The sequence below is a fragment of the Thalia democratica genome, chromosome 4, assembly GCF_965202585.1.
Source record: "Thalia democratica chromosome 4, ktThaDemo2.hap1.1, whole genome shotgun sequence".
Taxonomy (NCBI): domain Eukaryota; kingdom Metazoa; phylum Chordata; class Thaliacea; order Salpida; family Salpidae; genus Thalia; species Thalia democratica.
Genome location: NC_139168.1, coordinates 39,037,388 through 39,109,476, shown reverse-complemented (window position 1 = coordinate 39,109,476; position 72,089 = coordinate 39,037,388). Strand labels below are relative to the sequence as shown.

Here is a 72,089-nt window from a genome sequence, read left to right as displayed (position 1 = left end):
AACAAAATTAATTTTAATTTTTCAATTTATAAATTGATAATGTACAAGCATTTTATATTTTGTTTGGTGTCATTAAGTTGTTTTTTTTAATTTATTTGTGCAAATTCGTGGAACTAAATTACCAGTTTAACACAGAGAAACAGACATTTCAATAAAGCAAGTACTTTGTACATTGTTACTATACATATATATGTCTTAACTTTTCTAGCGGTGGACTGACTAATAAGCTCTACATTTGCAAATTACCTGAAAGAATTGCAGCTAAAAATAAAACCAAATCTCCCAATATTGTTCTATTCAGAGAGTATGGGCTTATTATAACGGTAATATTTTAAATGTTGTATATTGCTTTAAATAATATAATAATTCTAAATTTTTTTACTTATAGGCATTTTTATTTAGACACAAATTTTTTAAAACTTTTTTATTTAATTTGGTGTTACACTTTATGCAATGGCACTAGATTGCTATCTTAAGATATATATCAACTTACACATTTACAATTTCCAAGTTAAATTGAGTTTTGTGTTGTAAAAAAACTGTTTTCATTTATTAAAAAACATCAGTTATCTTTTATAAATTTTTTTGTTGTCTATTGGTTTATTTAATTTATTTATTATTTATGCAGCCTAGTTCTTTTTTCAGTTTATTCTATCTAAAAACCAGAAACTTATAACAATAAAGATTTTTTTCCAATCGCATATTTACAATTATATTTTACTGAGCTTAATAGTATTAATTAAGTTAATAGTATTAAAAGAAAGTCAACTGTTTTAATTTCAAAAACAATGCAATAAGATATAGGAAGGTATATAAAATTTTAAAAGAAAATATTTTAAGTTTTAATAATGAATAACAATTTATAGGATTTCAAAGCACAAATTCAAGAGAGTGTGGTGTTTTCAATATTAGCTGAGAGAGGTGTCGGGCCCAAATTACATGCGGTTTTTCCTGGTGGAAGACTTGAAGAATACTTACCTGTTAGTTACTTGAAATTATTTGTGTATGATTAAAAGCGTCGATTTCAATAAGTATGAAATTTCTTAGTAATAACTTGATTTTATAAGACTACCTTACCAAGTTGCCTTCTGTTAAATTTAAACTTGTTTTATACTGCGTAAAAAACAGTTTCTGTTTTTTTTTTAAAGTTATATTTTGTTATTTAAACAGTCACAATACACAGGCTCGAACTTTAGTAACAAGTGACCTACAGCAGAGTGATTTATCCGAATCAATTGCTAAAAGCGTTGCTGAATTTCACATGCTTGATATGCCTGTAAAGAAGGAACCGACATTCATATCATCAAAGATGTTTGCGTTAGTTAAATGAAATACTACTTTAACACAAGGTTGCCAAAAATCCTGGAATCCTTGAAAAAATCTGGAATTTTACATTCTAGTTTAAAAAGAACCGAATTCAAAAAATTAAAAAAAAAAACTTGAATTTAAACAAAAATCAATAAAAGACCTGGAATTTTAAGCTATTTTTTTATTGAAAAGTAATGAAATTTCAAATAGACACGAAAGATCTATCATATGTTTAAAAAGTTTTTTGTTATCATTAACAATTTTATTTATTAAAGATCAAATTTTTAAGTAGCTTTACAGTATCTTTTTAATGATGTTATACTATTTATGACTGTTTTTTACCTTAAATGTAATTTTAAACTAAATATGTACCAAAATACTTTATATTTTAAGAACCTGGAAGAAATTCAGAAAACCTGAAAAAAAGTTTCAAAAACCTTTTGGCAACCCTGTTACCATCATTATCTGTTTAAGCTATTTGACTGACATATACTATTTGATAAACTTAAAATAATTAATAATCTTTTATTATCCTAGTTTTTGTTATGATGCAATACTATTAAAATCCAAGTTAAGAAGCATGACAATGACAATCAAAAAAAAAAAAAACTTTTTATCTTAAACTAATAGAGGTTTAGTGAGTTTTAAGTCGTTTTTTTCCAAAAATCTTCTAGTTTTTTTTTCTGCCCATAATGACCAAAAACAGCTTTGTCTAAGAACTAACAAGTTGTTTATTTATTATTCATGTAAAAAATGGTATGTTTAATTTGTGTTACGTAATTTTTAAAACTAAAAAGTAGCACAAACATGTTTGTTTTTTAATGTTAACTTAAATTGTTATTACTTAAATAATCTCTTTACTCAATAAATTGTGCAATATTTTTTAGTCGACCCAAGTAGTTATAAAGTTCGCATTACGTATTAGTTTTGGCCTATAGAAATATTTTACGCATGATTAAAGGTGGACTTTGAAATTTGTTTAGATACTTTGCACTTCTCTTTTCAATAATAAATAACACAAACTTACTAATCTGCAATTTTACAAATATGCAAATTTTTAAAATAAGGTGGTTATAACGTACGATAACTTAACTGTAAAATACTTAGTCCTAACTGTGCTATATTTTTTGTTAATACTTATTAACTTTAGTAGGTTTGTACGTAAAAAACAACTGATTCCAAAGTTAGAAAATATTATCAGATACCTTTCCATGATTTTTAATTAATAATGTTAGTTGATTGAAACTTTTAAGTTTACCTTTTTTTGTTGCTTGTGCTGATTTATAATTGCTTTTCAAAGTATAAAACTTACATTTTTAGCTATTTGGAAACTGCCAAAAAATCAAACTTTGATGATCTGAAGCAACATCAACTTTACAAACAAATACTAGAATACGACCTTGATGAACTGAGCCAGTTTGTAACGTTAGTTAGCCTAAACACTTTTAATTTTTAATTTTTCCAACGATTTTATTATTTGTTGCGAACAGAAATTTGATTACAAAAAGCGAGAGTGTAGTTGTGTTTTGTCACAATGATGTGCAAGAAGGTAACTTGCTACTGGCTAAAAGAAGCGATAGAGCCAACTCTATACAAATGATAGATTTTGAGTACAGTGCCTATAATTACAGGTTGGTTTTAATATAAGATGTCGTTGGTTTTTTTTTTAAATATTATGTTTGCTCAAAATAAACTGGGCGCATTCAAAAAATAAAGTGTTTAAAGCTTATTTTTCCAAGCAGTTTATACATTTGGAAGATATAGTCGTGAAATAACTTAAATGATGTCAATTAGTTTGTTTTCTAGTGTGCTAAACGAAAATAAATCAATAGTAATGATTATAAATTATCCTTGTGTAAAAAAAAAAGAATTCTTAGCTTGTATATTTTTAGATTTGTCTACTTTTTTTTTTGCTTTACAAAACTATATAATTTAAAATAATAAAAACTAGATAGATTTTAAATTAAATTAACACCTATGAAAAAAAATCAACAAGTTAAATATTAAAATTAATAATTTGTCGCAGAGGTTTTGATTTCGGAAATCATTTTTGTGAATGGATGCTTGACTACAGCCATCAGGAGTGGCCGTTTTACAAATACACCCATAAAAATTTCCCTACTCTTCACCAACAGGTCTAATGATTTAGTTTTTACCGTTTTTTTAAACTAAATGATAAATGTATATTTTTCAAGTGTTTTTTTAGACTTAAAATAAGTATTTTTTTGTTATTTAAAAATTGTGATTTAATATGGCAGATAGACTTTAAGGACATAGGAGAGTCTTATTTGATCTATTATTGATAATTTTAAGGAGATTATTGAATTAAGTAAGAATCTATCTACTTTTCAATTATTAAGCTAGAAACCTCAAGTTTTAAATATTTTGTTGCATTATCTATGAACTCCGTCATAATAAAATGTTGAAAGTTGAAAAATAAAAACTTTAGACTTTTTGAAAATAAAAAAATAAATTTTCAAAAGTTCCCTCCTACAGAGTTTTATAAAGATTAGGCTGAGATAGTTTTAAAACACTTATTCAAAAGTTTAGGAAGAAGCTATAGTTTTAGTTTTTTTTTTCACAGTTTAGTTTGCACCTTCCATAAGGAACCTATAAAACGCTCTAAGTATAATGGCTTATATTTCAAAATTTATTTTGAATTACAGCAAACGGTAAAAAGAAATTGCTAGCAAAGATATTCATGCAAAAAGAAAAAGACTAAAACAATTTTACCTCATTCTTTTATTTGTTATTAATTACTATAAAAAGATTAATAAAAAGTTTATAAAAACACTATTTAGGTTTTAAAGAATAACTATAATGTTCAGACTCTTTAATAAAAACTATTTTAGCTCCTTAGAAAATAGTTATATCTTAAAAATTAACTGACATCATATTAATTTATGAATAAATAAATTTTATTTCAACTAAATTACTAGTTTAATCTTGAAAAGTAAACAGTAAATTTTTTTATTTCAAATTTTATGACTTGAAAACAACTTTGATATTATAAACAAACTCTAATTCGTTGTTTAAACTATTATGCAAGTTGTGTTAATAATATCACACTTTTACTAAGCATAAGTTTTCTATTTTATGAAAATAACATTTCTGATTCGCGTTATTAAACTTAAAAAACTTTAATGAAATTTTTATGTTTGTTTATTAAATAATTAAAAGTTACATTTTTAGCATAAAAATTTTTCTAACTAAATTTTAATTTTGTTATTTTGATAACCATAAACAACTATATAATAAAATATAAATAATAAGAAAACAAATGTAACTTTGATATAAAAACAGATACATTTTGTTGATTCGTATTTAGAAGCTATTTACGAGAAAGATGATACATTAAAAGCTGACCCCAAATGGCAAAGAGATGTACTTTTAGATGAAATTAAAAGGTAAACTTCAAATATCATGTAAAAATTACTTTGATTTTATTTTTTTAAACAATGCGTAAAATAAATAAATTGTTCAAAAATTCTTAAGTTTAAAATAATAATTTAGAGCAGGCTTTCCCAAACTCAATTACTATATCGCCCCCTTTTCAGAAATTTGAAAAATAATCGCCCCCCACGATTTTAAAAAGTAGTTTTTCTCTTTAGTACAAACTTTTGAGCCTAAAAATTTGTGTTCGATATATAATTTAGTCTGGCATTTCTTATGCACGCACTTTTGGGCTGTGTTTAAAGTAGTTTACAGGGCTTGGGATATTAAGTTACAGTTGTTTTCTTATAAGCCCAGTAAAGTGTATTAAATTACTTAAATTTTAAAAAGCCTTGTTTAATCAGTAATCAATCCTGATTAAATATAAACTGTTTGAAACTAATGAAACTTTTAGGGTTGTGGTGGACAACTTTTGTAGTCAGCAATTCATGACTACTAAAAAATCTTTTCTTGTTTCAAATCGTTAAAAAAATGTAATTGCAGGCTGCATAATTTAAAAAAAATAACATAGAGAAAATTAAAAAGCTCGAGCATAATTGTAATTAAATGATTTATTATTATTGTGATCTAGGAAATACTAAAGTAACTGAAAACCAAATCGAAAGTGTATTTCAAAATCATAAGCATCAAAAAACTAAATTTTGTTTATTTTGCACAAGTAGTTTTCAAGTTACTTAGCGGGTCGAAATTTGATTGAATCTGGACCGTACGCTACCCATTTGAAATCTTAACTGAAACCTGACATTATAATAATCTCTCATTTAACGAATTTCGGACATTTAGAAGTGAATACTTAGTAACTTATTTAAGCCGCACAAAATACTTAAATTATTTTATAAATAGGCATGTTCTAAAATTAAATACCAGAGATTAAAAAACTATAAAAGAATGAACAGATTATTTTACACATAGTAAAATAAATATTAAAACACCATTGCTGATCTAGTTTTAGGAAGTTTGACCGACTGGCTTATTATCTCATGAAAAGTGGTTTTATCTGTTAATGCAGTAAAATTATTAATTTCAATGCTAAGATATATTATAAGCAAGTTAGTTGTAAAATTAAAAATTTAATTTTAAACATTTTAAACTATATTTTTTGTAGTAGAATACCATTAAATAGTATTTGACTTGGAATAACCTTTAGGAAACTAAACCTTAATTTTAACTTTTTTTTTCTTAATTTAAATTAAAAAAAATCAAATACTTTACAGTTAGTTCTGGGAACAGAAATTAATCAATTAAAAAATTCTTTTAATTATGTTAAAACTTTGTTTTGTCACTGTAGCAGTCTTTTTGATGGCTTATTTAAAACTGTTTAATTTAATTTTTCTCTAGTTATTAACCTATAATAGTTTACCAAAAGAAAATAGTGAAAAACTAAGAGCTATTGTTGAAATATTAAATTAAACAACATATTCTAATTGCTAATATATTAAAAAATAAGATAAAACAAAAACAGTTGTATTAATAGTTTAAAATTATTTAATATATAGATTTTCTAACAATGATAAATGAAGTTAGAAATTAAATTTGAGTTTAACAATCTTTTAAATAAAAAATTTGAAGTCGTTTCAAATAGAGATATCAAATCTATACTCTTTTAAAACCAAAAAAAAAGTTTTGAAATAAACACTTTAATTGTTATCAATTTTTTTTATACGCATTAAACAAGTAATGACAAAAATATGTCAAATAAATTTCTTTCAAACAAATACTTCAACCACTTTGCTATAAAAACTTTTAGTGTAGTGTAAATCGACAAATATAAACTACAAAATTAACCAGGTCAAAACAAAGCTATTAACATATTTAAAACATAAACCATTTTATAAATACAGTAGACTTCCTCTTCAGTTCGCACTTTGGACAAAATCAAAAAGTTTAAACTAAAATTTGTTACCATTTTTTATAGAAAATGATAAATTTAAACATGTTATATGCAATAACGTTATGAATAAACATGAAATCAAGTAAAACATAAAACAAACATTCATCAAAAAAAGATCTATATAAGCTATTAAATATTGTGTATTTTTTGTTTTATTAATACTTAGTTAGTAATAGACTTTATTTAAGTTAAATTTAAGAAAATATATATTTGAACTTTTTTTTTGGTTAAAAAGTGCGAACTCAAGAGGAAGTCTACCGTAATTAATATTTATTAGGAATTATGCAAACCTGTTATAGAATAAATAACTTAGAATAATTTTTAATATAAAAAGACTACTTAAATACAATACAAACTAGGTTAAATAAGAAGTATTTTAAAAGATCAAATAAATAAGTAAAACTTTCATAAAATAATGTCTGCTACTGAATTCTAATATAATGCGAAGGATGAGGTTCATGAATGCATGCAAATTTTTCTAATCTGATCATAAATCAGTCAAATAAAGCCTCAAGTCACCTCCTTTACAAATATCTAGATTAGATATTTTGCTCAAGATGTCGATAACTAAACTAAAAGTTTTCTCAACAACATAGCTAGAAGGAAAAACTATACACAACAATCTAAATTCCTCTCAAATGATTGGATACTTTTGTCTTAGTTTTTGTTGAGTCCAAAAGCTTTCATATCGTTCTTGGGGAAAAAATTACTTTAAATTCAAGGCCAGTTTGTGAGTCTGAGAAGGTTTCCTGTGAGTCGTTTACTTCAAAAAGATCTGCCACGAAAAGGATCTATATTTTTATCTACATGATAGCTTTTTTGTGTCAAATCGAAATTTTACTACTTAATATGTTGAAATTGTTAAAAATTCCAGATTTTTAGATTTTTTTTGCTTAAATTGTCAAATTCCACGTTTTTCTAGGTAAATTGGCAACCCTGTATATTTTTATTTCTTAGTCTAACTTAATGACTTTTCAAAAAACAATTGGAAGTATCATAAGGTTTAGTTAATATAAAAAACATAGACTCTGACAAACCATTTATGATCCTAAATAACATATATTTCAGGTTAAAAAATAGGGAGAGGAATTCCGATCGTCTATGATCTATTTAATTGTTGAATAAGAAAATATATGTAATTAACATGAAAGTAGGAGCCATAAGTACTTGATTTTTTTCTCTATATTTTACATAAACACAATAAACTTTTTTGTTTAAGTTTTACCTCAGGGTCAAATATTTAATAGCAAGTTAAAATTAGTAAAATAGCAAGATATAAAGTAAAAATTTTATGGCAGCCCAAAATTTTAAAATCGCCCCCTTTTTGCCCCCTTACTAGTTATCGCCCACCCTTTCGCCCCCTTACTAATTATCGCCCCCCGAATTACTAAAATCGCCCCCAGGGGGGCGATTTTGCCTACTTTGGGAAACCCTGATTTAGAGTCTAATTTTATGCTACAGTATTTTAGTAATGGTTTTTAAACTTTTTAATTTTTTCATAAAATTCATAATTTACTATAAGTGTTTAACAGTTTTGTACATTTGCTTCGGAAACTTTACTGAAAACTTGTATATAGTATTACAAAATTGTAAAATTAAACTTTCACGGCTTTTATTATAGTTTTGATACAGATTTGCAATGATGTCACATTTTTTTTGGGCAATGTGGTCAGTTGTACAAGCTAAAATGTCTACAATACAATTTGGCTACCTTGTATGTCTGAGTTTTAAATTTTGTCAATTTTGTTTATTTTTTGTATCAAATCTGTTAAAAATTTAAAAAACATAGTAGCATAATGTTAATTTGTTATTATTAGTAAGTTGAAAATCAGATTATTTGCTTTAGCAAAAACTTTAATAGTTTTTACTTTATTTTACTGTTAACTTCTTAACATAGTTTTAGATATAAGTTTATTTTTTATTAAGTATTTAGTATATTTTTAAGTTAATTTATTATTTTGTGAGGTTAATATAATACTTTTATCTTAATGTTATTGTTTGTTTGTATTTATCTTTTAAATGCACTCTGCGCAGTAAAAGCTGTTTAGTTTTCATAAGTGAAAATACAAAGACCTACAGAAGTAAATACTGAAGTAAAGAAAAGTTAATTAAAACTAAGCATATTTGAAAAAATACTTATCATAGTAATATTTTATATTTGCATTTTATATCTTAAATTGTTGAATATAATATTTTATTTCTTGTGTGTCATGTTTAAGTGACTCAGGTTTTGATGCCCGAGTCCAGTATGCCACAATAAACAATATAATAAAAAAAAACTTAACGCAAGTAAACTAGCAAGACAAACTATTGTCTTAAGTGGGTAAAGTTTTTGTTATATATTGATTTGACGAAAATTAAGTAGTTTATTTTTTAAATTTCACAGGAGTATGCCATATCTCGACTCGAAGCTATGAAATTACAAAGAGAACAATTCGAACTCTGAAATAAAGCTAGCTGTACGTGAAAAAACAATGAAATTTTAACTTGCCTTATATTTATTTGTTTTGTTTGGTATTTTTAAATGTTATGGGTAAGCTTATAAATATAAATTTAATAACTAGTTGCGTAGAATGTTTCGGTGTAAAACAATTTTCAAAACTTTTCGACCATCATAATTTGTGTGCAATTTTCAACATTTTTATAAGTATAGACACGTTTTTTTGTACTACTCCATGACTTCAATAGTTTTTGTTTGTAATTATAACTTTGCAGTAAGTAATTTTTTCTTTTTATCATTGTGCTAAGTACTCATATAAAATTAAACTTATATTGTTATTAAAAGGTTTAAGTATTTTTCTGCATTCCTAATAAACCTGAGTTAAACTCTGGTTATAGTTTTTAATTCTGGTGTTTTGCTGACATTTTGATAAAGTTTTAAAGGTTTCAATTATATTACATATGCATAATTTTTAAGTGTTCAGTTAACTTTTAATTAAAGTGTACGTACAACTAATAATTTGTATTGAATAAGTGTTTATAAAAAAATACAACTCAGCTATTTTAAAAGTAACATGCTAGAAAAGTATAAATTACCATTGTATAGAAAGTAGAATTAATAGTTTTGATAACAATTTATTAAAACAAGTTGTTATGTCATTAAAATGAATATTCAAGTTATAAACCTAAAAATATAAATTTTATTCAAACTTAGCGAGCCCATGAAATTAATGTTGATTATATACACCAATAAATTTGTATCAAATCAGTACCGACCTTGTTTTAAGTTGTTAAAAGTTTTTGAAATACATACCTTGTAAAGAAATGCTTCTTTAATTGAATATGTATATTGGCTTTCTTTATTTTAACAAAATAGATGAAGTGTAAAGAAAGTATGTGCATTTTAGTTAAGTGACAAATTTTAAAGTAGTAATATGGTAATATGAGCTTCTAGATCTATAGTTTATTGTAAAAACAGTATTAAGTTCTAATATAATTATTATTCTATAAAGGTTTAGTGCACAAATTTTTAAGATACCGTTTTGAAAAGGTAATTAGCAACCAAATAAGTAATTGTACTACATTTAGGCAACGTTTTAAACTGATATTGTGTAGGTCTAAAATTGTTTTTAATTACAAAAAAAAATACTACGAAAGGCTGCTTAGGTTTTTAATCTCAAGAAGTGTTATTGCATTAAAAATTGTTAATTTTCCATGAAAACTATAAATTTATTGTTCTAAATTAGTCATTTTACTACAATTAGAACTTTCCTTTGAACTTAACTATTTAGCAAGAAATGTTTATGTTAGTTAATCATTATAAATTTATATTCTTATTAGATAAAATAGTTTTACTATAGATAAAGTTGTATGGTAGAATATTATTTAGCATAAGCTTTAATAACATTATCTTATAATTTGTTATAAAAACATCTTCATTTAAAAGGGATTTGATAAAACTATGTTTAGTGTGACCAAATTAATTTTCGAAACAACATAGTTTTTTAGAGCTCTAGACATTTATAGCTAACCGAGATTAGTTGATTTACTTAGGATAAAAAAAATATTAGCTATAATTTTATCAGTTTAAAACAATTAAGTGTTTTGTACACAAAAAATTGTAAAAGATTAACTTCAATTTATTAAAATCCAAAAGAAGGCTTTTAAAAAATGTGTTTTTCTTTTTATTCAGATTTCACTAACCTAGAGTTACCCTCTTTATTTCAGTAAAGTAGGTTCGTTTTATATTATAAATTTTCATAATCAATTAGTACAAATAACTTTATGCTAACACACGCTTTTTATTACTTAGAGATGTTATTATAACTCTAACTTAAAATGTCTTTTTAATAAAACTATTCATCTTTTAGCTAAAGTCAATCTTGAAGCAGTAATTTTACCTTATTAAAACAAACGTCTATACATTACTTATTAATGATAATAAATTTGAAAGTGATTGTTCAAATTAAATAGAGCGGATTAGACTATACTTATTAAATAAGTTAAATTAGTTTTAAACTTTTTTTTATGCAATATATTAGTAAAAAAAAGTTTCATGTAAAAAGGTGTTGTTTATTTGAGAAAAAAGTGTTGGTGGTCTGGTTTACCGTGTTAAAACTCAGCGTTTCAAAAATATTATTGAAAGTAAAAGAATTTTTAAACAACAAAAAATTATCCTCATAATACATTGTTGGTATTTGTACAGATTTAATTAAAAGTTTTTACACACAAACCACATAGTTTTTTGTTGTCACATATTATTTCTTTCTATTGTTTGTAACATTTTTAAATAGTATTTTAGTAACTGTTTTAAGAAGATTTAGTAATAGTTGTATTTTTAACTACTTCTATTTTATTTTTGTTTTCAGCAACATTTTACAAGACATAGATATCTTTTTTATTATAAAAAGAGTATTATATAGTATTTAAAACTTATGGAATCTCAGAATTCTTTTATTAAAGTTTTTTATTACAAATAGGTAGTTTTACAAGAAAGCTTTTATTAAGTAAACACACCCCTTAATATTATAGTACTTATTCTTGTTTATTAAAAAAAAGTGCTCAAAGTAACTGGTTCCAAGACCTGATGTACAAAAAAACATTTCGGTTATCGAGTCTTACTCACTTGGATACAGTTTAACGTAATATTCAGTATCTTATACTTTTCATAATCAAAAAGGTTAGCATCTAAATTAATTTGAAGTCTACCGTCTTTTGTAGTAAGATGAATGTGTAATGTACTCCGAACTATTGCGGTCTCTAGCTTTATGGGAAACCACCTCGGCAGTTTCGACAGTAGCCAGATTAGCAGTAGCTTCGGGACCATCTTTAGTTGCTACCTCGGTCTGCGACCGAGTGCAAGAGTATGTAAGAGCTAATAATCTACTCATTTTACTTATAGTTTAAGTTTAAATATAGACTAACAAGTATTTATATGCTTTATTATACAATACAATCAAAGAAACGATATTAAAAGTTATTACTTGAGAAGGCTTCTTGCAGTTCACAATTCTAGTTGGGCTGTAACAAATGGTTGCTCGTACAGTTTACTGGTTCAGAAAGTAGGGACTTATACTTCCTCGTTGACATTGGATGTAGAACGCGCGAGATAATAAGATGCAATATTTAAATAAAAAAAATGAAAGATAAAAGTAATAAGTTTATGCCACCGAATGCGTGGGCTTATGGGTCGAGTTTAATGCTCAAATTGATCCAAACTTGAAGTTGTTGCTGCTTGTCTGCTGCAGTATGCGTAGGCTTATGAGTATGGCACACTAACAACTTAAATCAAGTTGTACGCCCCGTCGACGTTGCTAACTTAGGTATACAAAATGTATATAGAACAAGATATAAAAACTACGAATTTATGAAGTTAAGTACAAAGTAAATGTTTCAGACAAACAAACAAATACTTGAATAAGAATGTTTCACCGGAGATCATCTAGCTTTTCCAAGATGGCGGCTTACACTTCGGACTGGAAACTGGCGTAGTGATGCTTCTTGTTAACGTCGAAATCCAAATGATCTGCCTTATCGTTTGTTTATATAAGTCTTTCTTACATAACAATCGCCTGGTCAAGACATGGTTGCATGATGTAACATGCTGATTAAAGCATGAAACCCGGCGTGATCGGTAGTTAATTCTACATGGCAAAATATGCGTCAACTAGCGGTTGTTATTATCTTTTCGAGACAATGTTTGTCAAAAGCAAAGTGTTTTTATCATTTTAAGAATTATAAGTAAAAGAAAAGGATTTAAATATGTAATTACTTATAAACTCGACTTTTGGACTATCGAAGCTAATATAATAAAATTTTCACGTCGATGTCCAATATGTGGTTTAGGTAATTTTTTAGGATTTGTTTAATAAGTATCGTTGGTAATATTTTAATTAAAATTTGAGTAAAGAGACTTACTTAAATAAACAATTAAACATTAAAGTGATAGTTTAGCACTAACAGTTATTTTTAAATATTGGTGTGTAGCTCGATAACTTAGTTTTTTTCTTCAGGACAAATCTACTAACCATTTCGGTGAGCGTTCATTTTTTGTTGTAAATTAACTTTAATTACAAATTTTATTTGTACTGTTTAAAAAAACAATTTCAGTATTATGTTTTTAAACATTAATCACAGCAAATATTTATACTTAAAAAAAAAAGACAGATAAGTTAATTCTTCAATACAATGTTCAAATCTTCTTTGATTTATTTATCACAGTTGTTTTACTTTACAGCTTATACAACAAATTAAGATAAGGTAACCATATAAATTAGATTAAAAGTTCACATACAGTTATTAATCAAAATTTTTATATCTTTAAAACGAGTAGGTGTCAAAAATGCACGAAGACAATTTTGCGCAGATTTAAATTTCTTTACTTTTATATATTTACTATCACTGTAACATTGGTGGGTTACTTTTTTTAAAAAGATTTATTCTAATTATTAGCTTTACCCCTAACCCTCGATTGGTAACTTATTTTTTGATATATTTTTGTTTTTTATAACCATCACTGTTACCCCTAATCCTTAATTGGACTTTTTTTTAAGTTATTTTTTTACTCTCGTGCAAAAGTGACCCCATTTGACCCGTCCCCTTTTAAAACATAATAATAATCCACCAACAAATACAGTATCAACAACAAAATTCGCGATAGATATTTATACTAGTTGTTTAGTTTTTTTTACAAAAGTTTCTAAGTTTAATTTCTTGTTATGAATAACATTATAAAAATTGTTATTTTTCTGGATGCATGCTTGTTTTTTTTTTTTGACAAAAATCAATAGATTTATTTAGAATTAAAAATCATTTAAATTTTGGCATAACTATGTTGAAAAATAGTTATACAGTCAAAAATAAAAAGTACTTAACACAAACATTTCGAATAACTAACGAGCAATTTGTAAGTATATATAACCTAAATTACTATCATTCTATTTTTTAAGTTTCATTTACCTGTAATTAACGTGTTAGAATAATTTTATTTTATAGCAACTGAAAAAAATTTAACTTTAGAAAATACTGAATTAAACATGACTTAGGCTAGTTTATTATTCGGTTATTTTTAATGTAGTAAATAAGTAAAGTGTTTCGATTTAGACTAGCAAGTAATAAAAATTAAATATCCAAGTAAATCGAATAACGTTGTTTTGAAACATTCTTTATTTGTTTTTAGACAATATATACATTATTTTCCAAATTAAGTCACAAAGTTATTTTGATTTTTACGGCAAAACTAATAATTTTTTTTTAAATCTACTATTTCAAATCAAATTTACAACTTGATTAGATATAATTTCAAAAGCATAAAATAACTATCTGTAATACTGATTTTTTCAAATCACACTTTTCTTAAAGTATAGATAATAGATTTCATACTTAATTAACATAATTTATTTCAAGACAGTTTCTATGTTTTAAAAGATATTTTATTCAAAAAGTTAATCAAATAACCTGAATCACCATACAAAACAAAATAGTCCAAATACTAAGAACATACAAAAAAAAAAGCCTCAAAAACGTTTATTTAAGCAAAAACTCATTAGCAATAAAAATAGTTTTGTAAGTTATAAATAGATCAAAGTTATATTTGGCTTAGAAAAATTATTTTAATATTTTTTTAAAATTCTGAATTCCATGGCAAAATTGTAAATAGTGGTATTTAAGAAAACCAACATAAGAATCAATCAGGCATGTTAAATAAAAAACTCCGTAAAAAAACTCAAAAATCAGCTGGTATGTTGTCAAGTGTTTAGAAGGAGAACATTCTTACGTGCTGGAGAATTTCAAAGAAAGCTGTAAAAATAAAAATAAAGTTAAAACTAGTTTAGAATAAGAATTAATAGCAATACTACAAGTAATTATAGTTATATAAGTGTGTCTTACTTTTGTGAATATCTAAAACATTGTGTAAAACTCAATTCAGAGAAATGTATTAATTGTTATTATTTTAATTATGTATTTAAAACAATACAAATAAAAAATACAGAGCATGAATATAAGTTACACTTATAGAAAAAATAGAGCTGACTTTATTTTAAACACAAATGTTAATTTTGATTATAATTTAATATTTAGTACTACAGTAATACATTGAAATTATAGTAATATTTACAAATTTTTAAGTTGTATGCGAACTAACTGAAAAAGGATATTCTATTAGAACCAATAAAAACAAAATATTGATAAAAAGTTTATTTAAAGTAAAACTAAAACTATTAACTTAATAGAAAAAAATTAATACAAAAACATCTAATCATTGTTTGATTTTATAAACTATTAATTTAGTTAAACTCACAAACTTTATAATCTAAAAATAAAAACTTGGTAATATTAAAATTTAAAAGATGTAAAGTAGGTATAATACAACAAACCTTATCGTAAAATATATTGATTAAAATAATTAAGCTATATTTAAGAATGTCAAAAATTTCAACTGTTTTTTAAATATTTTGCTATATCAAAACAACTAATCTCTTTAAACTAATAACAGTCGTTTGTACAAAACTTACACAGAACTTTTTAGCAATTTATTAAATTATATAAATAAATATATATAGAAAATAAGGTCATTATTTAAACTTAAACACTTTCTACAGAGCCCACTTGAAGGGCTTTTAAATAATTCATTAGGAAAATGCAAATTTATAAATTCCAGAATTTGATATATATATATATAAATATATATCAAATTTAAAATTATAGAAATGTTGTATTAAACATTTTATTAAAAAAATGAAACTATATGTTTATACGCAGTTTATAACAAAAACTATGTGGGTAAAAAAACAGGTACTAGTAACAAGTAGCAAAACTTTTCTTCTCTTGGTTAAAAAAAAACTTGTAATATGCTTTAAAAAATGCCTAAGGCAACACATCTAAGTAGACTTTAAAAAGCATCAAGTGTTACTTTTGTTCGTTAAAATATTCTAAGTTATTTTATACTTCTTAACTTTTTTAGAGTTTTTATAATTTTGCATAAACTTAAATTTGATTATGCAAATTTATTGAAAATATTCAATTACAAAACGTTTTGAGGTGCTTTCTCTACATTATCAAATAATTGTTTTAGTATGTAAATTCATTACACTTAAACAAAATTGTTCTTTTTACTAACAATTATTGTAAAAATTTGTAACTATCAAAGTTAAACACTGTTTATACCATTACTTACACTAAGTCAAATATTTGTAAACATTATAATTAATTTTTTTGTATGTACAAAAAAATAATCACCGTTCAGCACTCACAATTTTTTTTTATCATTCCTTAGACCAGGGGTCGGCAAACTGCGGCCCCCGAGCTGCTATACACAGAGTTGCCACTCTTTTTTTTAAATTTTTTCCAGGTTTTTCAAATTTCTTCAAAATTTTTAAAAGTACACATTTTTGAGTCTATTTTTAGTGTAAAGTTAAGTTTAAGGTAAGAAACTGTGTTCAATAGTATACAAAGATTGAAAAGATACTGTAAAGCTACTTAAAATGTATTTTTTAATAAAAAAAATTTTGGTGATGACAACTTTTTTTTATCTATATGATAAAATTTTTGAGTCAAACCAAAATTTTACTACTGAACATGTTTAAATTCTTAAAAATTCCAGGTTTTTCCAGGTTTTTTGTTCAAAGTTCTAGGTTTTTCAAGTTTTTTTTTCAAAATTTCTTAAATTCCAGGTTTTTTTTGCCTAAATAGTAAAATTCCAGGTTTTTACAGGATTCAAGGTAAAGTGGCAACCCTGTATACAGCCAAAAATATACATTTTAAAAACAATAAACATTTAAGATTTTGTAATAAAAACTTACAGTGAGGCTTTTAATTCAATAAGTACCCTCTATTAGTGCGCTAATATTGCTTAATTTATCATATTTTTGATCATGTATAATATTTTTCTACTGTTTACTAGAGCTTTTTTAAGATAAATGCGGCCCTCAAAGATTTTTTTCTAAATAGTGCGGCCCGTGAGCAATTTTTCCTATAAATGTTGGCCCACAAGTTACATAAGGCTGCCGACCCTTGCTTGAGACTAATTGTTTAGAAATTATTAATTAGAAAATGTATAGAAAATACAACAATTACATTTATTTTATTTTACTAAAAAATATTTATAGCACAAAAATTATTGTTTAAACTTATCATAACTCTATTAGAATTATTCACATCATTAATAACTATCATTATTTCTGATACACATGATTTTTTTTGCAAATAAAAACATTATAATAATCTTACAATTATTTATAACTGTAGTGTGGAGAGCCAAAATATAGTACAATAGACTAGAAAGTAAAAACAACTACTAATCATCTACTGTACTTTTTTATAAAAGTATGTAATATAAAACAAATTAGTAGTTATTTTGTACAATTAGTTTTGATAAGCTTATACAAAGGATCATGAAACTACAGATTGAGGACCAGATTTGATATGCAACGTGTTTTAAGACATACATTTTATATTCTTAATTAAATGAAAAATATTATATGAATATTTATAAATGTACTTACAGTTTGATTGTAAATAAAAAATAGCTCTAACTGAAATGACTATTTCATAAAAATTTTAAAATATTCTTTTCGTTTTAGTATAACTTTTCAAAATTACACCAACTAGCAAAGACTGTTTTACAATAAAATGGGCCAGCAAAAGACTTATTCTTGTATAACTATCTTATAACTTTGAAATTATATATACAACTCATGAATATGTGGTGTGCACATTAGTGTGCATCTGCATATACATTATGTATTGTGTAAAATAGTAATAAAAAATATAAATAAAAATAAACAAGTACATATTTGTAGTAACTTATATAAGCCTTTTTTTAGTGTTTAACAAACTTAACATATACAATATTTAAAAATAATTTATATAGTATGTTATAAAAACAAAAATTAACCAGAATGATAATAGCTTTGGAAAACAGTATTTGCCTTTGTTTCGTTTTGTGTGTACAATATTGGTTAGTTAATTGTGCATAGTTTTAAAAAACTTTAGGAGCCCCTTTAAAAATGTAATAGTCATATACCTATTTATATATACAATTAACAAAAAACAACACATTGCAATTGTTTTGCACTAAAAGTTTAATGCTTCAAGTGTTCATCAGATTGTGTTTATTAACATAACACAAAAAATATGTAAACATATACTTTATTTTTTACTTCATTGTTTTTTTTTTCTTAGAACAAATTACAAACCTGAACCACAGACTACAAACAAGAACAAGCCAAGAAGCCATGGACCTACTGGTGTTTTGTCTTCATTTGGTTTCTGTTACAATCATAATGTTAATTAAACAAAGACATCTTTACATACGCAAAACAACAAAATATCCTGCTTAGGTGAAATGAAAAATATAAAAGCATTAACAAATGTCCAGGTGACATTTGTTAATGCTTTTATATTATATTTATAATAATATATATTATATTTATTTTATAATAAAGTCATGTAAACACCTTTCGCTATACTCTATTAAAAAATGTATAATGTATTTAAATTTTATTTTTGAAAGTTTTTTGGAAAACATTTAAAAATTCATCACAAAATAGTAAATTTATAAAAAAAAATAGTAAATTAGTTTATCTAAAATATAAATTATGTTTTTCAATATTAAACAGCTTTTATAAAATCACAAGTTTTACTTCTTGTTATGAAAGTGAAACTAAAATAATTTATAAACTTTGTAATTGAAAGATTATGTATATTCGAAAACGAAACATTTGTTTACCTACTAAGTATAATATAAAAATATTTTAAACATAATATTTAAGGCATCTATGCTGTAAAATTTTATTATGATTGAAAACATATCTCTAACCAGACTTTGCTTGACACTTCCACGGTTAGTGATGTTCTTGCTGTGCTTGTCTGAAGCAATTCTCATTCTTTGTTTGCTCACCATTTTAATAGTATTCTTTTTAATAACAAGCAAAATAACTGTTGCAATAATATGTTATAATTAAAAACTTGTTGATAGAAGTAGACAAACAGCTAAGGAGATAAAAAAAATATTGATAAATTTTTTAGAAACTTTTATGAAACATTTTATTCTAAATTTACTTGGTTAAAAAAATATAAATTATTGTATTATTAAGGTTTTTTACTATATTCTATTGTTATAAATTGTTAAATAAAGTTATTTCATTTACTATCACACAATATTATTTTTTTAGTTATATAACAAAACACAGAATAAAATGAAACAGCATATATGAAACATATGTAAAAAAGTGTGCTTTGTTATATAACTAAGCAAATAGTTAGCTTTATTTTTTTGTCAAGCACTATTGACCAAAACTTGATAATAAAACTACAAACGATAATAAACATATATGCATTCATTAGGGTGCTTTAAAAATGGCAACCTCTGAATTTTCAGCAGGAAACCAATTAACATTTACAAAATATCACAAAACTATGTGAAGGATTTTAGATTATTTGAAGAAGCGTAGAAGAGGGGAAATTAAATTTTCTGAGAACAACTTAAATGTAAACAGTATGGGACCTTAAAAACTTGGCCTTCAAACTTTTGTTTTGAAAATTTTCTACATGAAGCAAATATCACAAAAATACATTCTGTATAATTAAAGACAATTTAAATAAAATTTTACAGATAGTTTTCTTCACTTTATGTAGTTTTTTATCATTTTTTGTTAATTTTAAGTTTTTTATTTGGTAAAAAAATATTTCCATGATTTTCTAAAAATTTAATTTTTGAAATTTTTCAAAAATACAGTAATATTTTTTTCTGAGAAAATTGGAATAAAAAAGTTGTGACCCATACTTTTATATTGCAAACATATCAAAAGAACTATAAGTCAAAAAGTTAGAAAAATTTCATATTCAATCAGGTTTGCTAAAGGTTTTTTGTAAATTTCTTTCAGGTTTTCTGAATTTCTTTCAGCTTTTTAAAAATGAGTTTTTTGGTCAATTTTTAGTGTAAAATTAAACTTAAGTTTAAAAAGCTGTCTCCAATAGTACAATAACATTGAAAAGATGCTACTAAAATGTGTTTTTAAATAAATATAAAATTAAATGATACAAAAAACTTTTTATCTTTATAATAGATTTATCATATCTTATCAAAAATTTGTAACTTTAGATGTAAGAACTATTCAATGTGTTTTAGTTCTGTTTAAAATTTCAATTTTTCCAGGTTATTTATTTTTTATTTCTAAATTTCTAGGTTTTCTTGCCTAAATGCACTAAGGCAATTTTTTATATAAGGCAATTTTTTTATATTTTATAGTTCTAAGTTTGAACATAAAATTGTTGTTAAAAAACAAATTGAAAAGCTTAACAAATTAAGGCAATTTTTATATTTTATAGTTCAAAGTTTGAACATAAAATTGTTGTTAAAAAACAAATTGAAATAAAGCTCAACAAATTAAGATTGTCAAAATTCATTTTTTTCCAGGATTTCAGGTTTTTTGGCAACTATGATTCAATAAAGACCAACTTATAGTTTATACTTTAAGCTTTTATATATAAGCCATTGTTAAACTTTGTAATTGGCTTAGCCATTGTGGTAACTTAGTATTAAATAAAGTTTGTATATTTATTTTAAACTTTTATATAAGTATATTGTTAAAGCAACATTGTTAACAGGAAATTGCAAAACAAAGGTTACCATAAAATAAAACTTCTTATTTAAGAAAAAAAAATAGAAGGGAACTAATCTACTGTGCAAATAAGAAAAGGTTTTACACTCTTTATAGCAAAACAAAATATAAAAGAAATCAGAAGCTTGTCTAGTAGTTTTAGCTAAAAAAAAAGCATATGTTTCAACCACATAGTTTCAATCTTGCTATGTCCAACTTAGAGAGTTTCTACAGCTGTCATTAAGACCCCTTGCCATCAGGCCACATAAGTTTGCCTTAAATTAAAATTTAATGTTATATGAATTGAATTAAGACTTTTTTGAAATAGAAATTAGTTAAAATGTTAACTAATAAGACTAGAAATAAAAACATAATCATCATATACCAAATAAAACAGTATATTAATTTATTTAGTAATGAAAAAAGTTACGTTTTTGATTATTAAAAAATAGTCTTTGGAACCATTCTTTTAAGATAGACTAAATAATTTGTCTCTTATATATTAACCATGATAAAAAATACAAACTATAAGTAGAAAAAATAATTTAAAGTCTAAGACTTTCAAAAAAACTATTTGTAGCCTAAAAATGTTTTGATTTTATATTGTTCAATCTTAAAAATAATGTTAGAGTTTAATACTAGATGACAGATAAATTTTATAAAATAAATTTAAAACCAACAAATTTTTAAAACATTTATTCTTCAGTTTAGTTTACCTAGGACTGCAATATTTATTAATAACTAATGAATGTCTAGCTGTTACACCTCAGTAAGCATTAATGCCTACAAAACTACACATAGTGGCATGACGTGTGCACTGAAGCTTGATGCCAACTCTACAGAATATCTTGTAAAAAACAAACTATTGCTTAGCATTTATTTGCTAGCAAGGCAATAATTTTTAAGTTTAAGTTTTGGCGTTACAAACGTGTAAAATTATTTATGCAATTCAAAGGTGGGAAGTTCAGGGCTGTCTGACAAATTCATAAAGTAAATAATTAAAAGCACCTTTTTATAACAAGCAATAAAAAACAATTTAATTAAAGCTTAAAATACTTTTTTTTTTCTTTTACTAAATTTTATACAAAAATTAAAAAAAAACGAGCTATATGGTTTATATAACAAATTCCTTCAATTACAAAATTACAATTAAATTAATTGAAAAAATGAATTAGTATTTTATGATTATGAAATTATAAAAAAAAGTTATAATATTAAAATTAAACTGAATAATATAAATGCACCTATTTAAGGTTTAACGAAATCTTTCTTTATGTATATACTTTTCTCTAGTATGCCAATGTAAAAATCAGTGATAGATGTACTTTTTAACAGAGAATTAAGTATATAAATAAAGGATAAGCTGAGAGTACTGTCTCAAGTTAACTTATATAAAATATTAATTTAGTTTTCAGAAGAAACCTAGAATAAAGTTACATTTTTGGGCTTATAAAACTATTCAAAAAAAAAACTAAGAAAAGAAAACTCTTTGTTGTTACTATTATTCATTGTTTTTTTTCTCTCTCTATAAGTGAATAGTGTGTAAATGTTACAGTACTTATTTTTATATTGTTTTATATAAAAGTTAAGTTTATTTTAAAAGTTAAGTTTATTATTAAAGTTAAGTTAGTTTTAATAATACTATTTTTAATTCAAATATAAATTTCTTTAAATACTTCATCAGTTATAAAGGTAAAAGTTAAACTTTTAGCAAAGAATACTGATAAAATTCAACTTCAAATAATTTCAGCTTATAATAACTTTACCTTTTTTAGAAAAGTAGTGTTGCGAGTGCGATCTATATTTAAGGTATTTTCATGTCTGCTATTAGTATTGTTTATCTCGTTTTACAAATTAAGTTAAAGTAATTTTTCAAGTCTAAAAATGTTCCCTACTTCTGGCTTTATTCTTTTTAATCTTAGGTTTAGATTGTATTCTCATTTTTATCGTATCAGATAAGTTTTTGAGTACATTATGAATAAATAAAAATTAAGTAAACACATGACTTAGTTAATTTTCCTTTTTATTCATTCTTTTTATTTGTTGTTTTTTATTCTTAAGGTTTAAAAGTTTATATGAAAATAATTAATTATTTTTACTCGTAAGAAATTTTAAAAGCATGTGGAGTACTACTCAATAACCAAAAGATTTTTTCGTACACCAGGTCCTTAGACCAAAATTTTTGAGCGATTTTTTTATTGATGAATAAACAACATATATCTTTAATATATATATCTTATACATAATATACCAATAAATGTTTGTAATTCTAAACCTTCTAATCATTTTTAAATGTTTAAAATCCTTACTATTAAGTTTTATAAAATAACTTCTCAATTAAAACAAACAACAAAATGATTTATAAGCTTTTAAATTTAAATGACTGTCATTCTATTTTTTCAGTAGAAATGAACATTAAAAATTTTAAAACAAAATTTTTATTTTCATCTTAAGAAAAAATTTTGTGAAACTATTTGCTATTTGTTTTAAACTATAATAAATTAAAAACTATTTGAAAAAAATAGATAAAATCGTAAAAACTAAATCTTCCTGCCTCAAGAAAAAAAGTTAATATTCTTTATACTTAGTTGAAGCAACAAAATTCTTACAACTGCTAATATTTTTCTATACTAATAAATTCAACGACAACCATGTAAACAGATTAAAAAAGTGTAAGCATTAGCTAAGATAATATCAACTTTAGATCATTGGTTTTAGTCATTGATTTACTGCTTAACTTTATAATGTTGAACACATCAATGTAAATTAACTCTTACACATTTATTAAAAAAGCAAAATATTAAGATAATAAAAATGAGCAGAACAAAACTGTTAAACCGAACTTTTTTTAAAATATTTCAATTAGAAAACAATAAAAATAATAAAAAACATTAAAAACAAACAAGCTATTCGAACTTTTTTTTGTAATTGAATTAGTTAGTTTGCTACCTATTAACTAATTTACACTCAGTGAAAAGCATTACTAATATGTTAACAAGTTATTGTTAATTTGGTATCTTAAGAAATGTTATGCATTCATTAAATTTTGGCCTGCCAAGCTGAAATCACTAGCCGACAACGTATTTTTAGCATAAAATCTAAGCTTTCTGTAAGAAATGTTCACAGATACACCCTTAGTTTAATTTCAGTAAAAATGATGGTTATTTAACTATTACTTTATTAAAGATTTATATTTTAAAGGAATTTTTATGGTTTTCTAATTTAATTTTATAAATTTAATATAATCCGCGAAGACTTTTCTTTATAAAATTTGAATACTTATTTTAAGTGTGGTTTTTTACTTATAAAAGGTTTGCGATCACTAGTTTAAGGTTTGGGTTTAATTTTTTAACAACAAGACACTAAAAGCTTTTTTTAGAAACTTATATACACCAATAAATTAAAAACAATTAAATATGGTACAGTTTAAGTAATAAAAATTGGTACCATATTTTAATTTCTAGTTTTATCAAGAAAAATTCGAATATTCAATACTTATTTAAGAATGAAATAAATAAATTTTTACTATAGTCGAATGTTTTTTACACATTTAGTAAAACTTTTTGAAATAAAGTGTTATAACCAAAGAATTTAACTCTAAATCTTGCCAAAAATCACGGATGTTTTTACTTTGTTTAACAATGATTTTTCTTTTGCTTGTTTATTTTTATTAATAAATTAAGAAACAACTTTATTTTGGCAAGTATTTACTAAAACGAAGGAAAAAAAGGTCTTCTTTTGTAGTTTACAAGTTTAAATGCTGCTGTGACAGTAGCTACATTGGTCAAACTTCTCGACACCTCACAACTAGAATAAAGGAACATGTTCTAAAGTGTATCACTTCGTATATTAAAGACAACAAAGACGAAAAGAGTGTTGCAGTCAAAAATGCAATAAAAAAATCTGTGATAGCAGAACACCTTGCGAATAATCCAAGTTGTGGAAAAAAGTTTGCATTATCTAATTTCAGTGTATTGCGACAATATTCATTGGAATTAATTAGACTTGAAGCCATTTTAATACATTTAAATAAACCAAGTTTATGTAAAATGAAAGATTTTGACTACACTTTAGCCTTATTTAGTTAAGACTATTTTGTGTTGATTTTTAAAGTTTTTGTTGATTACATTTTTGTTGAATACATTTACGTTTACTTAATCGATTAGTTAATTAATTGGTAAATTTTTTGTATATATACTTGTTGTGTTTTATTGTATTGTTTTAATTGTATTTTCCCTGAAGAGAATTTGACGAAAAATATTGGAAAGAAAAATTTGAGTGTTCATTTATTCATTAAAAATTATAAAATAAAGTCTGATGTTTAAATTTTATTTTAATTAAAAATTAGATTTTTCTGTGTCTATCTTTCCCCACTTTCTGCAAAATGTGCACTGACTGTTAAAAATGTAACTAAAGTAATAAAAATACTTTTTTTAAATGACTATTCTTATTATGTTCTTCGAGATTTTTATTTGCGAAACATAGACTAGACAATTCCTGGCGCAGACTTCAATGATTCCCATGAGTGTTTTCTTGATTTTTGCACGGATAACTTTTTAACTCAGCTAATCAAAAGTCCAACTCATAAAAATAGAAACATACTTTATTTGTTAATTTGTAATAATTTTGATCTAGATAGAATCATATCACACTCAGTAACTTTTCCATTGACAAATAGGTGTGACCATAACTTGATTTTATTTAAAATTCAAAGTCAAAAAGTTATCAGTGCTAAAAAAGATACATATGATTTTAAAAAGGAAGATTTTGAAAACATCAATAATTACCTGTCAAAATATAATTGGACTTCAATATTTAACAAGTAAAAAATTCTCCAACATTTTTATGACCAATTTATCAGCTCAATTCAAACTTTAATTAAACGTTTTATACCACTTTATTCTAAAATTAACAAAAGTAAGAAATATCCATCTCACATTAAAAAAATATTAGAAGAAAAAATTATTCTGTACAAAAAAAGTAAGACAAATAAATCATTTTCTAAAGATTATAAAAATAAGTCAGAAGAATATCAGATAGCCGTAAAAAAACACAGTCTTGTATATGAAGAAAAGTTCTGCAAAAACCCTAATTTAAAAAAGTTGTATAGTTACGTAAAGTCTAAACTTAAATTAAGTACTGCAATACCGCTTTTATATGTCAAAATATAATGTCAAAAATTTAGATAAAACTATAACCTCAGATTTCGAATTAGCCTCACTTTTTAACAAAAGTTTTTAAAAGGTATTTGAAAAAGATGATAACCACCAAAGTTTTAAACTAGCTCAAAAAAAAAATTAGTAAAATGCAAAGTTTTTTTATAACTTATGAAGACATTAAAAATTCAATAAACCACCTAAAAGATAAAATAATTAGTACCCCAGAAAATATCCCGCCCTATTTTATTAAGTATGCAACTCCATCAACAATTTTTCCACTTTCATTGATTTTCAATTGCTTTATAGAATTAGCTGAAGTACCAAAACAATGGAAAATTTCTTTTGTCATTCCAGTTCATAAGAAAGGTAACAAACACAATGCGTTGAACTATAGGCCAATATCTTTAACTAGTGGGTTTTCTAGAATTTTTGAACACATTATATCTGTAAAATTTTTAAATCACCTTTTTGACTATAATTTACTATCTGATAAACAATTTAGTTTTGTCCCTAACCGCTCGTCAAACATTCAACTATTAACATGCATACATTCATGGATAGTTCTTTATCACAAAAACGAATATATTAAAGTAGTTTACACTGATATCCAAAAAGCTTTTGATTCAGTATCACACAAACAATTATTAAAAATATTGAGTCAGTATGGACTACATGAATCCTTAGTGAAGTGATTAAATAATTTTTTAACTGGGAGATCTCCAAGAAAGGTCATTAATGATACGCTGTCGGACCCTTTATCTATATACAGTGGAGTACCTCAAGGTGGTGTAATTGGTCCCCTCCTTTTTAAATTTACATTAATGACATTAGTTCAAACAATGATACTAAAAGTGATGTGATTTTATTTGCAGATGATACAAAAATTTTTAGTAAGTCAAATATCTTTTTACAATCTACTCTAGATAATATCTACAAATGGTTAAAAACAAGAAAACTCGATTTAAATCCTACTAAATGTAAGATTCTAACAATTAAGAAAAACAAACCGTTTGACCCGATTGACCTTTTTATCAATAAAACTAAGATACCAACAGTTAAAGTTTTTAAGGATTTAGAAATATGTATCGCCGAAAATTTAAAATGGAACGAACACATAAACTATTTATATAATGTTGCACAAGTTTCATCGTATCCGATATAAAAAAGCTTTAAAACTAATTCTAACAAAACTATTTAAAATACATGTCCGTCCCAAGCTTGAATACAATACACAAATTTGGTCACCCTTTTTAAAACTATATTTTAACACAATTGAGTCTGTGCAAAGAAATTTTACCCGGTTGATATGTAGTCGTTGTAACATATGCCATTCATCGTATAATGATAGATTGATTAAACTTGGATTGAGGTCTCTAGAGTATAAAAGATGGGAATTTGATTTATTTATGCTTTACGAAATTATTAATGGAAAATATAAGGCTTTTTTCAGTCAATTTTTTAGTTTTTTCTATAATAAATAAAAATTAAGATGAAACAACAAAAAAATAAAATGTAAAAATAGTTTCAACAACAGTCAGTGGCAAGGTTTATTTTTTCAAAGAGCAGAGACTGTGTTGAACAAACTACCATAGGATGTAGTATCGTGTGAGAAGGTGGAACATTTTCGATTAAAACTAAAAATATCTAATTAGAATTGTATAAATATCAGTAAAATTCAGTAACTTTTCACAAAAACAATACAAAAAACAAATAAAGACTTGTATAATATCTATCTCATTTAAACGAGCTACCAATTTTCTTATTTTTCTATTTGTAATATCAACAAAAACATCGGCGAAAGTCAGCAGAGCAGAAGCCTGGACTTTCGTTTGCCGTGAGACAAGCTCAATTTTAACAATAGGGTTGATCACGCCAATCCGATCATCAGACCACAATTTTCGGTAGACTGAGACCGGTTTCGTCCTTATTAGAACTCATTAGTCAGTCACAACCGAAAAACTTGTAGTCGTCAATCTACAAACGGTCTATAATGCTTTCACATGAATCAACCACTTGTTAGCAATGATCAGTGACGTCAGCATTGTCATTTGCCGTGCAACGTTTAAAACATTGTCCACTAGGCAAGACATCTGGCACGCTCGTTTTGAAACGTAAGGACTTTTAAGTTATCGACTTTTATATCAATCGAATAAGTTTAAACTTGTTAATGAGTTTTTATAATTTTAACTATGTTCGATGTTTTGTTTATGTTTGTTTTTTGTTGAATATAAATGTTTTTGTTTTTATTATTCTCATTGTGTGTCTTGTTTAAGTGGCACAGGTTTTAATGCCTGAGTCCAACATTGCACAATAAACAATATAATAATAAATAGGCCATTGTTCGATTACAGATCTCATAAAATATGTATTACAGCAAAACTAAGAAAAAGGCTGATTATACTTTTCAGTTGTATGAAAAAAATATTTTCATAGTTTTTAGCAATTTGATTTCGTACTTCTATAATACTTTTGTACTTATTCTTAGTACTTACTATTTTTAGACCTAAAATAAATTTTAAAAACTATCTACATCGTTATGCTCATTTAAAAAATTATAGAGAGAAATCTTATTCCAAACTTTTACAAGTTTCTGTTTTAAAAAATCAACCAAATTTTATGAGTAAATGAAATATTAGAACAAATACTAGAATATTTAAAAACTACTAGCTTTTTTTCTATTCATATGCAGACGTTTATGATAAGTTTAATGATCTTAATTATTTCTTTAAAAAGTCACTCTTTTAGCAACGAACGTGAAGTTAGCTTGATTAATTTTTGTTTTAAATGTCCAAACTTTAGATCAAATTATTTTCCTTACCTTAATAGCTAAATAAAAACTTTTTATTTTATTTTAGAGAATGGTCCTTTGTCTTTAATATATAAAAAAAATCCATTCGATTGGGGCTTGACTTATAGTGTGGGGCCCCTTAGAAAAAAAAAGTTTTTTTTATCAATTTTTACTTAGCTTGAATTAAAAAAAAAAAAGAACAAAACTATTTTTTTTCTTATAATTTTCATATTTGTTAGCAAATAAATTTTATATAACATTTTTTTTTCTAACTGTTAATATTTTGTTCTATTTAGCCTTATTCTAGAATTCCTTATTCCGGCTATTCGAGCTAAGTAAAAATAACAAAACTCGATAACAAAACTCATATTTCGTACTGTTTGGCCTTATTCCGGAATTACGAATTCTAGAATGAGGCTAAATAGTACAAAATATTAACAGTTGGAAAAAAAAAGTATTATATAAAATTTATTTGCTAATAAATATGAATATTAAAAGATAAAAAATAACTTTGTTCTTTAATTTTTTTTTTAATTCGAGCTAAGTAAAAATTGATAAAAAAAAAACTTTTTTTTTCTAAGGTGCCCCACACTAAAAGTCAAGCCCCAACCAAATGGATTTTTTTTATATATTAAACACAAAGGACTGCTCTCTAAAATAAAAAAAAAGTTTTTATTTAGCTATTAAGATAAGGAAAATAATTTGATCTAAAGTTTGGACATTAAAAAAAAAAATTATTCAAGCTAACTTAACACTCGTCTTTTAACATTCTTTTAAATAAACAATTTTATTTTAAGTGCAAGTTCTTAATATAAAATTGTGTTTTAAGATGCTCTATTAAGTTTAAATGAAATAAGTACGGTATCCTGTAAAATCACCAAGTTATTTCAGACCATTAGTTCTCATGGTGTACTTCTAAGCGCAGTAGTTACTGTAAACAGAAGTTTGGTGGGTTGGAAATTACTTTTAAATATTCTGGAATATTTTGGAATTATCTTTTAGAAAAGGCTTATTATAACACAAATTAGCAGTTTCCAGAACGTTGTTTTTACGCATTACAAACAAAACATAAATCTTTTTTTAAATAAAAAAGTATTTAGGTGGGTACAGAGCTTATTTCAGACTAATATACTATGAACAGCATTTGAAAATAGTGATAACCACTGTTTTACACAATCTTTGACTTATAGAAATATAAAAAAAAAATTTGAACTAAGAAAAACTTGTGGGCTTCAACTCTCATCAGAGGTGCACGACTATTCAAGTTCAAGTAATTCTTAGTTATTATTTGTTATAACTACTAATAATCTTTTAAATACTTAGACTTTATGTTGTTATAGTTTTATAAATTAGAGCTAAAAAAAATTTTTCTTAATAAATATTCAAAATATAAACTTAAGTGTTTATAATAAAAGATCCTAGTGAAACAAGTTCATTGGAAAATATAATAAAAACAAGTTATACAGTATCTTCTTTTATTGTATCGACATATGTTTCTGTGTGTTAACGGATTAACACACTTCAACTGGGTTCTGTAATAAAAATAAGTAGTAAAAAAATAGAAGCTAAGGTAGGTGTATACATGTGTTCATAAAAATAAAAATAATTTCTACAGATTTTTAGAGGTTAGTGGGTCAAATACTTAATGTTAAATCCGACTGTTATAAAACTATATAATATTTGTAATTGTTAAGTCTAAATTAAGTAAAGTAAACCAAAATACACAATAAAATAACAAATCATAATATTCCTGGGCATGAAGTTAAACTGTTCTGGTGTATGACTCGATAACCGAAATGTTTTTTGTACACAAGGTCCTTTGACCAAACCTTTTGAGCGTATTTTTGTCGTTCAATAAACAATAGTATAATATAAACTACTTACACGAATGAAAAGGAAGAATTAATTCAAAATTGTTTACCGGTTGCTAATGTTTGAACGAAGTATACCTAATAATTACGTCATAATATATATGATCATTAGGATTAGTTATTTAATATGTATTATAAAGTTAGATAATTTATTATTTATGTTTGTTACAAAAAATAAATAAACGATGGTTTAAAAATCTACCAGTATATTGCAACATTTTATTTAAATTAATTTCGGACAACAGTCCTTCATCAGTGAACTTTAAAACTAGTAGAATTAAACACATTCATGCAAAAAAATAAATAAAAGTTATTAAACAATTTTTTCCAAACATAAAGTAATATTATTTATGTTTGGAAAAGCAGTTAAGCGCTTTAAAATGAAAAGTAATATGTAATCTATTGTGAAGAAAAAGTAAAACAACAACCATTAATTACTGTTAACGGTAAAGACAATAAAAGCCACAAGAACTTGATATAATGTCTATTTTGTTTATTAAATGTATATAATTATTAAATATAGACTATAAATAAATCAAAGTTAGATGCAATTAGGAAGCAGATTTAGTTTAAATTTAAAAAATTCAGAAAACAAACTTGTTATTAAGCTTACAAAGCACTGACCGATAATTAAGTTACGGCGACATACATAAAACCACAACGACTTAAAATACATATTTTATTATATATATTGTACTATATCGTATATAATTATTAAAACAATTAATTGTAGTTTTATAAAGAAGTCGGGTATTTAAATTAAAGATCTTATACATATATTTTAAATACTAAATAATTAAAGTGTGTTATGAATTACGGGTTGCGTTTAATATGAAGGTTAAAATGTAGAACATAAAACAACAAAGTGGTTGTATGCTAAGTATAAACCTGCAGTAAAAAACCTCTAGCAGTTCTATTGGGCGTAGTAGGTAAAAAGCATGGTTTATCTGTGATTTGTATACAGGTTTCCAATAAAACTTATAAATTAACACATAAAAAATTGTAGTCGGACGGTAAATGAATACATAAAATGTCGGAGAATAGAATGTGAAATGTGTGAAATAAATATATAAATAAGAAATAAATGAAACAATATTTTACTTAGTATATATAATTATATTAATATATATTAAGTGAATGTGTGTGTTTATGTAAAAGGTGAATGAAAGGTGAGAAAGCAACCGGTAAATAATTTTGAATTAGTTCTTCCTTTCCATTCATGTAAGTAGTTTATATTATGATTTGTTATTTTATTGTACTTAATTTAGACTTTATTATTACAAATACTATATAGTTTTCTAACAGTCGGATTTAACATTAAGTATTTTACCTATTATTAACCTCTAAAAACTTGTAGAAATTATTTTTATGAACACATGTATACACCTATCTTAGCTTCTATTCTTTTACAGTACTAATTCTTATTACAGAACCCAGTTGAAGTGTGTTAATCTGTTAACACACAGAAACATATGTCGGTACTATAAAATACTGTATAATCTGTTTTTCTTAATATATATTTTTTTAAATATGGCAAATAAGATTTTGAAAACCTACTAAAAAGTAGTATTTTTTTGTTTGTATATATACTTTGTTACTATAATAACCTTAATATTTAGACCTACAGGATCTTTTTTTTTTAATAATTAATTTTCCGAGATATGGCCCTTTAAATATTTCTTTTGAACATTTGGTCATGTAACCCGCAAAAGATCTGAACTGAGCCAAACTCGTGTTTTTATGATAGTATTTCAAAATTAAAAGATATAAAAATACAGTTTTGATAATACTACTAAGATATTAAAAAAAACAATTAGTTTTTTTTTAGTTTTAAGTGCTTCACAAGTCATTAGTAATCATAATTGATAGGAAGTTGTGTAATTATTTAAAGTTTAATTACTGATATTAATGATCTAGCTAAAATAGATACATTAACTAAGTTCAAATCTACAACAAGTTCATTAACTCCTAAGATTCAAATAACAATTCACTCTTTTTTTTTTTTTAAATGCTTAGTTATACTAAGTTGTTCTATAGTATTTTAAGTAACTTAATAAACAAAAAAAAGTGTTTTCAATTACTCGTGACATAAACTAGTAAGACTAAATTGTAACAACAAATCTAAACAATTTGAAATACCTTTAATTATTCATTAAATCCATTATTATTAATTCCTTTCGTTGTTTGTTTTCAAAAAGACGCTTAATATCTAACAATATAAGTTTAACATCAACAACTATACTATAGTTTATTATTAATATTTCTTTCTTACTTTTTAATTATATCAAAGAAAAAATTATATATAAAATATATTAGTTAGTAATTAATTATCAAGAAACTGTGTTTTAACACCAGCTAAAAAAATTTAAGTATCAAAAAAAAAATAAACAATAAGTATACTACAAATAAAAAGAAAAATATGAAGGCTTTTAAATATAAAGCTGTTTAAAAACAAAAAATGAAGAACTTAGTAAACACAAATGTAAGAAAAATAAGGTATAAATTTGGTCAGTACGTAAAAATTTAGGATCTCTAAAAACAAAAAAAAATTACTGAATTTAGAATCACCGAAAATGTATTTTTTTATTTTTAGATGCTTAACAAAGTTTTCTAAGGAATTATAAACTTAAAATTAGTAACAAAATTTTAATTAGTTTTAACCTAATTTAATAACAAAGTTCTTAATCTTATAAATCTGATAAATATAATAATTAAAACAATGCAAATAAAAAAAATTTAAATTTAATAAAGCCTTGAAGAATTTTTATTAAATTACCATGTATATTAAACAATTTGTAAAATATTTTTCCAACAAAATAAGTTTAATTCAGCATTTAAATGTATGAGCCCAAAAGAATGTTGCAAGTTTTATTATAAAAATTAATCAAAATTTAATAAAATATATAAGTATATTATGTTTTTAATATTTTTAATTTATAGTTAAATTTGAGGTATTTTTTCAAGCTTCATAAGGTATTAAATAAAACTCTTTAACTAAATACCTAATATAAAAGTTCTTATCTAGTAAAAAGACACAACTAGAAAAACTAATTATAAGTATCATTAAACTTTTAGTAAAAAAAACAAAAGTTTTCAATTTCAAATTGAACTATAAAAAAACTCATGACAATCAAGGAAATTTAAGGTGCATAAATGAGTAGTAGATTAAACGACTACAAAAAGTTTATAGTCTAAAAAACTTATTAAACCGTCGTAAATATTCTTAAGGCAAAAAAAGACTAAGAAACTCAACTATAAAGTTTAACATGTTTTAAAAATGAACTTTTGTACCACTTAGACAAAAATAATTAAACATATGTTTTTTGTAACTCTTCTATTCAGGTTTCGTGAAAATACTCTTTAGTAAACCTTAAAAAACTTTAAATTATTCCTTTTTTTTATAAATTAAATACTATAAGATTAAACCTAAACAGACTACGTAGAGTATCGTAAAGCTTAATATTATTTTGAACTTTAATACCATACAACTTTAAATAGAAGGCGGATATTAAAAAACATAAAAAGTAAGAATACAGTAAATTTCTTCACACAAAAATTATTTACTGCTACTCAACAAATTCTATTACAAGTATAAAAAACACAGAAATTCGAAGGAATCCTTTTAATTTTCAAAAATTAGCAGCAACTTCGAAGTTATTCAATTTCACTTCACACCTTCTATCCAGGAGGTATCAAGATGTAGTATCAAAGTTTTGATGTAAGACATTTCTTTCCGCGTATTTTCGAAAATAACCTGAAAAAAAAAACTTTTTGTGGTAAAGTTTACTAATATAGGTGCTACAATAAAAACCTTAAAATAGTGGTTTTAACACTTTTTTTAAATAACTGTTTTGGTATTTATCTTTTTGATATATGTAATTTTTGATGTATTATAACATTTTTTTATTTAAACTATTCAACAAACTGTATTTATACTTTTTAATAAATACTAGCATGAACTGTTGACTATAAAATTTCCTGTATTTAAATGTAATATATCCTGATAACTTTGTGTGATATTCATTTTATTGTTTTAAAAAAATGTACTTCAAAGCAATATTCAAACTTTACTTCAATTTTTAGAGCATTGATAAGTCATAAAGTAACAACTACCTGAGTCAGAAAAATAAATATCATTTCAAACCCTTATCAGTTATCTTTTTAATGTAAGATCTTATAAAAGTATGGTAGCGACTCTTCAAATAAGAATAAATGAAACATAACAATTAAACTAACTTTAGGAATTTCTGACTGACATCGCAGGCAATTGGGAGCCCACACCATAGCGAGGTTGCTTGCATCCATTTTCGTTCTTTCAATGTTATGTGGTAATGCAAAAACCTATGCAGTAAATTTTACTAGTAATCTGTTCTCAATCATTAAAAACCCAAACTGCTTACTTGGCTTATTAGCATTATAGCATAAAATGATGTAGAGTTTAAACAAACAAAACATGTTTTAAAAGCTTGATTTGTAGTGGTGTAGATTATTAAACAAAGTAAAACTCGTCAAAATTGTTAATTTTGAGATAAAAAATAATTATTGTGAAGCTTTTATATTTATCAATAAACGAACTTGAAGAAACTTTATAAGGAATACGAGACACAATTTGTTGATGGGTGGCAGCCTTTCAACGATTCCGATTGAATACTCGACATCTGAAAACCTGTTGATGCATTCCTCGTAAAACTCATTTGGTATCAACGGATCTTCCAGCTCGCGATACCAAAACTTCAGGCATGATGCTGTAAAAAAGTATGGCTCACTTTATAATTTGGGTTGATGTACTATCATTAAAAGTAGGAGTGGGCAACCTACAGCCCGCGACGTGTTTTTCTGCTTGAAAACAACTTGTGCAAAAAAAAATTAGCTGTTTTATAAAAACAAAATAAAAACTTGCTTATAGTTTTATTTTCAATTGTTTGTAGTGCTTATAAAATTATATTTTAGTTTCAGTTTTGATTTTAGATATTTTCCTGTTACTTTTATAGTTTTATTTTCAAAATTACGCAGCCCTCAAAATTTGTCTGGTATATATCGCCCATCAATTATAAAAATTACCTAACCTCTAATTTAAAGCTACTTAACAACTGAAAAATGATAACATGATTTTTTTTTACTTGATATTGAGATAATATATGAAGGTTTGATAAACTAAAATTATTTCTGAATAAAACCTTGTTACAACAGAAAAATGCAACAAAATGATTTTTAAAATAAATAAATCAACTAAGGTTACATATTAGAGAATAATACTATATTATTAGTATGTGATATATAAAATATGTGGTGATATATAAAATATATGGTCAATATACTTGTTTTATGCTTTGTAATTGCACTTACTCAGAATTTGAAAAATTTATATAAATGTTTAAACTGAATTAAAAGTGTAAGTAGAATATGACAAATAAAAAAATTATGAGCTTTCGATGCATAAATTATTTCACAAACTTAATACCCATACCAAGTAATGTTAATAAAACTTATATTTTCAAATAATAATTACATTTTTTTTAAATTCAACAAAAATTTTAGATAGTGAATTACTTATTTTAAATTTTGAATGATCATTTAAAGGAATTATATAAATTATCAACAGCTTTAAAGTATAATTTATGAGTTTAAAAATAAGGTTAACTTAAAGGAGCTAGTCTAAAAAGCAAAATAGAACCTAAAAAAATAACTTTATATGTCATAGTAGATAAAATAAAATTGAACCATATAATAATAAATACAGTATTATCCCTTAAATATTAAAGAGTCTATTGCCATTCCAAAGCTGGCCAGTCAAAAATGTAAAACTAAACAAACATTTTATTAGGTTTAATGAATCCAAGAAGTCAAATTAAAAAAAATAATTAAAAGTCAAACTGGGAAATACTAATTAAGTTAGTTAAGCAACAAAAAACTAATTGATTTTTGTTTACTGCTTTTCAAATAAAAAAAACATGATATCTCACCTTTAAAATGTACCCAGCTTCGAAAATAAACCCCACCATATGTAAATTTTTGATTTTTTAAACTGAGGTACAAAGAAAAAACATAAAAAAAAACCATAAGTAAAGATATCAAAAGATTTAATAATCTTAAAGTCGGAACAATTTTAAAAAGTGCAAAATAAGATTTTATAGTGACTTTCATTCGTAAAAAATATATTTATCAAGTTTTATTACTTATTTATCAAGTTAGTTTTTTATTTATCACGTCAGTAGTAAATACTAAGTTTTAAGTTACATTTGTAGGGAAATATATAAGTTTTTTTTCAAAAACTAATAATAAAGTTTATTATTATGAAACTCTAATACTAGTCTAGTAAATTAATTTCTATCGTTTCTATTAAAAAAAAAGTAAAACATATATTCAACCTGATCGAACTAAATTTTAAAATAATATATTAAACAATGTTGCAACATTTAGCGGCATTGATTTAGGAAAATTAACTGAACATTTTGTCTAGCTAAACATGCCAATTGAAACAACCACTAGTATTTTAAATATTCAAATTAGTGATTAGATAACATGTTTTTCAATGTTTTACTTTTAGTTATAAAAAAAGAAACTTCTTCCAAATCTAAGTGGTTGCTAAATTATTGACCGTATAACTTAGATAATTTATTTAACAAGTTTTATTAGCATGTTACATCGCTTTGATATGTTTATTAATAAAATACTAGTAATGTTTCGTCACAATCATTAAGTCAGTTACTATATCATTAGCATTTTTGTATTTTTAGTTTTCAAAATTTTTGCTTTTTCATGTACCTTTAAATTTTGGTTTTCTTAAAACAAATAAGCTGCTTCATTGTTAAATTTAGACAACCTTTCAATTAAAAACAAAAGTATAACTTTAGTTAAAACAAATATTAGTTTACTTTTATACATTATATACTTTTTATATTTACGTATTAAACTTGAAACAAACCAAAAACATTAGGGTCAGCCAAGCTGGACGGAACATTAAAATTGTCGATTTCAAACTTTAGCATGTTCACTTCATCAATATCTCCTGGCACTCTAAAGTTAAGTTGTTATGACATCACTAACACAAGTTATAGTAAACACAAAACATAATAATAAAATGATTTATTTCTAAAATCATACTCAGCAATTTAATATTGTTTGCATATATGAACCATAACTGTGAAACGTTAAGTATAAACTTTAATTCGCTCGAAAAAACTATACGTATTAAACTTTTAAAATTGTAAAATCCTCAAATTAACTTTTTTTAATGAAGATAATTTTCAAAATTGGTACACATAAAAAACATGTTTAGCAAGGCAACAAGTCCACTAAAACAAAACTCTTATTGAAATTGAAAAAAAAAAAAAACTAGTACTTTTAATTAAATACACAAAAAAAAAGTCGTTATGTTTTTAAAATCAGTACTTTGAATTTCAAGTGGTGTATGGGTACATATTAAGTAAATGAAATGTTATTAAAAAAAAAATCTATTACAGTATAAAAATTAGCCTAAATCTAAATATCAAGTTTTTAACACTCATATGACTTAATTTAAGAAAAAAATATTTACACTAATAAACTAAATCCATTGATTATTTGAAAAATGTAAACTCACTGCATTCTGTTTTATTATTAGTCAAACTTTTTTTTTTAGTTCAAAAGCTTTGTAACGTATAATTAAATAACATATTTTTAATTAATTTACCTAAATATTCCTTCTGCTTGGTCTCCCTTAAAATCAAAAACTTTTTGAGCGAGATTTGTCATGACCCAAGGTAATTTCAGTTCAGGATGTCTGTTTTTTTTTTGTTAGATGGGAATTACATTTATTAGCTCTTTATGTATATTGTAATTTAAAAAAAAGGTTACGATCATTTTATTAGTAAGACTTTAAACACTTTTAAAGTAAATTTTACTAACTATCTGGTTAAAAACTGTTGAATTTATTCGGTAAATTAATTTTGTTAGTAGTAAAAAACCTTAATAACGATTAGATTTACTAATACCATTTATTTTTTTGGTTTTTAATTAAATAACTATCAAATAAATAAAACTAAAAAGTAAACAGTTATAATAACCGTACAACTAGTAAAACTTTATAATATATTTTGTAAAAATTAAACTAAAAAAACTAAAAATGTTATTCAATTTAATAATTCTTCTTGTAACTAATTAACTTTTTACTTATTTTTCGTTTTGTATTCGTTATTCCAAACTTACTTATTAAGTTTAAAACAATCAAAATAATCACATTCATGAATTGGTAAAAATACTACTTAATACTTAATTAAAAGTAAAACAGATACATTAGTCCATAAACTTTATCAAAATAAATTTCAAAACATAATTTCTTAGGTTTTTTTAAGGGTTACAAATTCAAAAGAATAGAAAAAGTAGTATAAACACACACTTTAAAAAGTATTTAAATATTTTCATTAAAAAAGTAATTAAAGAAAAGTAATTAAATAACTCAAAAAATTATAATTACAAACTTTTCAGCTTGTATTTCCATTACATCTACAAGATTACAACCGAACAAGGATGGATTGAAAATGGAATGTTGGGATTGATTTACTTCATCCACTGCCGGTTTCTTTCTACCCTGTACCCAACAATTTATTACATTAACATAGTGTTAAGTATGTCCATTATCATCAAAAGAAAAAATACAATAATTTTAAATACCAATAAGTTTAGTTGTATACAAGTTTTTTTAATTTGTTATGTCTTAACATATAAGTCTGTGTATTGCGGTAGCATTGGAAACACTATCAGTTGTAAATCAAACACTTATGTGTATTATATTTATGTGTAAACAACTTTTTTATTTAAATATATCAGTTTAATTTCAACTCAATAATTGAAAAACTAACCCTTTTAGCACCAGTTTCTGTGATCTTAGCTAACCTTTTGAAGCTGATAGTGGCATAATATGAAATTTGAACACCTACAAAATGTTTTAGGTAAAATAAAAAAGTACAATGCAGATGCTTCTTTAGTTAGTACAGAATGAGAAAGTTAAATCCGCTTATTCAGAACCTGAGCATGTTTAAATTTAAAAAACGTGTTGCACAAGACATTTTATTGATTAATTTTTTTTTATTGTCTAGCACGTATTCTAAATTTACTTTCAAAGAAGCAAATTTTTTTGTTTTATGTAATATAAAGTTTAAGATGTAAAATAATCCCGAGTTCAATCATAATCTCTTTGTATTGCCAAGGAGAAATTTGAATAAGCTTTTAAACTTTAAACTTTAACTGGTAAGTATTTTTTTAGTGGATAATTGTAAGCTTGTAATAGAACAAATAGTTAATAAATTTGTTGTTTAAAGTATTTTGTTTAAGTGTCATTTAATATATATCAACTTAATTTACGTTAAAAAAATTTACAATACTAAGAAATAATGACTGTATTATTAAATGTTTTTATAAACAATATAGTTAGCTTGACCAAAACATTTAATTAAATGAAAATAAACTGTTTAAAACTAGCATAATTCGATAAATTTATATATTTCAAAATGCAGTATTGTAAAACAAAACAAAAGTAAAACGTTTCTAAATAGATAGTTTCATTTTTAAGAAGTATTTAAACAGCCTGGAAACTATTTCAAACAAATAAAAACTTTAGAAAAAACAAAAATATCATGTGTATATCGAAACGCTTTATTTTATCAAGCAAATTGAAACTCATCGAAACAACGCCAGAAGCGAATTAAACAAATCTCACCGTCCTGGTCAGCGGTGGTGAGGTGCGTGTAAATGTAACCTTCCAAGTAGGAGTGGAACTTGTTGCTGGGAGGGAAGAAGTGCAAGCACATGCACATCAGTTCCCACCCGAGCTTGAGCGAAGAAGACTTCTGATTGGCAGTCGTCTGCCTGCACAACTGGATGAATATCTCGTCTCGCAAATCTAACATATTTGTGCAAATGTAACATTTGTTTTACAGAACGACGGTATACGTTTTTAATGGAAGCTTTTTAGGGTGATGTACTGTTCAAATTGAAAGTTACAAAAGAAAAACTACTTTTATTCGTCGAATAAATTTTATAAAGTATAAAAGTAAAGTTTTAAGAAGGAGTTTAACTTTGAGAAAACTCAAATAGTAAATGAGTTTGAAATTAAAACACTTAAGGAAATTTTATCATTTAAATTTAAGAAGAGAAAATAAAAACTAATTTTTAATATAAATAAATACTGTTCTAAATCAAATAATTTATAAAACAGTAATTAACATCAAAAGTTATTGCTTTAGATTCAGTTCAATACATTTGATTAACAAACTAGATAATTCTACTTATGTTTGCTTAAACTCTTTGTTATTCATCTTTAATCATTTTAACCTTATTTAGAAAAAAAAACATAGACATTATACTTTTTATTACTAATTTTAATTAAACTCAATGTAGTATATCCTAATTTTAAAGTTTCTGAGTTTTTTACTTCTTTCAGTTTCTAGTAAAAGTACATAAGTTAACTTTTTTTAGTTAACAACAAACGAACATAATTTAGCAAGTATTTTATGATAGTTTTAATTTAATCAAAAAAAAAATGTCCGTTTAATCATTTTTATACAAAAAAAAATCTATTTAGAGTTAAAAAGCAAAATTACGTTGTAAAATAGATTAAAATAAGTTTAATTCGTAACTAACCAGGTGATCTCCAACCTCGAGAGACAATTTCGTGGGCGATATTTTCATGGTGACCCCTCTTCAGTTTTCTATCGCCCATGAAAGCCTGAATCCATCTGAACACTTCGCAAGCTTCTTTTTTAACCTAGAAACATTGATGGCTTTAATTAAGTTAGTAATAAATTTATTTTAGCTTGTCAAATTTCTCAAATACTAATTACTTTTGTTAGTTTATTCTCAAGGTACAAAAAAATAAATAGACAACATATCTATTAAAAAAATTTGCAAATACTACTTTTAACGAAATTTTTTAATCAGATTAGTTTAAAAATAACTTAAAATTGAAAATTTTATTCAAAACAAATATATTTTTAACAAAAGTTAGTATATTTTTATATTCATGTTTGATTATTTTGTTGTACATAATTACAAAAGTTTGGTATTATTTTTAAAACTAAATAAAAAAGTTTTTTTTTAATTTCAATGTCAATATTAAAATAAACAGTTTTGTCCAACAATAATAAGTTTAATATTACTTAATAAAATTTTTGTTAATTATTTACAATTTTAATTTGTTCTGACACTAAACAAATAAATGTTATTTGCATTTTTTTAAATAAAGCGTTTACTTAGCGCATATAATTTTTTTCTTTTAAAAATATCCAACTTTGAAGTCAATAAGTAAGTTAATTCAATTTTACCTATCAAAAGACTTGTCAAGTAAAGTTTATTCTGAAATTCCAAGCTAGTTTGCTTCTTTTTATGTTTTAATGTTTTTATGTATTAATGTTATAACTATTTAAAGTCAATCTTTTTGTTTTGAAAACATAAAATAACATAAAAAATTCACTGAATATCTTTATGTATAAAGAGAAAACTTTTCACAATATCAAATAAAAACAACTTTACCTGTTTGTCCTTGGTCATTATCATGGGCTTTTTTATCGGGTCTCTGGTCCAACTCAGCATGGTGTGGATGGTAATTTTCTTTCTCAGCAGCCCCCTCTTGTGAACATTCAAATTAGTTCTGGCAAATTCGTCTATTTTGCTGTCGTATGATCGAGGTTGAGAGGTCTTGATACCTAAAAGTGACATGTAATGGTTATGTGCTTGTTAACTTAGTGATGAATTGATGACACAGGTCAACTCAACTTGAAACTGAAGAAGTATACAAATAATCATAATAAATATTTTGTCTTAGGTCTTATTGAATTTGATATGCCTTAAAGTTTTAAAGTGTACTAAATGATAGATCCACAAAAGGTAGAACAAAACCGCTGATAACTTGACTGTCTCAATACAACAGATACTATCTAAACATCAGAAGTAACTTCAATTTCATTTTTGATAAGTAAAAAGCAAAAAGTATATCAAGTTTATAGATGATATGAATCAATGAAAAACTGAGCATAAACTACTATTAAATTATTTTCACTTTATTAACACATTTTTTATAAATTGATTTTGTAAGCTCAATCACAACAATTAACAGTTTCACAAAAGTGAATGAGTTAAAATATGTTATGTAAACAACTATAACATTTATATACAATTATTTTATTCAGAAAACATTAAAACTTTCGTTTTTCTTTTAAATTTTGTTTAAAAACTTAAAAGATGAATTATTGTGTATAATTACTGTGTAATCAATCATATATAAATATTTAACATACTGTCTTTAATATTAAAAAATGATAATTTTAAATTATAACAATAATTTTTCTAATTTTATTTTGAAATGTAGTTCCTTGTGTAAAGCTTTCAACTACTGACTCTATTTAAAAGTTACAGAGTACAAATTTTATTTTCATCATTTAACAGAATATTGTATTTAGTTAAAAAATATATTTAAAATTTTTTTATTGAAATTGTATAACTTTAAAACCTTCAAAAATACTTAACAAGAAGTAATCCTACGCTGCTTTATAATTACTTATAAATTTCAAACAGAGTTAATTTTATGAAATCATACGATAACGTTTTTTTATATATTAAGTTAAAAAACTTATTTAGTATCAAACAAATTTTAATAAGTAAACAACACACATAAGAAAATAAAGTTAAAAGATGAAGCTGCTATAATTATTAGAATAAAAAGAAAAACTAGTTCTGTCAAAAGATGTTATCTGTGGTATTGCGTGCTACAAATATAATTGAAAATGTTAAGCAAATAATCTAAAAATAATCTAATTAAAGACGGTTTTTAGTTTGTACTTGGTTGACCAACACAAAAAATATTTGAACAATAAATTGCAATTTTCAACCTTAGCTTGTTAAAATGCAACAAAACTTATGAAACTTTTGACTAAATCTTTTTCGGTTAAACAGACTAAATATTAAACATACTCTTTATTATATATAGTGTTAAAAATATATTGTATTTAAAGCTAAAAAAAATTATAACTAAAAAAATTAACTATAACTGCATTGTTTTTTTTTTTGATTTTCTTAATAACAAATTGTCTGCAAAACCAAAAAACACCGTTGTTTATTAAATATCAGTAACACTTATAAAAAGTTTTTGACTATCCCTAGTACTATAGGTTCAAAACGAAACACTTACCACTAATCGGTCTGGACCCGGGCGTTGGGCAGCTGGGACTCTTGGCAAGGTTGGACTGCCTCTTCTCGTTGTTTGACATCGACTTGGACTTTTTCCTCATTCCCACCTCCTGACTGCCGGCACGCTCGTCCGCCAACACCTCGGCAGGGGCGGTCACGTTCAGCTTGGGCAATTTCGGTTTCGACTCGGTGCTGTCCAGGGAAGCGTCGTTGCTAAGCAAGTTGGTTGACGACCACCCGGTGGCGTTTTTACTGCGACGATTTTCTTCGACCAAGGACTTCTGTTGAAATGACAACAACATTTTGATGATAGATTTTAAGTGGAACGGAAAGTTGAGATTGAACAAGACAGATCACTCAACTTATGACATGACACTTGTGTGTTAAGTGAGCTTTGAAAGGACGACTATGTTCAGCATAAAATTAATTGTTTAAAGCTTTAACTATCTATAATGTAAGCATTGAATATTTAGCTTTAGATTGTGTTGTATAAAGATTTAAATTTTATAAGTTAATGCACTTTTTAACTTTGTTCTTAGCTTTAGGTAGGTGTTTAGTACATTTAAAACAATGCTAAGTGGTTTATCTATACATTTTAGACCAATAACGTATTAAATACTTTTAACACTTACATTATATGCATTACTAAAACGAGTTTAATTTTAGAAACTAATAAAATAACTTATACTTTTTGAGTATTCTAAGACAAGCAAGTGAATAAACTAAACTATCATAACACATTTAATTTACGTAGTTACTTTAAAACATTATCCAAACATAAACTGACGACTATTAGCATCTGCTTCAAATAAGTTATAGAACGTTAAAAAGTCCATTACATATAAGCAATTATGAGTCGATAAAACTAGTAAAACTACATTATCTGATTTTGATTTTTGATACAATATAAGTCCGTTAGCATAGCTGGCGAAAATTATAAATGATTGTCTATACTTATAAACTTGGGCGAAACTAAAAACAAAAATGTGAGTAGTTTTTACGATGTTAATGAGATAATTGAACTTTAAGTGCAAAAATAAGGGTGACAGCTGAAATTAGGTACGTTAGGTCAATTTATCATTAGAGTCAAATTGCTCGGTCATATTTTGACATTTCTCATTTTTTATGTTAGATTGTATTTTTTATATAGAAACTTGATAAACAATAACTAACAGTGTAAAAAAATTAACAGTTTAAATCAGTTAATTGTTAACTTTTTTTATTTGTAAACAAGGTTGTATTTAGATAAAAAATTAAACTTGATCAATTTAAAAAGTAATTTATAATAAAATATAAAGATCTTTATATACAAAATACAAACATTCCCATAATCCAAATGGATTCCCATAAATACTATGTATAAATACAATGTACAAAAAAGCAAAATATTGCTTATTGTACTGCCAAATAAAACTGTTATTACATAATTTAAACTAAAAATATTGAATCTATTTACCTGATAAATTCTTTAGGATTTAATATTTAAAACAAGTATCTGTTGTGCAAACATATCGTAAAGCTATAACTTTCTCACGCCTAAAGTGCATATAAATAAACTTGTTTATACAAAGTTAGTGCATAACTAAATTATCTAAACCGGTTTTGTAATTTTTTGTTGATAAATTCAAAACAAGTTAATCAATTTTAGAATAAATTTTTTTTAAGTTTATTGTGCATGTTTAAAAAAAAAAATTATATGTTGAATAGTATATGATAAATAAAATTAAAAGAACAAACTCTTAATTGTATTAACTTGCAGATTTTTTTTACTTTTTTTTTTTTAAATTTTACTTAACATAGCTTGAAATAACAGATATTTTAATAAAACTTAATGATCATCTACTTAGGTAGTTGAAAAATTAAAGTTATTTTTTGTGTCCATCAATTTAAAAAGCACAATTTTGGAAGTTCAACTACTTTAAAGATAAAAGTACACTTAAAATACATATGTAAACATATCTTTGCACACCATACATTAGGACACCAATTATAAATATTGAAAGGCCAAAAGCTGTAAAAAGAGATAATACACTTAGCACACTTCTAAACCAGTTAAAATTACCCGTGAATGTCTTGAACTTCTTTGCCTCTTTTTATGTTGTTCATAAGACGAGTTTCTGTTTCGGGGATTTTCATCTTCACTGCTAGTTTGCATCACATTGCTGTCTCTGTATGTGAAGAAATAAAAAAGAAATTAACATTTATAGTTATAGTGTATCATTATCTAAACTGTTGTATACTATTTATGTTAACGATTTACTAAATAAAAAATAATTAACAAGAATTGACACTTTGCTTTTTACAGCATATTTTAAAACAACATTTAGTATAAATCATAAATAAATAAAATTCGATTTTGAGTTTCCAGAAATACATTTTGAACTAGTTTAACTTTTACTATATGAGGTGTCTTGATTTCGACTACATGTGTAAAGGTTTAATAATTAAACATAGTTATTTAAAAAAAAACAATAAAAACTCAACACTTAGTTGATTTTTAGAAGTTCGTTTTATTTCAAAATAAATAAAGACTTTTAGAAACTTTGCTGGCTTCGTTCCTAATTTATTTAACTTTTACTTACTCAAACTTTATTATATTTTCAACCTTGGTTATGAAGATTTTAACAAGATGTACAGCTATTAAGCAGAACAATATCATAAAATAAATAATGAATGCAAGATGAATAAATACACCTTTAAAGTTGACATTGGTACATAATAAGGTATTACACTAATATATACTCTGTATGCATTTATTAAAAAACCTTAAAAAAAAGTACACTAAAAACAAAATCTTATAGTTTTAAAAAAAATACTGTAGAATTTATTCGTTTTTTATTAGTTATTATTATAAATCTAAAACTATACCTATTGTTTAGATATTTGTGGTTGTAAAATTATTAATTAAAACTGCATAAAGTATTTCACTGTTCAATCTTATATATATTTATATAAGTTAAACGTAGCAATAGTATTTATACTAAACTAATAAATAAATATTTAAGAATGTATAAGAATAAATAAAGATTTTAACAAACTAAAAATCTATGATTTGTTCAGCTTTTAACATTGAAAATTAAAACACAACATTTTATATATAAAAAAGATTAGCCATCATTATTTGTGGTTTTTGAAGAACTTCAAAATAAATAATTTTTGTATCATTTTTTAAATTTTTTTATGTATAAAGAAAGAACTTATAATAAAACTCTAAAGTTATTATATTTTTGTTTAAATTTTAAATGTTATGTATGGTAAACAACTTATAAAACATGATCTAGTCTATAAGAATTAATTTTTCAAAAAATTTCAAAATTTTAAGAAAATTGGAGCTGTAAAGTTTTATTTTTGTTTAAATTTTAAATGTTATGTATGGTAAACAACTTATAAAACATGATCTAGTCTATAAGAATTAATTTTTCAAAAAATTTCAAAATTTTAAGAAAATTGGAGCTGTAAAGCTAAGTATTTTTGATATGTCATTTAAAAGAAAAAATGTAGTTATGACATCACAATGAAAGTTTGATGCATTACATGAACAATATCGCTTACAACTACATTAATTAGTGTGAATGACATCACAGTTAACTTCCGTGTAATCCAAACACTTTTGATTACTATTTCAAACTTTATTTTGATGAACTTTTTGCAATCATCAAAGTAAAATATTAGCATCAAAATAGATTAATTATAAGTTTTTAAAGCTTATTGGTAAAATACTAAAAACAACTAAGAAGAATATAAAATGTTAAAGTAATTTAAAATTACTTTAATTTAAATAACAAATAATTTTATTGAAGTTCAAGTTTAAATAGAAGTACTTATATAATTTACTTAAGTTTATTAGCTTAAAATCATATCAATTTTCATTTCTACCAACAATTAACTTGCTGTATACAAAAATATAAATAATAATAGGATAGTAATATTTTAAATATCAGAAAACCTGTGTATAGCTTTTCAATGTTATTAGTTTAATTTTTAACGACATTATTATATTAACAATTTAAAAAAAATACTTTTAAAAGAGTTATACAAAAACTAACAAAAATATTTTTTCAGTATAACTTTATTGCAAAATATAAACAATTAGATTTAATTTTAAGTTTATTTATAAAAAAAAATTCAAAATTTAACGTTTTCATTATATACATGATTCAAAAATCTTTTTAAAGCAAATACAATTATATAAACAGTTGTAAAAGAAATCCGCAAAAGAACAAACTAAAACTTAAAATATTTTTTTAAATACTAGAAAAGTTGGCAAGTAGCCATACAAAACTAGTCAATAAATCAATGTGATATTTCTTCACTTAAATGTTGCACAGGGTTTATGTTAGGTTTACACGCCTAATGTTACTTTTAAATGTAAAGATTAGTAAACAACTTATCTCAACATATTTTTTAAACTCAGAAAATTTTAAATTAATTAAGTGTGTTGAAATTTTTTCATCTAAACAATTACGTATAAAAGAATTATAATCTATTGCTTTTGATATACTAAATCATTTGCTCGATCTGTACGTGAGACACTTTAAAATACATTATTTAGGTCTTCTTTGAATTCTTTACTTTATAATTTATATTATCCTTATTCAGTTTTCAAATAAAGGCTGTACATAAATAAATGTGTTTAATCACTCGTACATAAATATAAAGCTTTTTTTCTTAAAAATTTTCAATAAATTATCTGAATAGGAATATACTTGTTAGCTTAACAGTTGAAAATCTTTTACTTTTAGTGAAGAAGTTTAACTTTATAGTAATAAATACATGCTTTAAGTTGTTAAGAGAGCTTTTCACTGTGTTAAGCTTGTTTACTAATCCGTTTAAGATCTATATTATACACGTTTAAACCAGATGCACAACTGGTAAAAATTAATCTATTATCTTTGAAAGTAAAAGTCGAAAATAAAAAATGTTTAAGGTAATTTAGAATTTTCCTATTTACTAGCGTATAATTGATGAGCAAATAATTTGATTATTTTAATTTTGCATGAGAATTTTTTTAAAGTACTAGTTTACAGAAGTAGAAAGTAACAAGCTTTTGAAATTTTATTTCTAAAAAATTGTTAAACTTTTTTAATTTGCTGCAACAGCATATTTAAAATAAACAACCATTTCTTTCTAAAAAAATTTACTTTAATGTAAAATGACTTCTAAAATGTAATCTCAGATATTGTTTAAGTAACACTTAGCTAATTTAAAAGTTATTTTTCTTTAGAGACACTACCGCTTATTGGTATTTTTATACTTGAATAAGAATGCACTTCCATTCAATAAAGTCTTATTAGATAAAATATATATACACTAATAAAAACAACCTCAGATGTTTAGCAGATCCAGTTGTTATTGTAGAGTTCGTTTTGTTCGACTTCGCTGTTAAAGATCGTCTGCAAGTTTTAAATGTCAATAAGTAAAATCTATAGATTTAGTATTTATACACGTTTATAAGACAGAAAAAAAACCATATGTCCATTATTACCACTGTATTTTTAAGAATCCCTTTAAGTCATTGAGACGTTTTTGATAGAAGTTAAGCAAATACTTGACATTTTATACAACTGCTTAAGTTTTTTTAATTTCTTTATCTAATCTATTATTATTTATTTTTTAAACAAAAATCAAGCACACATTGCTTAAAATCTTAATTGATAGCAATACATATAATATGTATTCTTTAAAAAAAAAAAAAAAAAAATCAACTTAAATTAACACTTTTTATAAACTCATTTTAAATATTTTTAATAAAATTAAAACAATATTGTTACAGCTGCTGCCATACCAAGTTACTTAATTTAGGGTTGAAAACAAATGATTTATTCTTTTTGTAATAAAATCTAGCCTATTACAGAAAATTATTAGACTTAAAGTTAATCCACAAAAGCATCAATTCGAAAACAATAGTTTACTCTTTAACTCAGGCTACTAAAGAAAAACTGGTAGCTTAAATTATTTATAATGGTAATGCAATTCTTTTGTCTAAAATTTCACGAAATTCAGACTGTTCTATCATTTATAATAAACAAAAAACCAGCTGACCATTTGAAGTTATCTCGTTTCTTAGAATTAAAAAAGTTTATATTTAAGAATGTTTACACACAAATTAGAATACATAACATTATTTTTTATTAAAACTATCTGGTTATAAAATAAAACTTACGTACTTTACCGACATTAGATGCTTACTACGCTATTGTTTAAAAAAAACTAAGGAAATTTTAGCAATGTCATTTAATTAAACATATTGTAGAAAACACAAAACCAAAATACGTGAGTGAAGTTACAAACTACAAGTAAATAAACAAATAAATAACAAAATACTTACTTTTTATTAATCTTTTTTTTTCTTGCAAATAATTTATTTAAAAATGAACCCATATTAACAAGACTTTTAAATTTCTACATATATTTGTTTGAACAATTGAGTTTTGTTTTAGTATAAAAACAAGTAAACCTGTATAGAGCATACAATAGTAAAAAACATTTTTTGTTTTTAATGCAGTTAAAAAAGTTTTAAATATATTATAATAAACAAATTTCTGTTTTATCTGTTTTGAAAATTTATTTTTGACTTTTTTTTAATTAACTTTTTACTATGCAAGCTAAATAATAACTAAGTTCGAATTTTGTAATTCAATCTTTTAAAGTAAGCCATTAATTTTTTCTTTGCATAAACTTTTGATACAATTTAAATAGTATTTAGCTTATAAAAATAATTAAACATTTAGACTTGTAAAAATTGTTATTTGAAACAAAATTTTATAAATACAGTTTTAAATCGATTATTTGATGAGTTTTCTAAACCAAGTATTTAAAAAAATCGCTTTTTAAGTATTGTAATGAATTAGTCATTAAATATCAATAATATACACCTGTTATAACATAATAAAATACCTAGATGTCTAATAAAATAATAATAAAACATAGATTTTTCGAGTTAAATTTGTTAACTGCTTTTTTATCTTAATAAAAAATGTATTTCATAATATATTCAGTCAAATTTTCTTATTGCTAATTTACTAATAGTTGTCAAACAAAAAAAAAATCAGTTTCATCACCTCATTTAATTATAATCATCATAAATAAGACTAATAGATTTATTTTACAAATCTTATAGTATTCTTATTTGAACTATTCTCTTAAATAGATACAACCTAAGACCACTCTTAAGTAGTATAAATTGCATAAACTCAATTAAAACCACTTAACTAATGACTATTCACCGAGTATACTGGGCAAAGTATGCAAAAAAATATATCAACAAGTTGTTGATATTTGACAACAGCTGTCGCAAAATTGCATAGCTACGTCACAACTAGCTAACCAATCATAAACTTGGCTTTGTTAATTATGTTAGCAATTATTTAAATATTTTGGTATTTTTATATAATATTTTTAAACTCTTTGTAATAAAAAAATCTAGTAATTAATTAAATCTACATGAAGATTTACTTTTTTAGGCAACGAATTCAACAAGGATGTATACAAAATCTATAAAATATCAAACCAACTCTACTTAATCTAACAAAAAAAACGTTACTAATTTAATTACATACCATTAAAATAATTTTAAACGTTTACTTAATTTTTAATAATTAGTAAATAACGATTAGTCGTAATTGCAACATTTAGAGAATTTTAAATTGAAATCAAGTGTATCAAAATATTACAAAATTAACCTATTCAATTATTATCAATTTAAGTCAATTAAAACTTTTTTTGTTAAGTTGTTTATGTTCTATAAATACTTATAGTTAAAACTTAATTAGCATCACTAAGCATTTGAGTCAAAGGAAAAGAAACTTTTTACTTAAAAATATAAATTGTAATATCAAATGATCATGAAAACTTTAAGTTCACAAGCTTTCATATAAACTTTTAATAGCGATTATTATTTAAAAATATTAAACTAAGTTGTTTTGTTTTTTAGTTAAATAAACTAAATATATGAATACTAAACTAATTTCAAAAGTTATAACAAAAACTTAAACTTTTGCAATACAACTAAAGAGAAAATTTTGCTAATCTAATAATACATTGCTAGTGCTTAATAGAGCTTTTTTAATTCTTCTGGAAATATGACTTTTATTTCACTTAGAATAAATCAATCAAGCTGAAAAAATATGCATACCAGTAAAATAATTAATACACTAACTCTTGTCTTTACATTTACAAAGTTTTGAATAGCTACAAAATGAATAAAGTATAATTTAGAGCAGCTTTTTTTCTATTTCTTTCAAAATAGATTTATTTCATAAAAGTAAATTTTTTGTTTTAAAAGCTCATAAAATATTTAACATAATTCTTTGTTTTCACTGTATAAAACAAAGAAAAAAGAAAGTAATATTATGACACTAAACTTTTTTCTTTATTAAACTGTTAAAGTTTGCGCCGAAGTTCGGTAATAAATTTGAAATTTTGATATAGTTTTTTTATTACTTCCGCAGACTTTCACCGTATTCTTTATTTTAATTTTATTTTTAGAAGACTTAAAGTAAAATTAAGTAAGAAAATATATAAAAAAACCTTTTTACTAAAAATAATTATTTAGTTCAGTAGTCTCATTTGTAATTATCTACAAATAACTTAGTTTTTAATATTCAAAATCTAACTTGTAGTTTTTTCTTTTTAATAAAATTCAAGTTTGTACAGATGTAATATGCTTAAAATCATTTTAGCAAATTGCTTTTAAAAATTTGAACAAACGATGTATATCTTTTTTTAACTAGCTTAAAATTTATACTTTCATTCAACAAAAATCAAAGTCTAAATAATACCTTGTTTAATTATAAACAAGTTTAGTTAGAGCTTTTTAAAGTACTAAAAACCTGAACGACCTATATAAATCTTATACAAAAAAATATATATACTTTCTAAACTTTTAGCCAGATATTAACAAAGTAGCAGCATTTACCTCCTCTTACCAAAGCATGAAGATTTGAAAGTCATCATCAACTTTATAATTAAAACTATTGTAAACTCAGTTTAAACTAAGACGCAATTCATTTCAAACAATAAAGATAGTTATGACAGAGTAACACAAACGAGTGTTGAGAGAAAATTCATCCGGCCTTTTTCTAACTCTCGTCAGCGAATTCTAGTTTTGTTTGGATGCATATTTATGAGCAAGTCATAAACACGCATATGCATTAGAGTTATCGCTTATTGTTCTCGTTATGATTAATGACAGCACATCAATTTTAGTTGAAACAACTACAACTATTGACAAAAAGTCTTGAAAGTTTTAACGATACAATTTATGGCAAGTAATACTTTATAATTAAAGTGTAATATTTCTCATCAAATAAACAGAAAAATATACATAAACAGTCTTTTATGTGTAAAAAATATGTAAAAAATGTGTTTTGTTATATAACTAAACAAATATCTAGCTCCAACTTTTTGTCGAGCACTATTGACCGAAGTTTTATAATAAAACTACAAATATCCAGTCTATACTCTATTAGATATGAACTTTCAAATTTTTAATTATTATTTATTCATATATTGTACTAAGTAAAAAACTTAATGGATTTTAATTATCAAAAAAAATATTTAGTTTTAATAGCTTTGATTGTTTTTAGTGAAAACTCAAATTACTTAAAATAATACATATTGTGCTACCGATATCTCATCAAAATGCTTAAGCTTTAATTAGCAATTTGGTATAAATTTTGTAAATAAAGACAAAGTAAACTAAAATTTTATAAAACTGTAATTTAAAATAGTTTGTTACGAAGAAGTAGAATGTAAAATGAAAAATAGGAATAATTAGAATACGTCGACGAACTTTAAACTGCAATAATTTAAAACAACAATATAAAAATAACCAACAGAGCTTTTTGTTTACTAATTAGACATTTAGTAATAAACCTTGAAGATGTGGTATCGTACCTTATAACTTAATCAAAAAATAATAATCATAGTTCTTTTAATAATATTATATCAAGACGACTCAAACTTGACAAAACAAAATAAACCAATGTTTCTAACATAGAACTACTTAGAAAGCGCAATCAAACTTATTCAGAATAAGTATAAATAAACTTTAGCCATTTAAGACAAACTTTAATCCAACAGAGTTAAGAAAATATTTTTCTGTCCTAAAAATGTCTACTAAATATAACAACCTGCTTCTTGTCTTGACAGGCCCACCAACACCCTTGTTGTTCTTGACCGTTTGAAGTTTGGAAAGAGGAATGATGTCAGCACCATCGGGACGATGCCAAACCGTCGTTTCAGTTGGTGCGTTGTAATAGTAGAAACGCTGCGTCTTATCATCGAACAACTCCCACCTTCAAGAAAAAAACATCAGGTAGGATTATTTATAGTTTTGTATTACCTGATACACTTAAAGTGCTGAACAAATTTAGATGAAAATGCTCATAAAATACAGTTTTTAATTGTTTTCATAAAATCATTGTTATAACATATAAAAAAGGGTAGTTATCTTTTAGCTTCGTTTTACTTTAAATTCTTAATTTTTTTTATCCGGCAAGCTAATTTATATATTATTAATATATCAGCTATAATTTACTTATTTTTGAGAAAAAAAAAATATATATATAAACTAGTTAGTTTTTTTTTTAATTCATATCAAAATGTTGTAAAATTTAATAGTAATAATAAATGTTCAATTTATTTTTTTTATGTGAACTTTTTTAATCAGCTTTACCTGAGAATGGCATTCACTATGAATTGTTTACAAATATAGATAATGGGAAAAAATTGAACAATTGTTTTAAGAAAAGCACTACAGTTGATTGAAATGGACTAGTTTTAACAACAAAAATGATTTTATAGATTTAACTATATTTATAACGAGAGTATACTTACTTTATTCTCTGCACCTTCTGGGACTTTTTTATTGCATAAAACGTGTTTAGTCTAAAAGTAAAACAACCCTAATTTTATATCTATTTGTGATTAATTATTTAGTTTACTACACAACGAATATATTTTACCTACATATTACTATAAACTAATTATTTATTTGCAAACAATTTTAAAAACAAAATAAAAACTGATTGAAGCCTTTTGACATACTAAAAAGCTTAAGTCTAAACAAGTTGAATTAAGTAAGCATTTAAGTTATCTTAAAAACCTATAACCAGCCGATGAACCTGCAAGTGTTACAAATCTATAAAAAGGCTATTTACAGAAACAAACACCCTTATTTTTTAAATCTAAGGGAAATAGCTTCAAATAATAACAACAAAACGTTTAAAAATTAAAAACAGCTCGTTATATTGGTTTTATATCTAAGTAGTTGAGTTAGGAATACAAAAGTTGTATAATTTGAAAGATTTCATCCTTTCAATTTAGTAATAAAAACATGGCAAGTATTTAAAAACTCATTTGTAAAAGTATTAAAACTTTTAGTCTTCTAAAAAACAACATAGATATCAGATTATACTAATTTTATAAAAACTACACAATTTTTCTAGTAAACCAAAAAAAAATTAAACTGTTATTTTTTCAAACTATTATTTTTCATTTTATTTTATTATTTTTGTAAAACACTGTTAAAAATATCAAAATATTATTTTTAACAAACTAAATTAATATTAATCAAAACTCAAAGCAAAACCACAACTAAAGTTTTAAGCTGGCTTGTAACAGAATAATGTATAAAAATTAATACTTTGACATTTTTTATTATACTACTGATCAATCGTTGTTTAAAGTTTAAAATAAATCCATACATTCCGTACTGGCTGATTGAAAACAAACGAACAAAATAACTTAAATAAAGCATTGTAAATAAAATCCTGATATAGAAAAAGAATTTAAAAAATTAATTACTAAATATGCTTTCAATAATTGTTAAGCATACTTCAAGCAACTAAGGCATTTCCGTTATTCTGTTACCAGTACTTTTATAGTACTTATTGATTTTCTTTCGCCTTTCAATGTTTAACCTAAAAGTTGTGCGAAGTAGGTTGGCTTTTTAAGTATTTAAGTAAGTATTTAGATGTTTTAGTGCATACTTTAAAACTATTTTTGAAATGTATAAGCAAAGCAAGTTTTATAGAATGATATTTTAAAAAAATCCAATTAGGAAACAGTTCAGAAATCATAATTTTATTTTGTAAATTTTAGTAAACTTAGATTATTTAGTAAAATAACAAAAGCAACATAGAGCTTTATAGTCATAAAATGTGAAATTAAAACTAGACAACCGTTTTGTATTCAAAAATAAAAGATTAAATTGAGTTATTTAAAAATATTAATATTTTAAGTAAAATTATTATATTATATAAACTCTATGTATAAACTTTTAATAAACATTTAAGATAAATTTCATGTTCAATTATAGGAAGTGCTTAAACGCAATTCAAAACGTAGCAAAGTAAAAAGTCTGTTTAATGTAAAACAAGATTATAAATCAAACAGAAACTAAATATTAGTCAAATAGAGATGACAAAAACGTCAAAATGGTTTAAAGTCAATTGTACAAACTAGTCATTATGAAAAGACAACTGACACACGACGTCAACGTATAATGCTAAGAGCAAGCAAGTAATGACAATCAAATGCGCTATGTTATGCTTTAAATAACGTATGTGACTTTTTACAAATTATATGGCATTAACTTATTTTTGTAATTCATTATTTGTTTTATTAGATACATATATACACACTTTTTTTTTCATTAAGAAATTTTTCTTTATGTTGTTATAGTGATTTTTTTTTTTAAGTTAAAAAACATTTGTCTACAGCTATGTATACTAAGTTTTTAGTTAGACACTTGAAATCTGTAGAGTCAAAAATTTGAAGGTTAAACAGTAACTTTTTGTGTGCTAATTCCTTTAAATTTGATTTAATTTTTTACTGAGAAAAAAAGCCTATACTTTTTAAACTTTACAACAACTTTTTTTTCAAACTTATACTTAGTTAAATCAATATAAATAATTAAGTTAACTATTTATTTACTATGCATGTGGTTTTTTCATTTATTTAAATCTAAAGGTAAAATTTTAAACTAAATAATGAATATAAAGACTAAAAATTAATATTTGATATTCTGAAACTAAGATAACTAGTAATAAAATATATAATTAATAATCAATACAAATTTCAAAATACTACAAATAATCATTTCTTGTGAAAGATGAATTTTAATATGCAAAAATATTTACAAAACTTTGATTAAATTTATATCTAAGTTTAAATTGTAAAAATCTAAGATTTTTTTGAAATTTTTAAAAGATTAAATTCAAATACCACTGATCGTCTGTTGCTTGTTTGACAGAAGTGTCTTCAGGAGGATCCCACAAACACTCACCAGTGTGCAAGTTGGCATACATCCGTTCGTGTGTCCTTGGCTCTACTATCTCCACCCAAACCACCCTCTGTATACTATAAAAAACAATTTAATTTTTAAATTTAACAAGTTGAAAATAATTATAACACTAATTTAGGCTTAAAGAGGTATCCAAACACTGTTAAAACAATTGTATTAATATTTTTTGACTCTTTAGTATGCAAAACTAATAGTTAACCATTATATAACAATTGAAAAACATTTAAACTCAACAAGCATATATAAAGCAACTAGTTAATACAATTGTGTTACTATAACTTAATAACCTTAGGTTGTGTAAAAATATTATTCAAAAATATACAAATTTTTAGTTTTTAATATGATTTTTATATTCAATAGAAAGTACATTTACATAAATATCAATGAAAGTTTTTAAATAACTTGTGAATATATGCTTGTTTATTAATAAGTTTAAACTTATACTTGTAAAGATTATACATTTTTTAAAGTTTATTTTTAATATTTTTAGCTAAGTAGTTTTAAAATAATTAATACAATCTTTATAGATCTGAGTAGTTTTATCTTAATCAAAATTTACCAAGAAATTGTTATATATTTATATATAATTTGTTAATATGTTATATACATCTTTGAAAACAAAGATTGAAACATTTTAACTATGAGATTTAAAAATAACCTTTATCAAATACTTCATTCTCTACTTCAACAATAAAGCAATCGAGAATATAAACATTAGCAGATAATGGAAAATTATACACAACAATGGTAAACTACACTCATACAGAAAAAATACAATAGCTACAATAGAAAACAATAAGGGACAAAAACAAAACTGAAAAACATAATGGGTGATTTAATATTGGTAAAATAATTTTAAAAAGGACAATTACTTTTCAGGAAAAAAATAGTTTTACAACATGAATGCTAATAAAACTTAGTCTGAGCTTTGCAACAAGCTTGTATAAATTACTAAAACACAGAGAATAAGATCAATGTTGTTTGCAAAACACTTTAAAAAAGAGTGTATTGTTCGAAGTTTGCACTTTTACATGTAGTGTGCTTTAAGCATCAAAAACAAACTTTAATTAATAATTTACAGCAAGTGTAACCAACTTACTACTTAAACATAAAACCCTTATTTAACAACTAACATAAAAAAACTTTATTAAGTTTTAAATTTTTTTTATATAAAACAAACAAAGAAGCACAAAAAACTTAGAAACAAATTGTTTTAAATAGAAACTTAACAGTTTGTAATTATTTTAATAAGCACATGTTTCAATAGTTTACTTAAACTTTTGACTTATTGAGGTTTAACACCAATTACAGTTTAAAAACCTTTATCAAGCATTTAAATTTAAAACCACAAAGTTTGACCTAAGTAACAAGAAATAAATAAATCGCAACCTTTTGTGCATAAATGTCAAAATAAAAACCTCAAAAGGAATCGATCAAACTAAGAGCCATATGTACCATTGAGACAATACCAGTCATTATAAATCCCCCATGAGGCTCTCTTTAAATTTTTCAAACAATAAATTGTAATCTTTTCAAAAGTTTTAAATTATTATTATTTTATTAAATAGTTTAATTAAATTTAGAATCACATGTTTGCTAAAAATTTTAAAAGTAGCATAAAGTAGTTCAATTATCTTTTTAATATTTACATGTAAACTCTATACTTGAATGCATTAATATTGTTTCAGAACAAAAGTAAACCAAGAGATTCAAAATAAACAAATTCACTGCAGAATAGCAAAAAAAAAATAACAAGCTCAACTGTCTGATAATAGTAAAAATAGAACTTAAATACATAATATCAAAATCAAACTAACCCCATTGATTTCATTTCAGCACTAGCAATTTATCATTAAAAAGTATCTGTAAAATATTCTGTATTTAATAAGTTAAGTAAAATAATAGATTTCATAGAACAAAAAAATTTTTTTTTTTCTTTAATTTAATGAAATGTTTCATTAGTTTATCGTACACAAAGGTAATAGCTTTTTTACTGTTTTTAAAACAAAGTTTAAATCATATTAAGTAAACATAATGCACAAAAACAATGTAATGGATTATAGACAGCTTTAGTTATTGATTAAAGCTATAATTAATAGTAAAAATAGTTTTAAAATAGTTCAATATAGTAAAAATTAGTTTTGTATTGTATAATAAACAACTTCAAAAAAAGGACTTTTCCATAAAACGAAAAAATAAGACTAGATTACAATAAAATTAAGCTCAGTATACATCTATTGAAACTAGCTTAAGGAAATGACGATATTTACTTCATACTGTATTTCCTGTTGCTGCTCGTGTACTATGAATATTTGAACTATCTTTAGCTTTTAAATGATTTGAAAATTATACACACTCAAATTCTGGCAAACTTTTCTTCGATTAATGTTTAAAATACTCTCTCAGAAAATTTTGATAGAAATTTAATGCTTTTATTTCACTTATATCTAACAACACATCAAAAAAAAACTTTCAAAAAGTATATTTGGTTTGAAACTTATTTTCATTTTTATGATAGTTTGTTATCAACTTTTGAGATAACAAGTATAAACAAATCACTTTCAAACTATTCAAAACCATACAATATAGTTAATTATCTTTACAAAAGCTGTGATATATAATTTGTAGATTTAAGTACTTTAAATGCACCATAATTTCATTGTTTTGGACGGCAAACTATGCTTTTTGGATAAGTGCGGCAACCAGTCAACTAAGTTGTAATTTTGAGTACAAATAAACTAGTTCTTTCTATTGCATTCACTATCAAAAGCTAAAGATAAATGATAAACATAAGAGTGTAAAATGAGCGCAAGTGCAAGAAAAAACGAAAATGAGAGAGATATCTTTTCTCTCATTCCATTTAACATGTGTTTCTATTTGATTAAAGCTAAGTTAAAAAATCTAATTTAACAAAATGAGTATTTTTTATTAAAATAAAAGTTATTCAAAAAACTAAAATTAAAACTTTTGCTTTCATAGCAAATTTTAGAAATTTTAAGAAGCTTAATATTTTAAACTATGTTGTTCGAACGGAAGAAGCTCTTGCATTGTTTGTAATATTACCAATAAAAAACTTAGGTAGCTGAAGCAGTTGTTTTTTGTCTAGGTATTGTAATAAAGTAAAACATTTTTGATATGTTTAAAAATATTTGTTAATAAAAAAAATATAAAGTGATTCCACATTGTAAGTAATAATAAATTTAATGAACACTATAAAAATTAAGCTCAAATATTTTGGTCAAACAAGCAGGTGTGCGGAAAGATAATCGAGCTACACACCAAATAGCAGTTTAAAATCATTATAAATTATATCTAAAACATTAGGGCTAGAACAGCCTTTTTTTCTGTATTGAATTATTTGATTTTTTTTTGTGTATGTGTTGACTAGCAAATTTATATACTGCAAAGTTACACTTGGCCGTCATTAGGACCAATACGCCATTAAGCCACACAACAGGCCATAATTTGATCAGTACTTCATTATTTCTACCTGATTAAAAGTTTATCAAAGGTTTATCAGATTAATTTGGTGATAGAAGTACTTAAATATTTAACTAAATTGAAGCTAGAAGTTTTGTAACTAAGTAATTATAGTATTTATCCTCAAAAAAATCATGGTGAAAATAGTAAATAAAACATGCATATCTTTTAAAAACAGCATTTAATTTAGAAAATTTAAAATATAATTTTAAACCTTTTTAAGTATCTTCGACTCAGTACATAAGCAAGAGTTGTTTTGGTTAAGAATGTTGTTAAGTAATTATAATTTATAATTTTAATTATAAAAAGCTTAAATAATGTTTTTTGTTGCAAAACATTTAAAATAAGAGAATGCTCTTTGTATAAAAAATCCTTTCAGCCTTTTCCTTTATTAAAACTCTTACTAAAACTGTATTATGTTTATATAATGCAACATTTGGAAAAAAATTGTTAAATAAAACTCGATATTAAAAGTTAAATATCTATACTGATAAAAACAAAACTTTATTTTTAATATTTTAACGTATTGAAAATGGGTTTGCAATAGCTTGAAAAATGTAAGTCTTTTTTTTCATAGTTGTTGTAAAAGCTATTATTATTTATCTTTAGATCATCTTAACGAACGAAGTGTAAAAATTTTTTCTTCCTAATAAAACCTAGCGACAAAGTTATTATAAATCTAAATGATTTTGCTAAAAATGTAGTTAGTTTATTGAAAAAAAACAAAAAACGAAGATTCTCAAAAAAAAAATTAGTTCAAGGACTTGGGTGCACGAAATGACCTCTCTGTTATCGAAACGCGTACTTACACAAAAACTATGCTGAGCTAACTACTTTTATCTTTAACGATCTATAATAGAATTAGGTATAACAATCTAATTATTTCTTTATTAACAAAACTGAAATATTCTTGTTATGAATGTTCCTTCTAGAGGCTTTAAAACTTTTAGTTGTACATAAATAACATTTGGTGATTGACTAAGCGCTTTTGATATTATACTTTTTTTGTTAAACTCTTGTTTGCATCTGCTTAACCGTGAAGAGAAGGATTTGTATTTATACTATATAGTTTTCTAATGACTCTTCCATATACATAATTTGTACTAATTTATAATTTGAAAAAACATTTAGATAATCTAAAAAATATAACAAAAAAATAAATTAATTAAAGTTATAAAAAAATATATTTCAAACTGTGCAAAAGTGTCCTCGTGCAAAAGTTTTAACCCACCCTTGAATTTCAGTAGTCGTAAAATAATTCTTTAAATATTTGAACAGCTTTTTCCGGTGCATAACTTATTAAAAAATATAACAGAACACATTTCCTTTTTCTAAAATTTATTTTAGTACTTTCGTAGTAAGGCTCATCAGAAGTTTTATCTTACTAAGTTAGAATGGTGACAAATTAAAATAAAATCATACTGTACTTTAAAGTTTTAAAATAAAAAATGACGTAATAATCGAAAAATTAACTAGGCGCTTATGCTATATACATTTGGTATACTAATAAAACTCGTTAGAATTAAAACAATCTAAAATAAACAAGCGATTAAAATTAAAATTAAAACTATACTATAAAATAAAATATAAAAAGAAACTAACTACTTTAAAATTACTTAATATAAGGATTTAAAAAGTCTAGTTTGGTATACGAACTTTTTCTGCTTACAGAAACTGGGCCTTAAAGATTGAATACATAAGGCTTCCAGAATATGCAGTTGAAAAGAGTTCTTCGCTCTCATTAAGACTGAAAATTTCTCCTTTTTATAATTTTTAGCACACTCAGGATTGTCCAACAAATGTTGCCCAATAGCCGAGAAGTATTTTTTCGTTGGTTTCTCCGAGCGGCCATCAAACCAGCTTTTCAAGACTTTCGGAACATGCTGATCGATTCTTACATGAAACCTTTTAGATGTTTTTGCCACCTAGTCACTACCACAGCGACAACCAAATTTATAGATGATGTTACTTTTTTCATGGGTGGAAAAAACATCTTTGTAAATTTCACTTAGAGATCGATCAGTATACAAAACTGTTCTTAAATGAACAGAGCTGAAAACCTAGTTTATTTTCTCTGAAATTTTCTTAGAAAACCTCTCAGAAACATTTCCAAGGTTAGGAAGTGTTAAGTGTACTGGACACTTCTGAGGACCAATCATTTAAAGCTGTTGAACTTCCAGCTCTTTTTATGACTTTCGAAACTAAGTTACCTGGATAACAAGAGAAAGGAAAGTGTTTTCAACTCGCCTTCAAGAAAGCAAGGAGAACAAAGTCTGGTGAAACGATTCACCATACCCGTTAAAACTCTTGACTACAATCATGAGTGTGCTAAAAATTATAAAAAGGAGAAATTTTCAGTCTTAATGAGAGCGAAGAACTCTTTTCAACTGCATATTCTGGAAGCCTTATGTATTCAATCTTTAAGGCCCAGTTTCTGTAAGCAGAAAAAGTTCGTATACCAAACTAGACTTTTTAAATCCTTATATTAAGTAATTTTAAAGTAATTAGTTTCTTTTTATATTTTATTTTAAAGTATAGTTTTAATTTTAATTTTTATCGCTTGTTTATTTAAGATTGTTTTAATTCTAACGAGTTTTATTAGTATACCAAATGTATAAAGCATAAGCGCCTAGTTAATTTTTCGATTATTACGTCATTTTATATTTTAAAACTTTAAACTAGAGTATGATTTTATTTTAATTTGTATTCATTCTAACTTAGTAAGATACAATTTCTGATGAGCCTTACTACAAATGTACTAAAATAAATTTTAGAAAAATGAAATGTGTTCTGTTATATTTTTTTAATAAGTTATGCACCGGAAAAAAGCTGTTCAAATATTTAAAGAATTATTTTACGACTACTGAAATTCAAGGGTGGGTTAAAACTTTTGCACGAGGACACTTTTGCACAGTTTGAAATATATTTTTTTATTAACTTTTATTAGTTTATTTTTTGCTAACACTATTACCCCTAACCCTTACCCTCGGTCGGTAAGTCTTTTATTTAAATTATTTTGTTTATCATAATATATTTTTTATAATGTTTTTATTTTATTTATTTTTTGATTGATAAATTTTATGTGATTTTTTTTTTCTAGCACTGTTACCCCTAAACTCGGTCAATAATTTTTTTCATTTTTATAATTTTTTTTTAGTTTTCTTTTTTAGTTTATTTTATTTTTAAATTGTAATTTTTTGTTTTCTATTTTTACTATCACTGATACCAGTGGCGTCGCGTGGTCATTTTGTGAGGGGGTGCTGCAGATTGATATTGACAAATTAAGAATCACCTAGTTTAAAACGTTTAGATTAAAATCATAAAGGTAATATGAAGGAACAGCAAATTTTTCGTAACAAAAAATTTGAACATATTTTTTAAAATAGATAATAAATAAAATAAAAACACATTTCTCATACCTTTATTTATCATAACTCTTTCTTAACAACTATAGCTATTTTTATCTTTATTTATACCCATGTAAGTTTCTGTAATTTACTAACTTAATTTTATGACTTGTCTAACTAGTAATAAAAAACAAAAAAAAACATGCAAGTAACTTGAAAAGGGAGGTTGCCTCTGCTCGAGATGCTCCTACTCGAGTTTTCCCTGCTCGAGTTGCCCCTGCTCGAGTTTTTACTGCTCATTTTTTTCCTGCTCGAGTTGTTCCTGCTCGAGTTTATTCCTTCTCGAGTTGCCTTGCTCGATTTAGTCCTGCTCGAGTTTTTCCAGCTCGAGTTGCCCCTGCTTGAGTTTTTACTGCTCAAGTTTTTCCTGCTCGAGTTGTTCCTGCTCGAGTTTTTCCTACCCGAGTTGCTCCTAATCAAGTTTTTCCTGCTCGAGTTTTTTCTGCTCGAGCTTTCCCTGCTTGAATTTCTCCTGCCTGAGTCTTTCCTGCTCGAGTTCAACTTGTCTTATTGTTCTCGCGATGTAGTAAATTTTAAACAACGATCATGATTTAATTTACATGGTGCTGAAAGTTCATGCAGCTACAGAATTAAACATATTTTGTATTAAAAATTTGTAAACATTTAAGATGCAGCTGACTCAGATTGAGCTTGCCGCTCCAATTTTACGAATATTTTGAACATAAAATATAAAAGTTTGAAAAAAAAAACTAATTTAGCAAAGAAATTAATGACGTTCATGTACACATTTGGCTGTATTTTTTGTACAACTTCATGATAACATAACTTTCTAATTTATTAAACTAATATATAAAAAAAATCTATAATTTTAAAGCTCAATTCCTGACCTTTAAAATAAAGTTACTTTGACGTAGTTTGGGGTGATACAATTGAAGCAGGGGTCCATTTAAAGCAGCGTGTTTAAAGGCTTATACTCTAAAATAAAGAATTTGCATAATTTTTCATTTTTTAGGTGGAGCTACAGCTCCAGCGTTCCACCCCACGCGACGCCCCTGACTGATACCACTAAGACTTACCCTCGATCGGTAAAATTTTTTTTTTAATTATTCTTTTCTTTTTTTTGTTTTTTTTTTCAATTTTTTTTCTTGTTTTGTTTACAGTTTTATTTCTTTTTATTATATATACTTTTTTTGCTCTCGTGCAAAAATGACCCTTCGTGCAAAGTGACGCTCGCGCAAAAGAGTCGCCGTGCAAAAAAGTCTCCGTGCAAAAGTGTCCTATCGTGTAAAACTGACCCGTTCCCGAAATTAGTACATATAAAAGCTATTCTATACAACTCACTTATTAACCGTTGGGTAAAGTCTAGAAAGTTGTTTCTTTCATCTAAAAAAGAAGTAATATCATTTAAAGTACAGTTGTCACATTGGAGTTGACTACTTAGGATAAACAACTCGAATGTCCCATTTACAAATTAAATAGTACATGCAAAAATATGGCATGCCTTGAAGTTGGGTTGAAAGTATATTAAACAAAAATCAAACTTTCTACAAAATTTACATACTAATGTAAAGACAAAGTCGACAACCGTGAGTGTTTAAGAAACTAAAAAGGTGAATGTTCTACAATTTTTATAACAGTGAAAATTCGAACCAACCAATTAATCTTGAAGCATTATATATATAAAATTTGAATCCAGTTTAATAAAACGTAAAAATAATGTGAACCAAACTAGACTTTTAAGTTTTATACATATAAAGTTGGTCTTTTAGTTAAGCATAACTTTACGGTTTTAAATATTAAAAAAAGTATTTTGTTTAAATTAAGAAAGTTATAGTTTTAAATATATTTGCAGGTGAATTTTCTTTAAATAAAACAAAAAATAATAAAATTTTAGTTTTTAATTTGTTATAGTTCAAAAAAACATATATTTAAGCAAGTATAAAGTTATTTTTAAATTAGCATAATTTCGAAGGTTTTTGTGTTTTTTTAATAAGTATTATAAAAATTTGTAAGTTTTAATTAAAACATTACATAATAAATGTTGGTTCAACTTATAAGTAGCAAAATAATTACAGGTTAATATATACACCAACAAATCGAAAAGTACTCAATTTATTGAAAAAATGACTTTTCTATATGAAATATGTAATTAGCTCAGTTCTATAAAGCAAACAATATTAGCAACTTATATCTTTGCTCATTTGATACTAATATTTATTATTTCTTCACTAAATTTTATGTATAATTATGAACAAGTTTTGTATAAAATATGTTGTTAAAAAATAGTATGTATTTGAAATATAATAAAAAGTTTAATGATTTTTGAAGCAAACTATTTTTACATTTTCAAAGAAAAATACCGTAAATTTTCTGAGCTTCAGAATTGTGCATTTATAAAATGTTTTTATCAAACATTAAGTTACCAATACAAAAGTATTTTAATAATAAATGTTTAAGTATTTTTACAAAAAAAATAAATTGTATTGAAAGCTACTTATATTTTATGTTTTGAACAAAAATTGGCTTTTAAATGTAATATTTAAATTTCTATGATTGATAAGAAAAAATATATAGAAAAGTTTTTAAACTTAAGGTAACAATAGTAATACAACAGTAATTTTTGCCTAATAGTTATGACGTAATTGTCAATTCTAGCTTTCACTGTTTTTTATAAACAACAATCTCTTTAAAAAAAATTTCATGTTATACTTTTTTAAGGTTGTAAATACCTTTTTAATACAAATCAAAAATGTAGTTTACATTTCTTTTTTTATTATTTGAATTGTTTAATTTTATGTTTTACATTATTATGCATTGAACACATAAAATTTTGTGGATACAATTATTAAGCTTTTTATAGCTCATTTTAGCTTTACAATAGCTTCTTTTTGACAATTTAAATATTCTAATCAAATAAGTTATATCTGCTGTTTTATTTCATACATTTATTTCTATTTAAAAAATTATTGATCTAAAATATTATAAAGAAATTACCGCCAAAAGTCTAACAAAGTCTAATATGATTTGACTTACATATATTGTGAGATAAGCTCAAGTAAACGTAAAAGGTTGTTCATAGTACTGCGATCATAAGACCACAAGCTTTGTTAGACTAAGATCTGGGTTTTGTTTTTATTAAAACTCGTCAGTCACAAACAAAAAACTCAGCATGCTAGCACAAGGTAGCTCCTTAGTAAACTTTTTATAGGTTGACGATAAAAGTTTTACGGTTACCTTTTGCTAGCATGCTCAGTGACGTCAGTTTCGTCGTTTTCGGTTGGGCCTGAATGACGAGTTTGAAAAAAAACGAAACCTATTTCTTAGTCTACCGAAAGGTTGTGGCCTAATGAACGAAGTGGTATGATCAAATTTCTATGTTAACATGAATATGAAATATATATTTCATGAAAATTAAATACATCTGGTATGGAAGAAAAAAATAAAAATAAATCATGCTCTGTCTTACAAAGTATTTAAAACTAAAATTTACAAACGTAATCTTTACAATATTTTAAGTTAATTGCCAAAAGTCTTCAACTAAGTAAACTGGAATAAGTTTTAAATTTGCAAGTTTTGAAAAGTTAAATTTTAATAAAATCTGAGTTTTTTATATGTATTATAACTACTTAAATGTATGATGTCAATATTAATTGGTTATAGCTAAAATTAAAAGCTTTACTTAAAAAGAATAAATAGGGGTTCTGTTAAACTTAGTTTTATGAATAAACATTAAATGTTCAAATTGCTCCTTTCAAAAAAATTACATTTTTTTTTCTTTAAATAGTTTGTCAGAGAACTTTTTTATAAAAGGTTAAAGTTGGTCTCTAAAATTATATGGGTGACTTCTACAAGGTCTGTAGTTTTAAAATTTAGTTTTTCCATTTAAATACAAATAGTTTTTAGAAAAATCAATAGTTGCGTTGAGCCGTTGATCTTATAGTTTAAAACTACTAGAGCGTTATTTTTAATTCACCTCAAACAAAAGTTTGTTTTACTATTTATAAATATTTTATCATCTACTTTTATATGTAAAGATGTTTCTCACATTCCTTATTTAATATACGTCTTTTTAAGTTTATAACATTATTAAATTTTATATTATTTATTAAAAGTCTCTAAAATTAACGGACTCATTTTTTTCCATAAATTTTTTTTTGTCTTTTTTATCTAGTACTAGTTAAATAAAAACAGCTTAATGCCCCTATTTTACAAATAACCCAAGCTTCAAAAGTAAAACTTTTACTTTTTTCGATCAAAAAATCAAAAAAACTTATAATTGGTTAAAGTATTAGTTCTTTTTTTATAAATTTTAATTAATAAAGTTTTATCTATTAATACTTTTAATGTTTTATTAGCGTGGGTTATGACTTGTTAATTAGTGAGTAACAGTTTCGATATAAAATTTTTGGTTAAGTGGGTTAGGGTCGTAGGTAGCCCTTAGGGATATTAATTTCAACATTATTGATGCTTTGCTTTTGCTGTATTATTACATTATTTTGTTTGTACAACAAATTAATTTAAAAAATCTAAAGTTTTATACTGCATCCGACCCAAAATAAGTTAGTTTAATTTAAACTTAAAATGCAAGGGTAAAAAATTACAACATAAAATAAATACTATTTTGTATTTTCTATTGAACGAGAAAAGATAAGCGTTCAAAAAAATTTATCTAAGGACCTGGTTTTCGACAGAATTTTTTGGATATCGAGTTATATTAGCTAGAAGAACAAAAAAAAGAATTAAATCTTAAAGTTCGGAAATTTACAAAAAAAAACAACTTTCTTATCAATTTAAGCACAAAAAATACTAAGCTTTTTTTGTTTAGTAAGTAAAAATAATATTTTTACTAGTAATTTTTATTCAGGGTAAAAAAGTTTACAGTCATAAACAAAATTTTCAAATAAGTAAAGCTATACGCAATAAAATAAAAAATTTTAAACGAGTTTATTTAAACTACTTCTATGTTAAGAAAATCTTGTTTCGATTTTGTAAAGTATTTATTAACTATAATTTATTCAGATAGTTACAAAAAAATTTACAACAAAATATAAAACTTAACTAAACTTCGTATGCTAAAAATTTAGAGCCTCTAAAATTTGTAATATTAAGTAACTTTGTTTGAATATTTAATTTATAAATAAATTTAGTCATGATTAGTTCTTTTTAAGTTGATTTACACAATATTAACTTTTTTAAGTTCTTTTTATTCGAATTTTATTTTGCTTATGATTTTTTTTATTGTGCCGTTTAACTTTTTGAATTTCACTTTAACTAGTTACTATCACAGTTATTATTTTTAACACTGAAATACTAAAAATTCGGTACTTTTTGTTTATTTTAAAGAAGTAAGTGAACCTCTAACAATGTTGCTACCTTGATTCATATGAACAGGTAATTGTAAAGAAAAAATCATTAGCATAATTTGTGCAAAACACAAAAGTTATACAATTATTTTAATTTCTGGTTTTTGCTATCAGGGGCAGTTATTAAAAAATAAGTAAAAAAGAATATCTAAAAACTGGGGGTAATTGGTTTTTATATTTCTGCCTAGGGTGCATTTTTGAAAATGAGTTCCATAAACCCTAGTTTAAATTGAGCAATCTAATTAGTTTATTAAAGTAACTTTTTAGATACCAGATATCTATTCACCTTCCTTCAAAAAAATAATCTTCTAACGTAAAAAAAGTATTTTTATTTAAGATTTTGGTTTAAGTTGCTTATCAATTAATTAATTTTTTTTTCATAGAAGAAGAATTTAATTATTTTTTATTCAAGTATTTATTACAAAAATAGATAGTGTGCAAAATTGAAGCATTAGTCATTGTGTGTAATAAAAACGCATTCTTGGTGGTTTGTCAAAAAATCACAAGGTTAAAATCTAAACATTAAAAACCACAAAGTGTGTAAAAATTTTCAAGTTAAGAACCAAAAGTTTTCAATTTCAAACCACTTAAGTAATTGTTTACACATGCTACAACAAAAAAAAAGTACAACAAAAATCCAACTGTGTGAAAACTGCCACCATAGTGATCCCATATGCATTATGTATCAACCAGTAATAAAACTGTTCAACTTCTGGAGGAAATTTTTCCATTTAAATTTTTTTTTTCAAACTTTATAAACAAAGACAACCTCCAAAGACTCTTCTCCAGTAAAAGTATTTTTATAATCAAATATTTATCTATTTACAAATGAAATAAACTTTTTAAATTTCATACAAAGTTTGTCCAAAGTATCTGTTTATTAGCATCTAGTAAAATATCACATTTTTGAACCCTATTTTAAATTTTAATAAGATGTTTTACAATAAGTTAAGATAAAGTTTTGTTCATTTCATAAGTTTTTTCAAAAAATTCTTAGGAAATTACTCTAACCATATATTATTAACTTTGAATATTTATTTAAGCCAAAATTATTGTGAATTAAAAAAAAAACTTTATGTAGGTATAATTAATAAGAGTACAATATTAGATAAAAAGTCAGAATAATATAAGTTATTAAGAGGAACTTTTATAATAGCTCATAAATATTTGAATTGTGAATTTCAACTGTTACAATTTGAATTGTTGTGTATCTGCTATAAATAATAGCAATTTTAAAGCTAACAAATAAGAGCCAATGTTAACTTTTGTAATAAAAATGTTGTACTACCTCTCCCTATGGCCTTAAAAAAAGTTATAAAATTCTATTGTATTTTTAATGTTTATTTTAAATAACCCTTAAAAAGACTGTTTGTTCTATATTTCTACATAATCTACTGCTTAAAATGTTAAATATTATGTATTAAAAGTTTATTTATTTTAAGGGAACTTGTTTCTTAAAAAAAAATAAGGAAATTTATTTTGTAATTCAATAATTTTTATTTTATTGAGTTTTAACTAGGCTACAAGTTGCTTTTTACAGATTTTTAAAACTTTAAACAGTTTTTGAGATATAGCTGTTTGAAGTTGTAACAAACAATAAAGTTCCAAACAGTTTTTTTTTGCTTTTTTGTCATAAAATTTTTATTTTATATTTCTAAAAATTTGTTTCGACAGAATTTTCTAAATATTCCAAGGAACATTTCCTGAAAGTTTGAGGTGTTTATCTTAAAAAGTATAGGTAGGATGAGATAAATTTTTAGTGATTTATAGTTATTTGCCATTTTAGTTTGTGCCTCCCATAATGAACTTATTGTTTGGCTATATGAATTAATGTAAAAATGGTGTCATAATACAACAAAAGCAGTTGAACTGTCTTCAATTTATGCCTATAATTATAAGCATTCATTTAAGATGTAAATTACAAGTCTTACATGTGTTTAAGTCAAAACTCAAAAAATATGTGATTTTAGGGGTTGACAGGGTTGCCACTTTACCTGGAAACCTGGAAAAACCTTAAAACCTGGAATTTGACAATTTAGGCAAAAATAACCTAGAAAAACCTGGAATTTGAGAAATTTTGAAAAAACATGGAAAAACTTGGAAATTTGTTCATAATACCTGGAAAAACCTGGAATTTTTAATAATTTTAACATTATTGGTAGTAAAATTTCAATTTGACACAAAAAATCTATCATATAAATAAGATTTTTTTTCATCATCAAAAAAAAAGTTATTGAAAAACACAATAAAGTTACTTCACAGCATCTTTTTCAATTGAATACAGTTTCTTATATAGAAATTAACCTAAAACTAAAAATAAACTCAAAAATGTGTACTTTTAAAAACCTGGAAGAAATTTTGAAAACCTGAAAAAAATTTTGAAAATACAAGTGGCAACCCTGTATGTATCTCAAAAATTATTTTGAATTTTTTAAATCTGTAAAAAGCATCTTGAAGGTTAGTAAAAACTCTTTAAAATAAGATCAAATTGTTAAAAAGGTGGTAACCCCCGATGCCCTTAAAACTATTCTTGGAAAAAAATTAGGAGGATCAAGTTAAAAAATCTAGAAAATTAGCTTTTAAAAGTAATTATATTTTTCAGAAAATTAAGAACAACAAATTTGAGCTTTGTATACATTTTTATTGGAAAATTAAACCTTACTAACTTTATCTCCATACATTAATAACATTTATAAATTAAAATAACACATAAAGTACATCGCTTTTTAGGTTATTATTTAAAAACCAATTTTATTTAAAACAAAGTTTGTTATTATATTTATTTATCTAGAAATATTAATGAACAAATACTTGTTTGCTTATAAACAGTAATTTTTTGTAGTTTAAACGTATACAATAAATAGTTAAGATATAAAGATATTTAATTATGTAGAAT

At 24.4% G+C, this 72,089-nt stretch overlaps 3 protein-coding genes across 4 annotated transcripts in view; 1 reads left to right on the top strand and 2 right to left on the bottom strand.

The window, feature by feature from the left end:
- Nucleotides 1–9,493, top strand: part of LOC145834074 (choline/ethanolamine kinase-like) — a 13,513-nt gene extending 4,020 nt beyond the window's left edge. The window contains exons 3-11 of one of the 2 annotated variants that reach the window (XM_082941407.1): nt 209–323; nt 867–980; nt 1,184–1,317; nt 2,629–2,733; nt 2,799–2,939; nt 3,335–3,443; nt 4,612–4,715; nt 8,285–8,366; nt 9,039–9,493. In XM_082941407.1, the coding sequence (XP_082797533.1) occupies nt 209–323; nt 867–980; nt 1,184–1,317; nt 2,629–2,733; nt 2,799–2,939; nt 3,335–3,443; nt 4,612–4,715; nt 8,285–8,366; nt 9,039–9,098 (964 nt within the window). In that variant the 3' untranslated portion in view covers nt 9,099–9,493. The remainder of the gene's footprint in view (nt 1–208; nt 324–866; nt 981–1,183; nt 1,318–2,628; nt 2,734–2,798; nt 2,940–3,334; nt 3,444–4,611; nt 4,716–8,284; nt 8,367–9,038) is intronic. The other variant, XM_082941408.1, reaches the window with a different exon arrangement.
- Nucleotides 9,494–14,310: 4,817 nt separating this feature from the next.
- Nucleotides 14,311–19,033, bottom strand: LOC145834271 (stress-associated endoplasmic reticulum protein 2-like). Its single transcript, XM_082941658.1, has 3 exons — nt 18,912–19,033; nt 18,289–18,361; nt 14,311–14,890 (listed from the first exon to the last, which is right to left on the bottom strand). Exons 1-3 carry the CDS (start codon nt 18,993–18,995, stop codon nt 14,847–14,849), a joined length of 201 nt encoding a protein of 66 aa, XP_082797784.1. The 5' UTR covers nt 18,996–19,033; the 3' UTR covers nt 14,311–14,846.
- A 14,686-nt stretch (nt 19,034–33,719) lies between these two features.
- On the bottom strand, nt 33,720–58,847 carry LOC145833949 (rho GTPase-activating protein 39-like). The gene is made up of 16 exons (XM_082941227.1): nt 58,800–58,847; nt 56,904–57,038; nt 53,807–53,971; nt 48,998–49,066; nt 45,736–45,841; nt 43,675–43,954; nt 42,021–42,193; nt 41,133–41,256; nt 40,210–40,392; nt 39,353–39,426; nt 38,972–39,081; nt 38,185–38,274; nt 37,438–37,529; nt 35,088–35,257; nt 34,749–34,853; nt 33,720–34,266 (listed from the first exon to the last, which is right to left on the bottom strand). Exons 1-16 carry the CDS (start codon nt 58,811–58,813, stop codon nt 34,177–34,179), a joined length of 1,980 nt encoding a protein of 659 aa, XP_082797353.1. The 5' UTR covers nt 58,814–58,847; the 3' UTR covers nt 33,720–34,176.
- Nucleotides 58,848–72,089: the final 13,242 nt, after the last annotated feature.

Bases quoted from the DNA above. Each gene is read 5' to 3' on its own strand.
- LOC145833949 (XM_082941227.1), bottom strand. The intron at 43,955-45,735 runs GTAATTTTAACT...TCATTTCAACAG, and splicing joins GAAGTTCAAGACATTCACGG to AAGTCCTTGGTCGAAGAAAA. The intron at 42,194-43,674 runs GTAAGTGTTTCG...TGTCACTTTTAG, and splicing joins CGGGTCCAGACCGATTAGTG to GTATCAAGACCTCTCAACCT.
- LOC145834271 (XM_082941658.1), bottom strand. From the start codon at position 18,995: ATGGTGAGCAAACAAAGAATGAGAATTGCTTCAGACAAGCACAGCAAG. The intron at 18,362-18,911 runs GTTAGAGATATG...TGATTGTAACAG, and splicing joins GAAGTGTCAAGCAAAGTCTG to AAACCAAATGAAGACAAAAC. The intron at 14,891-18,288 runs GTTTGTAATTTG...TTATTTTTACAG, and splicing joins GTTTGTAGTCTGTGGTTCAG to CTTTCTTTGAAATTCTCCAG.